The sequence below is a fragment of the Blennius ocellaris genome (assembly GCF_963422515.1).
Source record: "Blennius ocellaris genome assembly, chromosome: 5".
Classification (NCBI taxonomy): Eukaryota; Metazoa; Chordata; class Actinopteri; order Blenniiformes; family Blenniidae; genus Blennius; species Blennius ocellaris.
In genome coordinates this window covers 20,222,764-20,294,852 of record NC_137654.1, presented here as the reverse complement: position 1 = coordinate 20,294,852, position 72,089 = coordinate 20,222,764, and the positions used below count along the sequence as shown (strand labels likewise).

The 72,089-nt window shown below is 41.5% G+C and overlaps 3 protein-coding genes across 3 annotated transcripts in view; 2 read left to right on the top strand and 1 right to left on the bottom strand.

The window, feature by feature from the left end:
* The window catches only part of opn7b (opsin 7, group member b), a 54,109-nt gene extending 50,894 nt beyond the window's left edge, over positions 1-3,215 (top strand). The window contains exons 5-6 of the mRNA XM_080497416.1: positions 1,740-2,074; positions 2,160-3,215. Coding sequence (XP_080353542.1) covers positions 1,740-2,074; positions 2,160-2,660 — 836 coding nt within the window. The 3' untranslated portion in view covers positions 2,661-3,215. The remainder of the gene's footprint in view (positions 1-1,739; positions 2,075-2,159) is intronic.
* A 40,219-nt stretch (positions 3,216-43,434) lies between these two features.
* Positions 43,435-62,854, bottom strand: spata2 (spermatogenesis associated 2). The gene is made up of 6 exons (XM_080496093.1): positions 62,751-62,854; positions 62,503-62,637; positions 61,886-61,999; positions 61,127-61,253; positions 45,874-46,710; positions 43,435-45,202 (listed from the first exon to the last, which is right to left on the bottom strand). Exons 5-6 carry the CDS (start codon positions 46,222-46,224, stop codon positions 43,847-43,849), a joined length of 1,707 nt encoding a protein of 568 aa, XP_080352219.1. The 5' UTR covers positions 46,225-46,710; positions 61,127-61,253; positions 61,886-61,999; positions 62,503-62,637; positions 62,751-62,854; the 3' UTR covers positions 43,435-43,846.
* rnf114 (ring finger protein 114) lies at positions 50,107-55,516 on the top strand. The gene is made up of 6 exons (XM_080497108.1): positions 50,107-50,284; positions 50,870-51,020; positions 52,615-52,721; positions 53,496-53,610; positions 53,716-53,823; positions 53,928-55,516. Exons 1-6 carry the CDS (start codon positions 50,148-50,150, stop codon positions 53,991-53,993), a joined length of 684 nt encoding a protein of 227 aa, XP_080353234.1. The 5' UTR covers positions 50,107-50,147; the 3' UTR covers positions 53,994-55,516.
* Positions 62,855-72,089: the final 9,235 nt, after the last annotated feature.

The window sequence follows — 72,089 nt, the reverse complement described above, 5'->3', positions numbered from 1 at the left end:
ATCCGTGTTGTCTTCCTCAGAAAAATGGATGCTGGGCCATGCTACCGGCAGACATATGATAAGAATGGCATCTTTGTGTCACTAAGAATTTCTGTAGGTCCAAAGACCTTGTTTACAGATCCTGTTGAATAAATGCTTTGTGCATTATACTGAGAGACAACTTTAGAGTTTTTACGAGGCACTACGACATTTACAATTAAAATTATAGAAAGGACTGAAACACCCTCAAAGCAGGACAGCATGCAAATCTAAAGCATTGGAAAAGACCGGACTGCTCTCAGATGAGCGGTCTATGAGCATACAGTCACTCACAGAATACTGTAATCTGCAGTGTAAGGAAAGCACAGGAATATTCTGCATCAGATTAAAGCCATCTGTAATGGCTAACGAGCCAACTCTTCCCAACGCCACACAGTCCAATGAGCCACAGGGCGTAATCACCCCCCCTCACGCCCCTTCAACTGTAAGAGGAGCAGACATTGAGCTAAAGAGGACTGTATAGTGCCTTAGATAAGGCTGGCTGTGCTCCCGTCCCTACTGAATGTAGCTCCTACCTAAAACAATTTAAACAGACGGTGATGAAGCTGTTCCCAAGGACCCTCTCAATTACATCTGGCACAAGTGCAACAAGCCAGTGCTACACCATTCATTACCAGGGGTTGTAATAATCCAATATTCCCTATATTTCAAACTGTTTTCTTTTTTTTTAATCCATCTACTATACAGCTCCTTTCAAATCAGTGTCGGGGTGCTGGAAGCAGTCCCAGTCGACGCAGACACTAAGACACTGACACATACTCTCTCTCCAGCAACCATGGACTTCTCATTGTGCAGGAAGAGCACCAACCACCGCACCGCCGTACAGCTAATTCCTTAAAATGAAAGTAAATGAAGATGGATGTCAGTCTTTTTGATGATACTGATTTGCCGTCTGTCGTCCAGAATAGTGAAAAAGTCAAATTTTTACTGTTACTCAAAACAGTCATAAATATGCATCCCATATGTTAAAAACAAGATAATATGTAACAGATCCTAGAATGATAGGAAAACATAAATTTACTCAATATGCTATCTACAAATCTCTGCAGAACCATTAACAAATGCAAGTAAAACACAAAATGCATGTCTTCTGGTTCACAAAGTCTGACTGAGGGCAACACTGGTACAAACAAAAATGCAAACTCGGAACAAAATCCAGACAACATGAAGGACTTAATATTCTCCAAACTGTGCAGAAAAACTAGTCACGAGCAGTGGTGACTGTGTCTTGTAAATGCGTGTATAGATCTGAGACCCGGAAGCACGCAGGAAAATAGTGGTGCAAGTTTTTTTGTTTGTTTTTCCCACATGCGCGAACCCCGAGCAAACATTCTGTGCAGTTACTTTACACGCAGAATATGTTTATGTTCGGGTTGCTGCCATCATGGACATTACTAACTTCACACGTGCATTTCTGTGTACTGCGTAATCCCATATCAGAAGACGCCTGAGGGTAAATGTACATTTTCTGGAAACCACTGGAAACATTACTGTGACATCAATTTGCATCAATTCAAGTCTTTCAAACCACATATTCACAGAGAGAGATTTTCCATCAAGATATCCATCGCTTATTGGATAGTTTCTTTCCACTTCCTACTACTTTTGTCTTCCTTTGTTTTTCTCAGGTAACTCAGTTCTCCTTTTGCTTCAGTAATTACCCTGGTCTCATCTTCCTCTCCTTCTTCAATTGCATTCAGGTAACAAGTTCTCGTACTGCCATGCCGGTCTGCTGGTTGCTTGCATCTGGTGCTACGCTGGGGTATTTGCTGTTGGTCCTCTGTCAGGATGGGGGGAGTACGGGGCAGAGCCTTACGGTACAGCCTGCTGCATCAACTGGCATGCACCCAGTCAGAATTCGGCAGCTATGAGCTACATCGTATGCCTCTTCTTCTTCTGCTACATTCTGCCATGCACTGTAATCTTCCTGTCGTACACGTTCATCCTGCTGACGGTCCGGGGCTCTCGCCAGGCTGTGCAGCAGCACATGTCTCCCCAGAACAAGATCACCAACGCACATGCACTTATTGTGAAGGTAAACACACAGGTTTGCATCTCACAGTTTAAATAAATTGTTCATCTTTTTCACTGATGCCCATGTGGTCGTGTTGCTTTCACAGCTTTCCGTGGCGGTCTGCATCGGTTTCCTGACTGCATGGAGTCCATATGCTATCGTGTCCATGTGGGCAGCGTTTGGAAATCCAACAACTGTGCCACCCATGGCTTTCGCTCTGGCAGCTATCTTTGCCAAGTCCTCCACACTTTACAACCCCATTGTCTACCTGGTCTTCAAGCCCAATTTCCGGAAGTTTCTATGTCGGGACGTGGCCCTGTGCAGAAGGACACTCTGTGGATTTGTGTGCCATGACAGTCCTACACAGAAGGGAACTTGCAGGCAACCTCACCATAATGACGAGTGTAACTCTACAAGGTTGTCCAACGGGCTGCCGGAGAACCACCGGACCTGCAAACACTGTCCCTGTCCTGAAACAGCCGCTGGCAACAGAGAAAATTTCACAGACTACAGCCCCCAGCAGACAGCCAGGATCCTGAAAGGATCCAAACACAGTGAGGTGGCTGTGAGTCAGCTCTCCAACGAGCTGCAGAGTGACTTCCTCTAGAGAGAAACAGACAGCCAAGTGATAAAAGGGGTGACAAAAAGAAAGAGTAGAAGAAAAAATATGACAAGAAGAAAGATTATAAGAGACAAACTGCATGGTAGGGAAATGTACGTCGGAACAGAAATCGTAAAAAGTATAAAAAAACAATTCTTTAGTTGAAATCTTGTTTCATGCCTCAAATATGTGATACTGCCAAAACACACAGGACTATAGTTAAAAGCCAATACAGGAGGATATGCAAGCCAAACCTTCAAGAGATGTGTACCAACAATATTTCATCAGGTTGAATTAATAAGCGTCGGTAACTATCTCATCACGATACGTGATCAACATCAAGCAAGACTGATGAGCTCCAATGCAAATGCACATTTACACTGTACTAAGGAGGAACAAATACTGAAACTTTTTACTTTCTAAACTACCTTTGATGTGTTTATTATAAGTACTGTATGTGATGACTGGTGGGTGTTTATTTATGTACTCCTCAAACTCAAGGACCACAGGGTTGCTGGCGGTGTCTCCCAGGAAATTAGTGCATTCTCCCCACTGCTGGGAATAAATTAAGCTTTCAAAGCCTCAATTAACATAAATATAGCTTCTCAACCTTTACACATCTATATGGACAAGGCCCCCTGAGAACGAAAGGGCTGACCTGCCGAGTTCTCTATTACCTGTGTGAAAATGGACATTATGCCCAGGGGGTGGCGGGTGGGGGCTTGTATTGATCTCTCTGCAGAAAGGAGATGTCAATTTTGTCAATGTCTATTTTGTCTATTAACCCTTGTCCAGGGCTGAAGAAATAACTGAATTATAGACCACCAGAGGACAGGATTTAATGTAACTCTCATTGAGCTAAATTTCTTTCCTACATCCAACATGTTTGGAAACTTTATGTTCAGATGGTTTTTAGAGTCAATTCAATGGATCACATTGTGAAACAAGTTAAATGTTTTCAGTAGTATAGAAGAGTCATTGTATATTTTCATAATGTAAATGACTCCCAAACCATTCGTTTTGATTTTATGACATGAAATCCAAAAACCGGCAAAGTATGCATGTGAAATAGTCACTCAACAATTCAAATGAAACGTCATTATGTTCAATGTCAAACAGAAAAACATCTCCATGGAAACATCGATGGCGAACAGAACCTCGCTTGTATTGACATGCCACACAAGGAAAAAGTGAAGACGAGAGAGTTGTTTAGACAAACTGTGGTCTTTAGTTAATAACGTGCACTTGGATAGTCATCTCATGCAAAAAGAGACAGCTTATTTAACAATATCAGTCTCGTGATTCTAACTGGTTATTTGTGACAAAACACAACAACATCCCCACAAGTGAAGCCCAGAAAAAGGCAGTCAAATGATCAAGAGTGCACATACTTCACGTAAATTGGAGACATTAGGCCAAAATGTGGCCGCCCCGAGGCTTTCCAAGACACCAAACCTTCATCAGTTTTAATATTCACCGATTTCAAGTTCACCTGCTTAGTCTTTCATTGAGTGCAATATTATGAGGAAAAAAGACTCACAATGAGTCACAGTGACCTTGAGATCAGATTACCTTTAATGAGCCATTGTATATTTGTGCAGTATGTGAGTATATTTTTCTAATGTGCCTCTGTGAGAGTGAAATTTCATGGGCAAAACTACATGTATGCAGTTCCTCTGAGAAGCAAACATTGTATCAGCAAATTCTTTTTCAGCTCCAGTGGGAACAATTAACCATCATCCTAAAGTCAGCGAGTGAAAACAGGAGAAAAATTCACTTTATGTCTATGCATGAATATGGACCTCTTGCCTTTTATGCTCCTCCTGCCAGTTTCTTAGTAAAAGAGAGTAACATGAGAGATGCGAGGCTTTGCATCAGCACCTGCTTACATAATACTGACAAATATGCCCATGGAGCATCGTTGAGCTTAACTGCAGTGTTTGCCCAACAAGCAGTTTTGCACTTTCCGCCCTTGGCAGCACAGGTCATCAAATAGAAATACAAAGAGACCTGTCACAAGCAAAATTAATCAGATCTGCTGGACTGTGTGTTGTGCTTGCCATGACTTAACTTGAGTGGGTAATAAGGAAGATCGCATCTCTGTGCACTCTTGCCGAAAGTGTTTCCCACTTTCGCTTTCAGTTTGTCATGAAAGGATTTTCTTTATGTGGTGCAAAAACAACCAGGTCAGCACATCTGGGGTTTTTTCCGCTGCCTGCTCTGCTCGTTCTTGCCTCGTGAAGCGAGAGCTACTAAAAGAAAAGGGCACTAAATCACCACCTTCGCTAATACCCCACTGGGGCTTTTCATTTGACATTCAGCCCTGCAGTCTGATCCTTGTTAGCTCAGAGCTTACATCCCTGTTAGCTCTGGGTTTAAGGCGTGTTCAGACCCACATTAGCCCTGCATGCGAAAAGCCCTGTTCATTTCACTGAAACCCCCCAGCAAAAAGCTAAAAAAAATTATTTGAAAGCATAACATTGGATCGGTCAATCAAAAACAGGCAAGTGCACATTAGTCGAGACCTGAAAAAGTACTTTTCATCTCCTTCAACAAGCTGACAGCCTCTTTAACCCTGAAATTCTCTTAGATTAAAACCATGGCTTGGTAGGCAATGCCAACACTCTGCAGGTGTGGATATGCAAGTATAATATACTGCCTCTCCAGAATCTCCCTTCTTATTGCTGCATAACTTACTCTCGTACATCAACACTGGACATAAATCTTAGATGTCTTCTGTATGATACCGGTCAGGTTTTTTCTCCATGCAACATAAACCAGCCAGTCTGAACGTTCAGGAGCAGTTGATTGCTGAAATGAATGAGAGATAAACCCGGAAAGTTTTAGTTCAGAAGTGACAGAATGATTATTGTTATCCCTAAAGTATGATTATTAATAGCACCATTAAAGTTTAAAAAGTAGTGAAATACTTAGTAACTTAGTTTAATCATATAAAAGCATGCATACACAGAACATCTTTACAATATCCAGGCAAGTGTGTGTAATTCTGCTGTGAATCTTTGACCTGGAGCAAACTGTGAGATGATTTAGCTGAAGGAAGCCTCGAGCTTTCTGTGGCCAGAGATATTTTCAGCCAGCTGCACTTGTGCATATAAAACGAACCATCATCAACGATGGAGAAAAGCGAGAAAAAGAGTGTCCATCCAAGAAATCCTCTCATCAGGACACTGGAGACAGCACTGCCATCCTCATGTTTTCAACAATTATTTATACGAGTGAAGAGATGTGCTGAGCCTCTGCTCATTACTGTCTCCAGCTCAAAGTAGTCACCTTCCGAGAAAAACTAAATGATTGTACTTTTTACTCACGAGTCAAGAACAAAGTTTTTTTTCAACAGCATTTAGAAAAAGAAAAAAAGAAAAGTAAAACATAAGACGGATTTTGTGTTTTTCATGCTGCAACCAAATGTTAAGTCGCCTTTGCCCTCACTGTCACGGCCAAAAGGCTGTTTTGGACTCATATTTTTCTATCAATATGCAGGTTACAATGTAAAGAAGATACATATCAAAGGCTTGGCTGAAAGCTGAGCCCAAGTTCTTCACATGATGGGACGAGATGGACAAACAAACCAGGAAACATTACTGTGAAAATCTGACTGATGTCTCTTTTTTTCTATTCTGTACCACTTAAACTACAAATATTGTACCTAGAAGTGTATTCTCCATCACTCCCCAATCCCATCCTCAATACTCATCCACACATTGTGTATGCATATGTATATAAGCTGTCAGGGATTTCATATGGAGACGAGTTGCATGTATGTACATAATATATGTTTGTAAGGATGCCAAAGTCAGTTCTGATATTATAACCAATATCCACCAAAATGTGTATACAGAGAATGAAGAGACCCCTTGAAGTGTCTTGAAATGGGGATGATTGGTTTTGTGTTTACGTTCAAGTTTCTGACTGATCGTTTCCATAAATGTCCCCTATTTTGCTTCCAGGTCAGTGGCTTTAATCACTGCAGCTGGTATTCATTTCTCCTTCAGCTGTCAACAGCCATGAGCGAGAGAACGGCTGAACTTTAATACTCCAATAGCCAGGTCAGCGATACGATAGACCGCCGTAGTAAAATGACCATTAAGACTGACCATCCTTAATTTAGCTCCATTTTCCATCACGGGGTTGTTGGTGTCTTTACACATGCAACAATCCAAGTGGGAAATTAAATCTCTTATGTTATTGTATATGCTCACTTCTATGAAGGTGACTCTTTCTACCTCCCAATTATTTATGGAATGTATTTGTTTGCTATATTTGAATATATAAGATTCAAGCATTTAAAATGAAGAAATCCGAGTTTGAAATCCATTTCTTGTGGTTGCAGTCGCTGGGATAAGCAGGTTTTATTGCAAGTCGGCCCAGTTCGGAACAAATCAAAGGGCATCATGGATGCCATTATCACTCGATTTGCATTCGGAAAACTTGTGTAGTCACCCGCGTGGCATATGGCATCGTGTCAATACTTCTAACGAACCAAGTCATTTCACCTCCGCCTGAATCTGTCCTGTCAAGATGCATCCTAAAAACTAAAAACAAGACTTTGCTGATGCTTTTTTTGGGGCATGAATCTCAGACTGAGAAATGTAAAGTGGTGAAATTCACTTTCTCCATTTTACACACAGTGTGAATAATGTGATCAATCGTACAGCATGCTCCCTGCTGTCTTTAAGCATGAGCTAATTCACTGTAAATAAAGGTAGAGGCGAGAAGGAACATGCAACACAAATCTGGATTCCCTGACAACAGCAGCAAAGTCTTTCCTCAGGAGATGTGCACTTTTCAGCTGCACTGCATTATGCTGGTGTTTGTAAATACTAATGCACACACAATCATAGATTTTGCAGCCCTTCTCCCCCAGTTTCTAAGACACAAACAAGGCTGAATGTGATATGCTGTATATATATGTGTTGTAAAAAAAAAAAAAAGTCTATCTATATAGGTTTAAAAATATTATTACAGTATATTATTAAATTATCATTGTTGTCAGTGAAGTTTTGGATGCACTGTGAAACTGTTTACATACTTTTTTTGTTTTGCTGTTTCAAAAAATACTGAGGATTATATACAAACGTGTTGAATACAGTACATCTATCGAAGGGCATATCATTTGTTCTGAAGTAAAATGGAATGACGAATAAATATAATTCAGGATTCAAAGCATGTGTATTTCACTCCTTTTAGATACAGACAGGATGGTAATGGCGAACCAACCAGACATTGTGGTGGTTGATAAAGGGCAGAGGAAAGCCGTCGTGGTGGATGTAGCCAAGTGATGGTAACATCAGAAAGAAGGAACATGAGAAAGTTGAGAAATACCAAGGGCTCAGAGAGGAGCTGGAGAGGGCTTGGAAGGTGAAGGTGACAGTAGTGCCCGTGGTAATCGGAGCACTCGGGGCAGTAACCCCCAAACTGGAGGAGTGGCTACAGCAGATCCCTGGAACAACCTCGGACATTTCAGTCCAGAAAAATGCAGTACTTGGAACGGCAAAGATACTGCGCAGGACCCTCAAGCTCCCAGGCCTCTGGTAGAGGACCCGAGCTTGGAATAGAAAAACAGGTGACCGCCCGCAGAGGGCGAGAGGGGAATTTTATATATATTTATATATAAAATGGCCTTTCTCAGTAAAATGATATAAAGTTTTGTCCCATATTATAGAGCATCTTCCTCCCACTAAATGACGCAACTTCAGCTGAACCAAATGAGAGAGTCAGTCATTAAACTGAGCCATGCCCAGCTGACAGCTCGGTTAATGTGTCACAGCCTTGCCAGAATAATACAGCAATGTGCACATCATTAAAACTGGTCTAACTGAAGGACACAATTAAAATTAACACCAGTTGGTTTCCTTGCAAACAGGCTGCACGTAGAAAAGTGAATTTCATTTAAGACTCCGATATTACAGTTCAGAGTTGAACTAACCTTTGTTGCGTAAAGCAGCGGCTCCATACATGCAGGACAAGATGAGGTTTGTTCACTATGAGTGACAGGCAAACAAAAACTAAATCTGCTGTAAATGCAAAAGCCAAAAAGACTTAACATGCAGGAGCTGCTTTTGAGGAATCAGCTCCATGCTGATGTGTGACGTCTTTCTCACAGATATTCGACAGCGTCGCTGCAACGACAGCGCTCCTCACATTGTTGGCTTCAAGCAATTCCCAAACATCCAAGCTGAGATTGCCTGGTGTGTGATGTTTGACAGCCCACAACACAGACATGACAGAGGAGCGTCTCATTAGGGCGAGTGTGTGGGCGAGTGTGTGTGTGTGTGTGTGTGTGTGTGTGTGTGTGTGTGTGTGTGTGTGTGTGTGTGTGTGTGTGTGTGTGTGTGTGTGTGTGTGTGTGTGTGTGTGTGTGTGTGTGTGTGTGTGTGTGTGTGTGTGTGTGTGTGTGTGTGTGTGTGTGTGTGTGTGTGTAAAACCACACAGTGCCGGCTCACCTCTGATGTGTCTGTGCTACCACCTCCCAAGATGGCAGAGAGGCGCATTAGAGAACAAATCATTCTGCCATTCCCCCCACCTTGTAATAAAGACACAACAGCCCTGGAAAGAAACCCTCGGTGTGAGAGAGGCTCATGACAAAGCCTCATATTGCATTCTTTAACCACAATAGCTACAACACCTCATAACATTCACAGCATCAAAGATCTGCTTCATACACCGAACACATCACATTTAAAGATCTTATCAGATTTTCTTCTGTGAGGCGTTTCCTGGATTATTATACTTATACTCTCATGTTTCAGGCGTGCCGAGGACCCTTAAACAAAAACGTGGCATGCACCGATGGTGTTTACATGTTATGTATGGCTTATTTTCCTGTGATGCAGCTGTCCCAGAACGCATTCATGACGCATGACTTTACACTACAAAGCCTCTGCGGTCAGATGCTTTGCCGACTACCTCAGGATGTGGTTTGAGTGAAAATGCCTTGGTGGTTGTTTACGCTTCAATTTTTTTTTGACTCGCCACATGTGATCTGATCACCAGAAACGCATGTTAATTCCAGGTGTAAACGGTCTCTATGTAAATCAAATTTTCCATTTTAAAGTAGCAATAAAAGGCTAAAATTATCATTTTACATCAAATCAGCCAGTTAAATATTCCAGCTGGGGACAAATAGAATAGAATAGAATAGAATAGAATGGAATGGATTTAATTTGGAAATTATTTCCATGAAGTTCAAATCCCACACAACAAAACAAAAGTGGATCAAAGTCTTTCCAGAGATGCTTTCAAGGACTTGTAGATTTTATTGACTAATTCTGTTCAGCAAAAATTCACCGTATAAGAATGTAGTGAAAAAAACATTTGGACATGTTTCCTTCGAGACATAACTTGTTTAATGAGCCGTAAGCCAGACTGATTTCTACTCAATAAAAAAAGCTCCAACTTTACTCGTGAAATACAAACCATATGCGCACGCACACGCACACACACAAATCAGTATCCTACTGGGATTTCATAGCAGGCAGGCATGGATTTTTACCTCTAATTGGTTTCGTCACAGTTGTCCGTTCCTCCAAAACAAGAATATTGATTGAGATTCATGAGAGTTTCCTGCTGCTTAATGGAGCCAAGTCTTTCCGGGCATCCTTAACGCAACACTAATTTACCTTAAATCCATGCATGTATGACAATATTGTGTTAAATAGTGAACAAATTGGAAATTAAATGAAAAAAAGGTCTTCCTTTACTTTTTTATTGGGGTGAAAAGTCTGCTTCAATTATACATTTGAATCTTTAAACTTTAATCTCCGTTTATCACCATCTCTGAACTTAAAGCTACCAGAATGCCATTCTGTCGAATATAAAAATGGACCTGCTGTCATTTCCATGTGTGCACTTCCATCTCCTTATCCCTGCACACCTGGCCTGGTACAGAAAGTCTACATATTTAGATATAGCCGAGAGCAGTTGGACTGTACGCAAACAGATGGACATGATGGGACTGCCTGGCATTAACAAGATGTCTCTGCTGAATACCATCTGCCAAAATATCTAAACTGTGCCAGGTCTGCATTAGATCAGGATGGGGAAGCATGTGTGACTGTCAACAGATTTCAGATAAGTATAAGACTGCTGTATGTGAATCATACAAAACTTTGTAACGTTTCGTTGCATCAAAAATGATGGTAAGTATGAATCTGGACACAAAACAGAAAACAAGACGAGACTGTGTAAAAAGAATGGCTCCCACAAACTAAAATTAAAGTTTGTATAACCTAAGATTCAAGACTCTGAGAAGTTTGGCTCCAGGTTTTGTCTTTCAAATTTATTCCCAATTGTTTCCTTAATTAAATATTTTTTTATTAAATACTTTTCCAGAAGTATGAGAGTTTTTGGTTCTAAAGAACAACCTGTTTTCTGTTGATATTACTGGTTTCCAGACTCTCGTGGCTGTTTGATTGATTTCACAAGAGTTCGATGCACCAAATAGAATCCATAAAGTTGTGTTTTGAAAAAAAGAATTGTCATTGATGGAACTGTGATGAGATGTCGACATCTTGCTGAAAACTTTACATTCTGAAACAATTTTACTTTTACCGAGCTTGGTGGCAAAACAGGTGAAGAGCTATATCTTAAAAAACTTCAAAGTAAAGGAAAAGCTGTTGCATTGTAATGGCTTTCAATAGACAACCAAAGGCCATGCAGCCTGCGGGCTCTACAAGGCCCTGGTCTTATGTATATATATATATATATATATACACACACACACAACTGAACACAGGGAGCGTGTGATGAACACCAGTTTCTCTGTTTACAATGGCTCACATTGGGTTAAAATATATCATCCTTCTTCATTACGTTTCTATAAATCATGCACTGAAGTGAAGTTAATAAGCTTCCAGCAACATGCCATGTTAATGGTTATGGTGAGCACGTAGCACTGCTTGTCATATTCTGCATAGTTTCTTGGATTATTCTTCATTTTCTTGTTACATTCACACTAAAATGGTGCCCCATTTGTTTATACCCCCCCCCCTTATATTGTGCTTTGCCCCCCCCCTCAGTCCTGCTTCCAACGCAGCATTTGTTGCCTGCGGGCGGCTTCCTGTAACGAAGCATTCATCTCGTGTGACTGTCCTTGTCTTCGCTCCCACGGTCTGCGTGGTATATTGAATCAAATCACACTGCAATGTCACTAAAATTAATTTCATCATTGAACATTAAGATCCACTCTCCCATACATGAATATGGCATCCACTCTTACAGGATATTAATCTAATTTGATTATCTGCGTGGAAGAGTATCACAATAGATTACATAAAGTCCAAGTAGAACAGCCACATCACATCACAGAACAATGGCTATTTACATTCGGCGTCTGCACATAAGATTCGAAGTCTGCTACTATGGGCGCTGTAAATGTAAAGTCTTTTTTCCTTCTTTGCTGGAATCAGCAAAAGCATGAAAATAAATCTTTTGGGTTTGAAACAAGCAGAGTTAATAGCACTGAATACTGTGAAATCCAGTGGAGGATTAACTCTCGAAACCAAAGAGAACCTAATTTAATCTCTTTACGCTCGTCATTCACTCCTCTGAACATCATCCAACACCAGCAGATCTTCTCTTATCAAATCTGTCATAAGGTGACCGAGAATAATTCGCTCCTTCATAAACCTCCCACGCTGCACTGACACTGTAATGAAACCAGAACCAATGGCACAGTTCCCCGTGAACATTTTCAATTATATCAAAATCTAGACGGAAAACACAGCAGGAATTTTTACACTCTGTCAGCACAAAGGCAGAAATAAAACCAAAGGATTTTTCCGAGTTTGGAAATTAAAACAATTTTTGACAAAGGTAGAGGTGAATGGTTGCCTGCTTTGAGAACAGGTGCAGGTAAAAGCTGCCAGTCGGTATGTTTTCCTGGCTTATCGGAGTGAACGATTAATCTGAGACACACTTTGGAGGCAGAAACAGTGAGAGACTGTGTGCTTTGAAGAATAATGGAGAACAATATTCAGCAAAATGTTCAGCTCAATCCTCACTTTCACTTGTTTTATCGGATGTAGAAAAAGATACGACTGACAAAACCAGGATCGACAATGAGGTTTCACAATGCATAATAAGACATCAAAATGGGTTAGAATAAATTAAAGTACCTGCACTGCGACCATTCATCCTGTTTGAATCTCCTTCTCAGTGTTGTGGTCTTTCTTGAAATTAGTGAAATTATTCCACGCTTCTAGTCAAATACAGCAACAATAACCAATGAATTTAGAAATGAATATAGATAAATTGGCCACTCTATAATAAAACGTGATATCTTACTAACCTTCCTCGACTGGTTTTGAGCCTCCCAAAGAAGAACTGCAGGCTCAGTTCAAAGCTTCGAGTGTGATGATCTCGAGGTTTATTTCAAGGAGGGAAGCTGGGTGAGATAGGCATCCCTTCAACTCACAAAGACAAAGGAGGCATGGCTTTGCCAAATATCAGAAAGCACCTTTGCACTGCAAAGCTCCAACTGTTATATGTTGGCTCAGCTGAAATTATTCCGCAAAAATGGAAAAGCAAGACATTTTTTCCAAAAGATAACATCAATAACAATTAGCAATGAAGAAGTTTGGATTAATATGGTGAAAAAATAAGAATGGGAATCACAAGTCAGAAACCTAAGATGGATAGCCTATGGCTCTGAATTCAAACCAATCACATAATGAATCATATGAAAACATATGAAGATTTACTCGATACAAAATGGATCACAGTACAGTTGAACTGACAGTATCAACTCAATTGAAGGGAGGACATTTTTGAAAATTCTTTAAAACTTTTGAAAACTTCTGATTCAGGCTTTGTTCCACATGACCTCTCAGCGACTTAAAGACATGAAGCATGTGGACAATGAAACGGTCACATGTACGATGTAATGTCTTCATCGCAGATGAAAGACACACATTAAAAAAAATACTTTTCTTTTTCAACTATAATGAATAGGTGTAATTCTCACACACTCCTCCCCTCCACCTCCGCTTCCTCAGAACTAAAAAACTAAATCTCAAATGATAAATAAAACCTGCTTAACATGCAGGGAACTTCTTCCAGATGGTGAGAGTTTAGTTTCATCACTGCAGAAATGAAAAATTAAACAGCCTCCACACTGCAAACCTGCTGGAGAACACGTGGACAGGTGGGTAGTATTGGATTCCTCCAAATATCATGTTGTTCTGGGACACGATCCATTACTTTGAAAATATTTTTGGGGTATAAAATGGGAGTGAAAAGCACAGTGTTTTACAGTAATCTGACAAAAACAATGATTAGAAGAAGAGGATATACACTATAAACGTTAATGGCATAAGAAAATCAGTTTATAATATCAGACTAAATGAGAGTGAATGAAAGGAATGGATCTAAAAGTGGCACCACTAATCTGAACGACGCAAAATAATAAATGAAAATCAAGAAGACTAATGCTGCAAAAGAACTGTGAGAGAAGACATCTTTTTTATAAATATGTTTCAGGGACCCACCAGCATCAAGGTCAAAAGCCGTGTGTTTTCGGTGAGCCAGCAACTCAGGAAGAAAACAAAGGTATGATTATGAAGTGAAACCTCAAGAATCCTTTAAAATAAACAAAAAACAAAAAAAACGCGGCCTGTGTATCAGATAAGTGAAGCAATGTGTAATTACAGCTGTGATAACAGTGCTGGAGGCAGTGAAAATGAGCCATAATTAGTGTTAACTTCAGCCATATTTTAGTTCAAAGAGACACGTTTGAAAACTGCAGCTTGTTGTGGTGCAAATATAGAGAAGTTAAAAGTCGGAATTGTGTCTTCTTTCTTCTGTCTCCAATAAAGAGAGCCTGTCAAACATTCAAAGTCTGAAACTTTTCATAACCAACACAAGAAAATAAATGCTTTCAGTTGGATTTAATTGAAAATCCAGGTTGACGTAAGCCTGCTCCGGCTACTGATGAGAAAGTTTTGTCTGAAAGAGAAGCACAAAGGGAAAGTTTGTTTTAATGGATCAGTGAAACAAGCACAGCTACTGTACTTACTGGTTCTCTGAAGTAACAAATGAAATAAAATAATTGCATACTCTATCACGAGGCGGAAAACCATCACATTAAATGAGGACCCACTTTTTGTTACGTTTTTCATTAGACGACCACGTCACAATTCTTAAATACATGTGGAACATTACTTGTGCGCGTTCAGATTAGATTAATACAATTGCACAAAATGAATGGGCTTCAATTCACCATTTAATGTTGGGCTTTCCAATTCTCCTTTTTTTAGTTGCCAGCTGTGACAAACTTGTTTCGTAAACGTGATGCAGAAGTTAACCACATGCATTTTGTGGGAGCGTTCGCTTTGTCGGGTGACCGGGTCCATTTCTCCTCAGACATTGTTTGTCCTGCTTAATGAAATGTCTGATGTTCCCTTTCGGGTTTAATTATCTCTCCTTTTCTCTTTTTGTAACTAAAAACCAGGGCAGCAGAAAGTGTCTGGTTTATTGCTAGTTTTTTCTTTTCGCCATCACCTTTGCCTTCTCGTGGGGGCTCGTTCGCTTTGTCTTTGTTTCATGCTACGGCTCAACTGGAACTGGAGCTATATAAATAAAAACTAATGCATCCCGAAGCCAACATAATATTTTGTAAGATCCCCAATAACACAATAACACCAGAGTCACCTTTACCAGAAAAGTGCTCGTTTCCAGAATGATCAGGATTATTTTCATTCTTTATATAGATTGAGTGAGTGTTGTACTCGTCCTGAGAAAAAAAAATCCCATAAACATTTTGTTGACAAATGAAAGATGACATGTGGAATAATTTCATAACGGTCAGCATTTATTATTACGATACAAGACAATGCATGTAATAGGATAACATGATTTTAGAAGAGTACATCTGTGTCAAATGGGATTATTTGGTGTGGAAGGAGCATGAAGACATTTTAATTGTTGCAGTGGTGTCGCTTCGGGCTCCTCTGGGCTGTCATATCTGAATCCAACACTAACATCAAATTTATTTATTTTTTTTTAACTTGAACTAAAATAAATACTGATGGGACACAAAATTTAGTTGAGGACACATTGTGTGCGTGCGTGCAGTCAGTAGTCATTATACAGGCCTCTTCTAACACTGCAATGCTACAATAAACACTCAAGACTGTTACTGTAATAATGTAGTGTAGTGTAATGTAGTATAATGTAGTGTAATGTAATGTCGCATAGAGGAGTGTAGTGTAGTGTAATGTAGTGGTCAACACTCTTGCCTCATAGCCAGAAGTTGGTGGGTTTGAGTCTGGATCTGTGAGGTTAATAGTTGACTGTGAATTTCCGGTGGGTGTGAATGCGTGTTCCATGTCCGTCTCTCTGCCCGCTGTGTTTTGGACCTGCTCCGGACAAACCTGGATCTGCACACACCGTTTGCTGCCACCCTCAACTGGATGGATGAAACGAGAAGGAGGAAGAGCTGAAGAATTTGTTTGTATTTTTGGGATCTGCAGTAGGCGTATTATAAAAGCAAGTGAAGACATGACTCAGCTTTAGGCAGCAGTGACAAATAAGTCCCACTTGCCAGTTTCTGGTGAAGCGCACTCAATTTTCAGAAATTAAATTTGGTTTTGAAAGAAAGTGTTTTTTTTTGTTTTTTCTGGTGAAAAAGGGTGACCAGGTGAACACTCTTGCATTACATTAGTATGAGACACATTTGCTGTGATGAGAACGTCAGACATCCACTGAAAGAAGGTTTAATGAAGTGTGTGAGGAAAAACTGGCCGCCAGTCAACTGTAGAGAAATGATGCCTTAATTGTCAATATATACTCTCCAAGATGTATAATTCAATATAAAAACATCAAACATCATTTTTGAGAAGTGCGTCACTGCCATGCTCAGCTATTTGGTAAACAGTTATGTGAAATTATTACGACTACAGGTTTAATTAAAAAAATATTACATATTTTATATTCAATTTCATTTATCAGTAAAGCTCAACATAAGAGACTTCAGGATAAATTGTTTAAATGAATATCCTTGAATTCATGAATAGAAAATATATTTTCTGTCGGTGTTGCAATGCGTATGGTGTCGAGTGCCGAGAAAGGCGCCTTGAAAGGAAATTATGATTATTATGACGATTATGATTATGACTATTCCTATTCTTATTATTATTATGATAACCTGACTGTGACACATTGTATTAGGAACTATCATACAAGAGCTTTAAAATAAAGAAATGTAAAAAAAATACTTGAACCGTCACCTGAAACGGCATAGTATAAATAAATAAATTCCATACTGCCTCAGGATTAACACACAGCTGCTTCGCATTCAAAGTTTCTTCTCATAGGTTTTACTGGTTGGTGAGAGATTTTCGCAGTGTCGAAGCTGCATGTGTGAGTGAAGGCAGGGCAGTCGTATTTTTTGAGGGTTCGGTGAAAAGATGGGGCAATAAAAGAAGACAGCGCACAACATCATTCCTTTTCTCAGACGAGCAGATTAGGCAGCAGTATGACAGAAAGCATGCTACTCTGTCAATGAATCCAACATTCCGCTGACCTTGAACTCGACTGACATTCCTCACGGTGGATCTAACAAACCTAAAAAGTACAAATTTAACTGGATTAAACACTTAAGTTTGAGGAAGAGCTCAAAGAGGAGCCTCTAACACTCGAACATTAACAGATGTGTGTGCTTCTTCCTGTATCCCTCGTTTTGTAGGGACATGAATCTGTGCAGTTTCACTCTGAAAAGCTCCAAATAAATCCTTAGATCTGAGTGGAGGAGGAGGAGGAGGAGGAGATGGTGGAGTATGATGAAGACGAGGAGGAAGAGGAGGACGAGGAAGCGGAGGAGGAGGAGGGCAAGCATGAGGAGGCAGAGGAGGAGGTTTGTTTGAAAGGGAAGTCGTGTCCACAGTTTGGTCCCGTTCTTGAAAGTTAACACTACATGTGTGTGTTATTTCATCAGGGAATATCAAAAATATTAAACTTTCTGTGACTCTGACGTTTCTCTAACTTTTACTGACACATGAGTAGTTGTCCTGCCTTTAGTTCCTCCTCACTAAGCTGCATGCTTCAAAAAGTCAAAGCAAATCCTACATTTGCTTCAACCCTCAGTTAATTCCGTGAGCTGACTCAACACACTGCGGCTCTCCACTTCTCCACTTCTTCACTCCAAGCGACAATTCCAACACTTGATGTGAAGATGGTTAACAGCTGCTCCGAAAATTCATCCAAATCTGCTGGACGTGTACCTGTAATCACATCAGTGTCAGATCCAATTACTTAATCTGGTTACAAGTCCCTGGGCTGTGGCCCAAATCAACCTCCCATTAACCACACACTTTATTTCATTTGCTTTCATTGCATTCAGGTGTAGGAGACATACCAGAAACATTACTTTTCTCATTGTGAGCACATAATAATATCCTACAGTGTTTGGGACTCGGGTCAAGATCAGATCTTTGTGGAATTTGCATGTTGTACTTTAATCCAATCACTTGTGTTAGGGTTAAGTATGTGCTTTAAGGTTCTCTCTAATTTACATCAAATATCTATAGAAGACAGTGTGGATGGAGTTTGAAGGCTTAAAAACGGAGAGTCAGTAAATGTAGGTCACTATATATTCAATCTCAGTATACTTGCAGCATAGGACATTATTGTAATGCATAATATTACAAACTCTAATGAATAATTCATGAAATCTTCAGCTGTGCCAGTGCAGCCTTATCCTGATACTCAGAAGTATTTCCTTTTACAAGTAATTTTTCTACCAGTTTGTTTGATTTTTTTTTATGCGTGTTTTTTTAATGGGCTCACATCTGAAAAGTACCACCATAATCTTTCCTTTTACTTTTGGTTCTTGCAATGCTGTCTGGCAATTGGACATATGTCAATCACATGAGTTTAAAAAGCATTAAACTATCATCATCAATTGTAACTAACATTTCTAACTATATTCATTGGCCCTCTCAGTCCATGGATATGATGTATTATGTGCCAACTTTGTAGCCAGTATCTTCTGTTTCGAGTGAATCAAACATTTAAATAGTTTATCACAAGTTGATTACAATTACAATGTCTTGTCTGCTTGTAAGCTAAAAATAAGGCCACACAGTAATTTCGAAGAAAGTGTATTTGAAGGATTATTATTATTACTTTAACCTCAGTGATACTAAAAAAGGCCTAATCATTTTCTCAAATTGTCTCCACATCGCTCTTTTTAATCGTCTCATCTTGCACGTGTGTTATATTGTGCTGGTACGTGATTAAAAAAAAAAAAAAAATTTTATCACAGGATTCTAAAGTGCAATTAACGTTGTTCCATTATTTGTTGCTATTTCAATTAAACGAGATCATTTGTTGAAGTTTTTGTTGGCTGCTTTATTGGCCGACCATTTCCTAGTATTCTGGTATGCACGCTTAAAGCCATGTGACTATTCTGATCCTGCCTGGTGTGGCTCTCTGGGGTAGCTCACTATTATCTAGTCTCTTGTCTACTTTGGCAGGAATAATTTGCCGTTTCCTAAATGCGGTCTTATTTGCCCTTGGGAGCAAGCCTGGATTTTTCTGCATCCTGCGCCGGCAAAAGGCGAAACTAAGAGAAGCAATAAAAACACTCATAACAGTGACAGTGAGAGAGCCTGTTTTTCTGGTCAAAGAGACTAACGACAACAGCGAAAACATAAGTCACTCTGAGCAGGGACTCCATTTTAGCTTTTCTCTGCTGCAAGCAAGTTTTCTCCAAGGGACTGGAGAAAGCCAAATAGTTCACTCCCTTTTTTTTTTTTTACTGTCAGTAAGTGGATGCATAAAGTGAACGCCCTCCACTTCAAATGCACTTGACAATACTGACAAGTGACACACTGAAGGAGGAGCTCATGTTCCTCTGTAATGAGTTTGCCTCTTACAAGCTTCTGGGCATTGATTCAAAAAAGATCTCAAGGACTCGACGAGATGAACCAAACCTTTTTTTTCAAACCTGCGGAGATCTCATACAATTTACTGCATATGCTTCACTTCATCTTCCTCACGCCCCCGCCCATTGTTAGCTGGGAACCCTGCACAGGATGAAGTGGTATCAGAGATGATAGATAAAACAACGAATGACCCTTTCTGTCCTGTGGATGAGGACAGAGATACGCAGTCTGAATGAGATCAGGCATTTTAATCGCAGAATGACATGAGCACCCAGAGCATCGCCGTATTGATTCACAGTGACTTCCCACAGACGGTGTGAGTGGATCTCACTCCATCCGTGGGAACCAGGGAAATGATATAACTCCAAATATTAAAAAAACAAGAACAGCACATTCTAGAAAAAAGATGACTATTTTTGATATGCTTCCCCCCCCTCTCTTTACAATCCCTGGTGCAAATTACTGTAAATTACCAAAACCCAAATCCTCTACGGTGGAGCGGGGGGGGGGGGGGGGCAATATTTCTGAGTCAATCTATTTTAACTCAAATACAATGTTTTCAACTCTGTAAAGTGGAGAACAACTCCAACAACAGTGTTTAAAATCAATGAATGAGAATGATCTTATAATTACAAGTGTTAGCTGATGACTGATTCTTCAAACTCATGGTCTTTCAATCATTGTAACATTTTCTTGAGTTTGTTTTCCGGTCCTCTTATGTCAGCGTGCTCAAAATTGTACATACCAGACGAAACAAACAGCTCAATATGAAGGACCAGTCCGACTCTGAAGTCAATGCAGAGGTTTATGAAGAAATAATAGAGGAGTTCTCTGGAACCTTTCAAGTCATCTTAAGCAATGTATCAATGATACTGTAAGTGAGGTGATCCAATCTTTTGCTGAAGTTCACTAAATACTGCTTTCAAAAGTGTTGTTCTTGATCGGGACTAAGTATACATCATCATCTAGAAAACAAAAGCAGCATTTTACGCTTTCTTCATTGCAACTGACTAGCATGCACTCCTTTGTAAGGAGACGGTTTCAGTGGGAGTGGATATGATCAAGCAGTTGTTCAACATTAATTCATTTATGTTCCAATTTTATATTTTATTGGAGTCAATGTTCAAAGGTCAACAAACTACAGACATGTGAAAAAACCCAGGAACTGAGGATACAAAACTTAATTCAAGGCTGTTTCAACTGAAAGGCACATGATGCAAATCCAAATGTTCTCGAGGGAGTTTCAAAGAGGTGATCTCGTCAATCTCAGGAGGCTCTGGCAAAAAAAATGAGTTTGACTGAGCCTCTCTCATTCAAGCCTGAAACCTCACACGTGCAAGCATCTCTGATGAGGTTTATGTGTTAAAACCTGCTGTTGTCTCATTGTTTCCTTTTCAGACAGGCTGATCATGTTGTGGATTGATTTCGCTGCCATAGACTAATGCGAAGGCAGCATATTCATGAAATTAGTGCAATAATCGCAGTTTCTCCCCCTTTTTTTTTTTTACATCGTTTTAAATGCAGATGTCACTTAAAACACTTGCTCGGTGAGCAGTTTGCTACTAACTCAGGTTTCTGCCATCTGTACAGCACCAATGAATCCCCCGACTCTGGTCAACATTTGTATACAGTGTATGCAGCATCCTATGAAAAGATGTTTAATTGTGAAACGGAGTGCATCTGTTTCTGCATTTACTCATTCAGCATTTTTTTTTTCTTTAATTTTTCACCCATCTGCCATGTGACATAATCTGCATTTAGATAGTAAGATGCTGCATATAATGAAGAAAGTGATTCATGCCAGAGTCTCAGATCCATTCTGAGAGGGGCAATTTCGGGGGGGAATGTATTCAGTGATTTATGGGCCTGTGGTCACTGCAGAGAGACGCAATGATCTTTGTCGCTCCAGTAACTTTACACATGCAGTCTCTTTTTCTTGGATTTGTACACATGACTGAAGCATGCTGGCTTATGAATCATGCATGTAATATTTATTGTATTATTACGTGAAAAAAAGGGAATTGTCTTTGCACAGAGGCTCAATTTCCTTTTCTTTAAAAAAAAATAATTACTATGACAGAAGCAGCATATCTGCAGAGACTTATAGAAGATAAACTCTGCATTCTTTTCACTCCAAGCATAAAAAGTGATTTACAGGCCCAAACCTTTTTTGAAAGGCCTGGATTATGTTTAAATTGATTACAAGGGAGAACAAATCGTGGACACTGAAGATATAAATTAAATGTTCCAATGCATTTTATTATGTTGGTGTGTGCAGTTTTTGATCCTTTAGGACAACCGATTTACACATTTAATCATTTATGATAAAACGAAGCTCAGAACCTGAATAATTACATACAAAATATGGAAGAACATCTTTTTTTTTTTATCTTAATTGTGTTTAGGCATAACCACACATTTTCTCAAAGAAACAATTCCCATAAACCTAAAAACAACAGCAGCCATTGTTTCACAATGTAATTAGCATGAAACCCAACAAGTACAAGTATGACCAGAAATCATCCCCAGCCGGGTTACCTTCATGTGGTCAGACTCCTTGAACTGGAAATCAAGATAAGAGTAGATAAGAGCTCAAATATTGTATCAAACAAGAAACTTTTCTTCAGCATTTTGCTTCCAGGATTTTACAAAATCACACCATTGTTTTTTGTTCCCAGCAGAATTTCTGATGAAGTATAAGGTTTAATAGATTAGTTGGTTTTTAACTGTTGCTAATTCCTTAAGAAATTAAGAAACAACCTGTTTTTTTTTGAGTGATAAAAATAAACCAAAGAAGCATCGTCACAATCAGAGAAAAACTACAAATTTCAAATTGTATTGGATTATATTGTTCTTCTATTATTTCCAAACTGATAACCTGGTGAGTACTGAAAGAAATGTAAAAAAATGAATAAAAACTATTTCGTTCCAAATTCTTGTAGCTTCAGTGGCCTAATGTGTTATTTTGTGAAGATGTTAAGATTTCCAATTGAATTAAACATTTCACTATAACTGAATAAGCACATACTAATCTAACACATTCATGAGGTTGCACGGTAAATAGTATTACAGCAGGAATTTTTGCAATCTTTGCAATCTTATTCAAGCAATTTTTGTATGCCTACTCCATATTAGTAATATTAAGCTAAAATAAAAGCACTTGTACTTGTGTACTACCAGTTCTTGACCCACATCTGCCATAAACTGAAGTTTGACTTTACACTGTTTTTCTCTCATTTTTACGCCGTTATATTATGTGTGCGTGCGGTATTAACTACATACTGTGTTATTGTGATGTAATCAAGGCCAGTTATTGATATGGTAACTATAAGTGTTCAAGTAGCATTTTCTTACAAACTGAGCTAAAAGAATAAACAAAAGTAGCTCAGCAACATTTGAGAATGGGGGCGTTATGCCCATCGTGTGTGTGTGTGTGTGTGTGTGTGTGTGTGTGTGTGTGTGTGTGTGTGTGTGTGTGTGTGTGTGTGTGTGTGTGTGTGTGTGTGTGTGTGTGTGTGTGTGTGTGTGTGTGTGTGTGTGTGTGTGTGTGTGTGTGTGTGTGTGTGTGTGTGTGTGTGTGTGTGAGGTCTTCAAGGAAAACCCCACACTTCTCTCACTGGTGGGATGAGGCTTCGGTGCTTCTGGGTTTTATAGAAAGACAAATATCGGGAGCTTAAGTGAAGGTCTGACTTGTGCCCCAAAGGAATAAAGTTTTGAAGCAGATTAACTAAAGTCCAGACCTGAATCACTCCGATATGCCGGATTTTGACATGAAAAGAGCACCTTAGACTCTAAAACACAGTGAAATAGCAGCAGGTACAATTAAAAACAGGTTTAAACTCCAAATAACTTTGTCCAAGATTGTTGTCGACTTTTCAGAAGCGTTTGAAGCCTCTAAAGAAGATAAAACTAAACCCAGTTGTTATGTTTGAAGTAAGTGATAAAGTTTTTGATGTCACAAATATCAGAAAACTTGTACTTCATGTTCACATAATTAGATCTGCTTTACTTTAATAAGCTTTCACCAGTTGAAAAGCTTCAAAATACTGTGGATTAAGTGAAGGTTAAACACTTAATAATTGATGACGTGCTTTACAAACACTTTTAGTAAGAACTGATGCGCCAAACAATGTATTCTTCATGCTTAAGTGTTGAAATGCAGCTGAGTGAATCTCTTACATTAACTGCACATTTACCTTCAAATAGTTCAAATAGCAGCTCATTCAGCGCTCTGGAAACAGTTTGAACTAAACAGCCACTTAAAGCTTAATATATTATTACTGAGTGAACATGCAAGTCGGCAAACCATCTCTGCTTGATTTTTCTGGATGCGTTATTTCTTGCTTAAAAAGTCTGGTGGAGACTGTTTGTCATCTGAATGTATGAATACCTGCGCTGTAATGCCACTCAGCCGTCAGTCACTGTACTCTGGCTTTGTGCTCTGGGGTAAATGAATCCAGCTGAACAAAACAAACCCTTTTGAATGCCAGACCACTAGCTCAGGCACACACTCCACACTCATGAAGTGCAACTTTCCCTAGGCATAGGGGTGTTTATTCATCTACACTTTTTTTTTTTATGAACAGTGTGTGTACATACAATTATCACTACGGAATGGGTGCTCTCCTCGCACTGTTTTTCTGCCCAGGGGCGTCTTCCAGAGGCTCATGCCAGTTTCTCCAAAGAGGATTTCATCGCCAGCAGTGGTTTTTCAGTCGTCGGCAGGCCGTTTGCCAGCTCACCCAGGAAATTACACACCAGGTGCCTTCTTCCAACGCTCTGTGGCTACAGAAAGGCATTCATTTCAGACCATCGCCAGAATGTTTTCTTAAAGCGGCACTCACATTGAAAGTTACTGGAATTACTGACAGTCATTCTGATTACTGTGAAGAAATGTCTTTCTGCATCCTGGTAATTACCTTCAGACAGTCTCACCAAGTGTGAAAAGGGAAACAAATGTGTTACTGAATGACCAATGTGTCTGGAAGGTGTTACTGTAGGCACACTGAGGTGGGATTGTTTTCCAGACTTCCATCAACTGTGTCAGGAAAGTGATTATTCTCTGTCTCGACTCTGAATACCTCGAATGTCTTTTATTCATCCCAACACACTTAAATGCTAATCCAGATTTGAGCACTTTAATTTAGTCTTATCATGCATTTTAATTAAGACGGTAGGATAAGACGGTGACATACCCTCACTGTTTTCTAACTCAACATATTTGGTTAAATTCCCGAAGCCTCAAACTTCAACCAGGTCAAGATAATGTCAGGATGAGTCAGGTTATCACCTCCCAGTGAGCAGGACGAGTTTGACACTGTAGCACTGACTAGTGGCGGAGGATGCATGACAGTAAAGCGCTACCTTGTAAAAATTCCAGTGAGGAGGTGGATGTTTAACCACTTGAAGACTGTGACCTGTAATTAAATCAGCTCATTTAAAGCGATAGTCCTTATGTGTAATAAAATCTGATTTCACAATGGTGAGTTAAATAAAGCTCCAGATTCTGTGGTCACAATAGAGTTCAGCGTTTCGTGACGAACAAAATATGAGAAACTGGACTGGAGACTGTGTTATCATTATTTACCCCAAACAGCTGAATGTCCCTCAACTCATCTCCGTCTTCTCTGTCACACACGTCACCTTTAATGTGACCCTGACATGTTTTTGGATGAGTTGACGGATCATGATGCAGTGCCGTGTCATCTTGAGCCTCTCAAAAGTCAAGACTGGGGATTTTTAAGGTTTGACAATATTCCTCCTCCCTCGCACAAAATCCATCCCACAGCTCCTCTGTCACCTCTCAGCAGGACACCATTTAAAATCTCTCCAGATATGGGGACGCCTGCAAAGCTGGGAAACATTAAAGAGTTTCAAATACTTCCGATTTCTAAGTGTTTCATATAGAAGTGTTTCAGATGACTTTTTTTTTTTTTTTTTTTACCTTATCAGCAGTCATCTCCATGCAGGCCAGTTTAATCCAACATGGTGTTTGTTCTGCTGAGCGGGCGTATCAACAAGGCAACGAGCATTCTGCCTCATAATGCTCACATACAAGTTGGCTCATCCCCTTCAGTGGAGGAAGTATTGTACTGTTTGAATGCTGCAGCTTTACATAACTATGTAATGCCGGGTGTGTGTGTGTGTGTGTGTGTGTGAGAATGGGTTGTCATGTGGACCAAATGAGCTAAAAAAAAAAAAAGATTTGGATTCAGGGTTACGGAATTGATTGTAATACTTGGTTACTGGTTAAAACAAGGTTGATACTGCAGTTCCAAGCTGTTATGGCCCAGTAAAGGTAGGTGTGTGTGTGTGTGTGTGTGTGTGTGTGTGTGTGTGTATGTGTGTGTGTGTGTGCGCTCACCATTGCTGAGTGTGCATCTTTGTTCACATCCGCATGTTGCAGCGCGTCCGCATCCCTTCTGTCACTGTGACAGTACCATATGTCTCTTATTCGTTGCCCTCTCTTTTCTCCTCGTATAATTTTCCTCTTCATTCCATGCAGCGTTATCAGTGCTTCATCCTGTTTGGACCTATAGACAGAAATAAAAAACAACAACTTGTGAGCCTGTTGTTAAGGACAGCGAGGAAATGCAAGGATGAGTCACAGCAGGCGGTGCAGACCTGCTTTTACCAGAGTGACGATGCAACCACAGTCCATAGAGATGAGTTTTTTGTGGGGACACAGACCAAGACTTCAAGTGAGTGAGGCCCAAAAACTCTGGTTGGGTCTACATAAAAAAATTAAAGCAGTTTTGAAGGGGGAAAATGTCCAAACTGGTATAACCCAAGTGTACCTCATAAATAAAGTCTGGAAGATTCTTGAAATCTCAATTCAGATTTGAAAGAGTGACAAACCCAATCAATACATTCATTCACATGAACAATCACAGCAATGTTTCCAGAGCGCGACAATCTTCCCTTTCAAAAGCAGCATTATTATATGGGGAGAATATATAAATATGGCAGGCCACAAGTCCAAAGCAAGCCCGTACAAGCTACAGGGATCATTTTGAATGTGTTTCTGACTTTCTGCACCATGTTGAGACAGATAAGGATCAATTCAAGAGCTGCTGCCACCTCCTCAGACCAACATTGGCTGAACACAGGAAAAAAAGACGCAGCTTTTCCATCAGCAGACAGTGTGACTCATATCACAGCACCTTTAGGACCCAGACAAGCCTGAGTTATTCAGTTAAAGCATAAATAAAGAAGATGGGAGGGGGGGGTTCCATTAAAGATATTCATTCTCAGATAAAACATCGAAGAAGTCCATTACATGAGAGACTGTGATTTAGATACTAAACTAATCCTCCTGCAATGCATTCCAGCAAATGAAGTCTAATCCATAAAGCTGAAATTTGGGCACATCTTATTCCTTGATTAGCATCACGTCAGGTGAAGCGGTCCAATGCAAAGACACGTGACAAAAGAATACCAAAGTTGTTTTCAGAAGATGCAATCTTCCCATCGTCGGTGTCCTGGAAACTATCCCTTTATTACTATGCAACAGTGACGCGATGAAGCTTCACGCTGTCTCCTGGACGACAGCTTATCTACCCCTATATGGATCTACTTCCCACCCCAGGCTGCACATCCAGCTTCATCGTGGAGCGACTCATGGTCCTAATCTCTCTGCTCACTCATCAGGCTCCAGATAATCTTGACGTCTCCCTACTTTCCACTAAACACGTCCATCCTGGCGTTCCCCTGAGCTGCTCACGCTCACTGGAGACATGAAAAACATGTGAAGGAGAAGAAAGGGCATGGATGAGAGAAACCTGTGCAGCAGAAAGCAATTTACTGGAATCAGCACAGCAGGACTTTAGAGACATAATTAACATTCTTCTGAATTTTAATGGCGGTGATCAATCCATCTTGTTCATCATACGAACATTTGAATGTTAATGCAACAGTAAAGCCGAACTGTTCTTGATCTGCTCTCAGCTACATCTTTCTAGTTGGGAGTGTTCAGTTGCTTCATTTATCACAGCAGAGAATCAATGAGCATTTCTCAGAGACTCAATCCAAAGTAATGTGACAACGTCTCACATTTGTCACCTGTATACGCAACAAAAATGTCTCATTACACCACACCCGGCGGACGCTCCATGGGACTGAGCACTGGCGACTGCGAAGATCGTTAAAGTCATGAAATTCAAGCCTTGAGATGTAGATCCATCTGATTGTGTGTAAAAAGGTAAAAAAGGATGTCGATGTTCAATAAGAGTAGGAAGAGGTGTTTGCACGAGGGCCGCAAAATATGTCACGTTAAACATGTAGAATACACATATTGCAAAACACTGAGATCAGATGGATTGGATTCCACTTTATTCCCTCAACATTATTTCTACAGCTGTCAGTGGTAAAGCATTGACAAAGCCACATTACAATGCCCGCATAATGCATTCATCTGTCGCTAGATTATGGATCCACAACTTTTATGACAGAGCAAGCTGTTCTTGCCATTTTCAACCAAATATATTTTATCTGGAGCCGTAAAACATGTTGAAACTTTTAGATGAGATAAGGTAGTTCAAAAAGTGGATATACACTTTTGTTATTTCTTCGGTTTGCATTTGTCAAGTTCCAATTTAGAACTGGAAAGATTTGATAACAATTCTAGCTGCTTTGACTCGTTGCCAAATTCAGCAGCGTTGCCTTTTTTTTTAAATCTTATTTGTGTTGCGTATTTTACTTCAAGCCCTTTTAGCTGTAATCATTTCAGTTGTTTAAGCCATTTTAACTAATTGACATTCCAGTTGTTTTCCTGCCATTTTAATTTCCAATTATAGCCATTTTAGCTCCTTCATATGTTATAGTTGTTCCATCTCTTTACCATTTATAACATTTGTAGTAAATGTCTTAACATTTTTGTGTATGTTTTAGGAGATAAGAATCCTTTTGAGCTTGCCATGCACATCAGGCCCCATTTCAACAATATTGTTTTCAAATGAATGGCAAATATTTCATTGCATTTTGTGGGTGTGTTTACAGTGACAATGGTGCTTGGAGCCACTGAAATTGCAACTTTTGCAAATTGCCCCCGTGGAAATATGGAGTATGTAGCTAGGTTTGGTTGGTCCGACTAATTTATTCACGTGTGTTCAGATATCCTCAAGTTCTTCCCGGTGACTGTATTCCCTGATTTTCCTTAAATAAACTTTGCTTCAGTCTGAACGTGGTCATGTGTTTCAGTCTTCCGTCGAGTCAGAAAAAGTCTACTGTCAAAAAGAAGCTTTTGCTTTGGTAAGAAATCCCTCCCGTCTCCTCCTATCGCCGAGAAGCCGTTTCCTGCTCGGCGATAGGCCCGCACCTCATTAAACCAGAGTCTCCTGCAGAGCTCCGACTGGAGTCACGCCATGCTGCTCCTGTGCTGAGGGGCTAATAATGATGCCGAGCCGAGCCTCTCCAACTTTCTTTCGGAGTACTGCAGGTCTGTTCCACCTCGACTGCTCATTGACAGTCACAGAGCGTCACTAATGAACGAGCCAGGCGCCAAAAACCTAAACTTTATCCTTTCATTCCACAAAATCCTGTGCAGAGAAACGAGACTATGGAAACAGCTGGGAGAAGATTAGCACAGGCATGTATGAAAGAAAAGGACAAGGACAATATAAACATGTCGCTCAAACAAGATTTCATTTAGTTCCGTTCGTCATGTAGTTCAGGTAACAGGTCGCTCCCAAGACTTTCGAATATTTTTAAATGGGCCCCGCAACTTTAGAAAGCGATAACAATGAAATCTATATCAAAGAGTGATGAATTACTTATTGATCAGGACTCATAGTTTCCAGTTTCCCTGTTAAAGCTGACGTGGCTCTGATGTTTCCCCTGAATGATTGTGTGTTTGAGTCTGAGCTGTTTATTTTGGGTTTTCCTGACTGGGCCAAAACTAGAACAGACTGATTTATTAATGACGGCCTCCTCCTGGAAGTATTTCAAAAGCAGCAGTATACGCTGTGAGCATTTGAATGAGTGCTTCTAAATTCAGTTTCAAGAGTTTACAAAGCCAACATAAAGTAACATGGAGCAAGATATGAGCGATACAGAGCAAAGACCATCAGTCTCGTTATATTCGGGAAAGGTTCATCAACTTGTACAAATAACTTCAGAGATGTTTTCTCAAGAGCATTTGTTCTCAGGAGATCTTTTTATATAGAAAGATTATCATGGTTTTCTTTTATATATGAAGATCTAATCTCTCAGCACCCCCAACCCCTCCACCACCACCAGCGCCCCCCCCCACCCCACTGCGCCAGAATGTAAAAGTCTGTGTAAAGTCTGTGTAAGGGGTGACTGAGTTGATGGTCTTTTCCAGTTTTCAATTAGTTATTAGATACTTCATTTGCTGATAAAGCACAAATGATGGTAAAATAAGCAGGAAATTAGTTTCAATCAAACAATATTAAATGTGTTGGAATAAAGTCAGACACAATCAAAGGCCTGACTTTTCCACATCTGCACTTCATGTCCTGATTCATCTCCCTTCAATGCAGCTGTGGGCATTTAAAATAATGTGAATTGTTTCAGCTGGGATAAATTACACACTATGGACTGTGACGAAAGACGCGTGACAGAAACATGATATTCCCAGCGCCATGAGATGAAGTTGATGGAGGTGTGGGAGACCCCATCGCTGATCTCGCTCTGTGACTCGGCTACTGGTCTGACTGGAATCACAACCGCGAGGTCTCCTCTCGGCTCCGTTCATGCAACCACTTTATTTCCTGCCTGGCCTCAATCTGCTCTGCTGCCGGTCTCCGTGCCCCGCGCCGTCACTCCTCATCTCACTCTCTGTTGACACATTTGTCCTCCGTTCAAGCCATTCCTACAGATAAGTCGGCCCTTTTAGCTCCACCGCCGACTGCCTCCACTCATCTTCATCTTCGCCCCGTTTCAGATTCAGCCTCATCCTCTGGCACATTCCTCAAATTCCATTTCCCCTCAGTTGCATCACTGCACTTGAACCATCTTATTATTTCTCATCACTTCAGCTTATTAGGAAGAGTCTTTCCCAGTAGCTCATCACCCTTTGAGGAACCAAAAATCTCGCTCTCTCTTGGGTTAAAATCACCAACACACACAGCCACACATAAACACCCAGCTTCTGTTGTCTTCACACACACACACTGATCCTTAAACACTTGAGGGCTTTCTCCTCTGATGTGTCCTCGGGGCCCGGCGCTAACATATAGCATGAATCCACTCCCTCAGCACTTACATAATGCACATCTTACATAAGAAATCACAAAAGGTTCCTCTTCTTCAATCTTTGCATATAGTCTTATATTCAGTGTGGTGTTTAATCATTCAAAGCTGTTTTCTGGGATTTTTCCACTGTGTGAGCTGAGTGTTTCTGACTGAATGCCACAGAGATGGGACCAGCTCCGTCATTTCCAGCTGAAACTTAGTGGCAGCCTGCGTGGCATGCCATGAGATGTATGCTTCATGACTTCTTTATCATGATGCATGGCTGTGTTTCCGTCACCAAGCTCAAGGCAAGGGTAAAGAGAGCATGATTTATAGAGATATAAATCCTCCTGTCCTCCATTCATGGGCACTTTACCGAAACCAGAACAAGGTCTCATTAAACAAGCAAGTGGCGTCTTGTTCTTCATCTCAGACGACAATCAACCCAGCCACAAGTCCATGAGTCAAACTGCACGTTCATACAAAATGTGAAAATACCCTGCAAGTTTTCCCGCAGTAAATCAGTGCTCAGTAGGAGAGCGGAGACAAATCAAGGGAAATGAGCTGATCACACAGCTTATCGAGACAGACAGAAAGATCAATGTGTCAGCAAGAAACACAAAGAAAAGAGCCTGCAGGCCTCCAGTGCTGGTTTCTTCTGTTTGCAGCAGAAAATGTTGGTTTATCAGATTTTCTTGGGGGGGTCATTGTTTTCACTGTAACATTTTTTTTTTTCCAGCATATTTTTTTCTTTCTTTGATTTTACGGTGTCTGTGGCTGAATTGCTTGAAGCAAGAAGATGTTGATGGACTGGACATCAGTAATTCTTCCGAAGGGAAATGAAAAACAAACACAAAAAAAAACTACACTGAAAATGCAGAGCTGTGGGAGGTATATCTTTTTAACCATCCTTCAATAATTGATGTATTTTAGATCATTTTACAAGATTCTTTCAAAATTGTTTCAATGTTGCCAAACCAAAACAAACTTGATTTTTTTTTCATTTCAATTGAGAGACGGAACAGACGGGAACTTTTATCTGCTTGTTAACATTTAAAGAGACAGAAATTTAAAAACTTGGTATCCATCAATTATACAAATTGTAGATGTAAGAAAAAAAAAACCTGATATGTCTAAAATTTTGATGTCGGAAGAAAACTTCTCGTTTACCACAACTTCACGTGGAAGTGTTTTTTAGTCAGCGTTCAGTTTAGTCTGAAACGGAGCCACCTGAAGGCTTCCACAGACTTTCTCTGATGAAAAAAACTAAGTTGGTTCTGATGGATATTTGACATTTAAGACTGATCTTGATATCTTGTTCTGCCCGGAAAATGGAGATGGAAGTATTTTTGGCTCTACAGCCCTGCTGTATTCGGTTTTACATCCCTGTTATTGAACCCTGGGTGATGGCAGGCTGACATGGTGCCAACAAACAACATCACACAAGTTTAGATTTAGAGCTCCTACCAATGTCAAATCACCAACTGAATTATTCTCAGCTTTGGACCGTGGGAGGAAACCAGGAAGAGCCACGAGAAGACGAACGCGCTCCACACAAGAAATCAAGTCGAAGAGCTTCTCACTATGAGGCCAGAGCGTTCACCACACTAACAAATACACACAGGCACACGCACATAGTCCTTTTTAAAAAAATCATTTTGTTATTTTGAAGTTTACTTCATAATTGAAGATAATTTATATGTAAACTTTATTGATTTGTGAACTGATTTTTCTGCATTCATTCCGTCTCTTCCACAGATACAGCAAAATCTCCGAGCAGCAGGCAGCCGCAGTGCCACCCTCAGCAGCCCCCTGGTCCTTCTCAGGGACCCACAGTGATAACTGAGACCTCGCTTCTCTCTTTTCTTTGTGTTTTTACTGTCGTCAATACTGTCAATACTTTTTTAATGTCCATATAAAGGTATATTACTGTAACTTGTGTAATCTCAATGTTGTGATGTGATTGCTCTTGAACAGGTTTTTTTTTTCTGTAATGAATCTTAATTTTATCATTGTCGTGAATGGAGGTTGTATTATTGAATGTTAAAGTAAATATTATATTAGTAAACATGAATACAACACATTTTTAACAAACACGTGATATAAATTTTCTGAATATAATTAGCAAATTATTTTAAATTCAAATTATTAGCTTTATTTTATTTTTAATTATGATTTACAGTATATAAGCTCAATTTGCCCATTGACTCATTGTGTTATACTTCACTAACACAGTAACGTGAATAATGGGAGAAGGGTATGAATTGGATTCATGGCAAATCCAGAGATAAACCCGGTTTCCTCTGCTTGTGGTTTTAATGAAGAATAAAGACATTTTTGTTTCCTGAGTAGCTTTTTTTAAACATTAAAAGGCATGTTTGAAATATATCCTGCTCCCAGACATCCTTTCCTCCACTTTTATTCCTCTGCAGAAAGCAGAGTCTGGCCAAATCAGAAATTAGGCCAACCGGGTTTGAAGGCCCCGGGGGATTATTTTCTCTTCCTGCAGTTCAGGGGTTAGTGTGCATTTGAAAAGTAGTCAAAGTGGTAGGCTGACAGAGTATTAAATTAAACCAAAGTATGAATCAAAATGCCAAATAGTGACACTGATGTGTTGTATTTATTTCAGGGATATTTTTTTATCGGCACATACGGCTTCATCTTCGGCACAAGCGTGCGGTTTGGTGACTTTCCGCGAACTGAGAGGAGGAAGAGGAGGAAAATTCAAAGGTTTCATCAGTGTCAAACGTTTGCGGCCTAATTCTGCCAAGGAGAATTAGAGGAGAGCACGAGGCAGTGTTTTCTTTGTCCTGCTCTCACATGATGACTTACAGCTTCCACACAACACGTGTAAAACATACAATCAGTACCATTCATTGCCTGCGTAGTGTTGATTCTCCCTCAGGAGTATTTCACCAACAAGCATCCAGCCGACCGTCTTTTACAACACACCCTGTGTGTGAAGGCAGGGTACACCTGGACAGGTGGGCAGTCCATCACAGAGCACCATAGAGAGATATTCACATCATTCACACACATTTGCGTGGCAAACTGAGAGTGGTTTTTAACCTGACATGCAGGTTTTTTTGCATTGTGGGGGGAAAAGCCAAAAGAGAGCATGAAATCTCCACAAAGACTTCCTGTTGTACTTGTATAAAAGTATTATGTTCGAAAGCATTCTATCTGGAGTCAAAACTATATGAAACTAAATCAGTGAGACGCTGTGAACTCTTGAGCTGCCTTTAAGTTTGATTTCCTAAAAACGGGGTAAACTTACTTTATTGAGATAGTTTTGCTTGTGAGAATACAAAAACTGAGACACCTTAGGGCTCTCATCTCCACAAGTTTTCAAACTTATTTTTGACATCTATTGAATTCCACTTGTCTCCTGTACACACGTACAGTGGCCAGCGGAAAGTTTGCATTCTGCTTCTGAATTGAATTGATTTCGACTGAAACCAGTACCAGCGAATCAGTGGCAGTTTATTTATTGTGGGAAGCAGATTTAGATGAAAATAAGATGGGGTAGATTGTTTTCTTAATTTATAACGGAAATAGATGGGCCATAATGGGAAAAATATGGAAAGAAGTGAAGAGAAAATGCACACAACTTCAGTGTAATGGAGACCATCGTTTTTTGTCGCTTTTGTTGCTGCGTATTCAAATTCAATTTCCGGGTGGTAGTATTTTTAAAATGGGATGTTCTGCGGTTCCTATGCAATTGTTTATTGTATATTTCTGGGGATTGAAACTAAAATAAAAACATGCTTGAGAAGGACAACAATAATAAAGTGCAATTATCTGATGTTGATTTGGCTTATGACCAACAATTTGATTTGACATTATATTATACACTCAGCATGTCTCTTTTGGAAGTCACTGACTGTTTTGTTGTATTTTAAGTCATATATATATATGTGTGTGTGTATTGTATTTTATTCAGCATTTTTAACAGAGTCCTGGTAGTTTGTTTCTTTTCTGAGAAAAACTGGCTTCAATCTAATGGAAATTCAGTTTTGACCTTGTTTGGTTTGTAGCACCCAAAACACTTTCACATTACTGTCCTCTGACCACGTACATCTAACTGTTACATGCAGTTTCCTCACATTTTAGTCCCTTGATACAACCAATGTATTTGACTTAAAACACGCTGATTGATTGAGAACCACGGGAACAGAGATGAGGAGCAGAAAGAAACATCTTCAAGACATAACAAAGGTAAAACATGCATCTGCAGCAGAAAAAAGTCTGACCTTTGGCTGAGCTTCTTCTTTCTTCGCGTCGCTTGTAAATTAAGTCCTCCAAGTGGATTCATTGTTGCGGTTTGTCCGGCAGGGAAGCTGCAAAGTTGTTGCTTCTTCTCAAACCTGAAGCATATTCCAAGAACATTATTAATGCGACTTTACCCAAATGCATTATCATGTTTGTTTGTTATGTTAAAAAAAAAAATAAACAGCGTCGTTGAGCCTTCTGAGCCTGGATATAACAGACAGCCAGGTGCGCTTCACTCAGACCGGAAAGAGACGCAACACGTGGTCATTAAAAAAAAAAAAAATCAAGTGATCAATAAAGTATTAAAGTTGGGGGGGAAATAGAATAAAACTGTAAGTTAGTGAGAGCTGACCTAGTCAGTCAATCCTCTACTTTCTTTCTTTTGTTAAAAAAAAAACCAAAAAACGTTTTAAGTCTGGGAGGTTTTCTATCTAAAGTGTGTTTGCGTGCATGGTTTTCTCCCACAGTCCATGAATCCAATGCTTGGTGACTTTAAATTAACCATAAACGTGAATTTCTGTGTAGCACCTGAGGTTTCCCAATCCTACAGCACAATCACCAACTGACTGGCCTTAAATTATTTTTTATTCAGCTTCATACACAATTCGAGAACAAAATGACTGATGTGTGGACAAAGCGATCACATTGCAGAAGTCACACTCACACATAGGGCCTCGTTTGCAAGTTTACCAATATAATCTATATTTGAGACATTTGATTGTACCAACATTCAATTTTATGCTGTAAATCGCAATAAGACTTTAAAAAGTCCTAACTATCTTCAGTGGCCTAAAATGATAACATGTTCAGAAAACGAAACCACTCTTCTGAGTTGGGAGTAAAAAACACTTCTCTCTGATAGTTTTTATTGATTTATTTGAGTGCTGAGAGAAAGAGAGAAGACTTGAGATTCGCTCCCAGTGATGATCCAAAGTGGGTAAATGTGACCACTCACCATAAAACCACGGTAGAGTTTTGAATTGGGAGCGAGGAGCAGCGGGCAGGTGCTCTGTAAAGTCCACATGGTGATGGGAGAGGGGGAACGTGGGGAAAAGTGAAAAGATTGGACAACCTCATTAAATCCATTGTAGTCACAATGTGTGAATGGAGAACAGAAAACCTGTGAGGGAGTGGTGCATTCGGGGCCATATCACACAAAGAAAACACGTGCACATCTGGGATTTATATAATTCTGCTGTGCACATGAGGTAAACAAATACATTCATCAGAGATGATCAAACCATTTGTGTGGAATATGAGAATGGTAAAGCGATTTCTCTTCAGAGCTCTTTAAACATGTTTAGTTGTGTTGATAAAGTGTTTGATCTCCACTGGGAGCAGTTTGGACTTCAGCGTCTTGTCCAAGGTCAGAGCAACATGTGGAATTGAACCTGCAACCTTGGGATGAGAAGACAGCCACTGAGCCAAAGAAAGTGTCTTGTTCTGATATCAGAAGTTAGACGTCCAACCTTGGTTCTTTTTCACACACAGAAAAAAAACCCCCGCTGTTTCATAAACCAGTTTTAATAATTCAGAGATGTACGTGAAACTTTTGTTTTATTTTCATGAAAGTCACAAGAAGTCTGTTCTTGTTCTCTGGTGAACGATTTTTACTTTTTTTTTTATTTTTCAGGGTTGCACAGGAGCACTCTTCAGCTTGTCAGCACACAACGCAGAGGCCCGGTGTTTGCATGCATCTTTCTCTTCATCCATCATCAGAACGCCACCTTTTCTTTAGGTCCCTACTTGTAAGATGCGGATTTGCAGCACAATCATATTCATGCGTCTCTGGACTGTTAAACTTTGTTGTGATTGTTGGAAGGACATGTACAAACACTATTATACGTGGAAATGTGTCTCTGATGTGTCTCTCCTCGAAACAAAACAAGTGAACCTCTACAATAGATTTGATTCTGTGTTGAAGAAGACGTGAAACACCTTTTGTGTTCACAGTGCCCCAAGGCTGTTTTATAATTGTACGAGTGTGACAATAACGAGCAAGTGATGAGGTAGAAGATGTCACAAACCTAAACATGAGAGCTGCGTTTGTGACGCAGATTCACTTCGGTGCAGTTTCTTCAGAACGAGAATAAAAGGAGAGAGGAGAAAAAGACTCTTAAGTTGTAACAAAAAGCTTCAGTCACTGGAAATAAACGTCTAAAAGGAAATCTTACTTTAAATCCTCTAAAAGATTCAAAGTGATTTGAGCTCATTAATGGAGTTGCTGTATATTCTTTCACTGATTCCCTTCTGAGAGCTTTCCAACACGAAGCTCTGGCAGAGCAAATCAAAAACTAGCGTCACCACCTTGGCCGCAATGAAAGAGAAGCAAACACACTTCAAATGTGCTTCTTTGTTCAGTGTCTGCCGGAAAAATAGCATAAAAAAGCCAAAAGACCTCACAGGTAAACAAAATGCAGATGAATGATGAGGAGAAATGATTTGAAGCAAACCGTCGTTGTACAATAAAATCTTGTCATGCCATTTAATTTGAAATCTTTCAGATTAAACCTTGGAAAGGGAAACATATTTTTAATCCTTTAACTCCCATCTTGCCACTGCTGACAGTAATACTGAGGAACGGTGCGATACTGACAGTTATCCTGAGAAAATTGGGCCCAGAAAATCATTGATTACATTTTTTTTTTTTTTTAATCCTTCAAACAAATCAAATTGAAGAAATAGAAAAAAACTGTTAAGACCCTGAGGTCAAAGAAAAGGTTCCTCTTCGTGATTCTTGTATGTCGCCTCTGGGCTATCACTGGTGGTATTTCTCGATTTCAATTATGAACACAAACTAAGAAACACATTGCTTCTCCACATCTTTAAATACTTTCAGGTTTACATTTCAGATTTCATTGTTGATGAAGGACTGAATGTTCTCACTCTTTATCTTGTCTCGAGGGGTATTAAAAGCCGAGAGGCTCAGGACTTTAAAGCTCCGGCTGACTGCTTTTAGGTTTTGTGTGGGTCCAGATTCTTAATGACCCTCCGGAGACGCTGAGATGAATCCTCCACGCGTCTTTTAACCGAGCGTTAATGTTTAACTGTAAAGCTGCCACTTTACTGGTTCTGCAGGTTTCTTCCTGTTAACAGGGAGTTTTTCCTTTCCATTGTGGAATTGTTGGAACTGTTTGGCTTTTCTCTGTAAAAGTGCCTTAAAATGACTGTGATGCATTTGGCACTTTATAAATAAAATGTAATTGTATTGTTAATAAATGTCCACTATATTAAAGTTTTAAAGGTATCTATGCTTGTTTGAAGTGTTCCCTTCACTCTAAGGACTCTATACATACTACGGTATACATTATGTTGCATCAGGGTACATTTATTTCCTAATCCCGATTCAGACACAAAAGCAAATAGAATTTCAAATTACAATATCGAAAAAGTAGTAGAGTGAGATAACGTGAAATAAGATATCTTAGTATCATGAATACTATAGTCTATAAAGGTGCCTTTAATTGTATATTTCTAAAAAAAAGTGATTGATTTTGTGGAAAATAATGAACGAATGAATCAATCAGCCACTTCCTCTGCCCACTTTGTACCTGCATTAAATTAGCTCGGATATTTCTCCAGCTACCGTGACATCGATGCATTGAACATAAGTAAACTTTTAACACAATTTGTCCAGTAAAAACCTACATTTAAATAGTCTCAAGTCCAGTATTGCATTTGTTCCAGCAGCAGCCTCTCCTTAATTAGAGATGCTCTTAAGAGAGACGGCAGCTTAGTGCTGATGGTGAATATATTCAAAGGCTAAGCAGTGTGCCATCAGTCATGATCTTTCTATCTAGCTGAAAAGTAGTGTCCCCGACTCCCTCAGGGCAGGTAGAGGCTGTTAGTCAGCACAGTGCTGACACGTCCCAGGGGCCTGGATGACTGGCTCTCACTCTGCATTTCAGTCACTGCACGGGTCTCGCCGTGCCCATCTCTGCAGAGCAGCTGCAGCATTAGGCCGTCGGAGGCCAGTCCACAAACTGAGCCAATTATTACTCCCAACATGGAAATATATTTAAGACTAAGAGCGGTGCCAGACTCCAGCTCTCGCTCGCTAAAGCGCCGTGATCCAAAACAAACATCTGTAAGGTTATCCTGAGCAGGTGTCCATTCCAGAGAAGTCCTCTGGTGGTCCAGGAGACATGCCACGTGGAGCTGTGCTGCGCGAGGTCTCCGTGTGTGGCTGCAAAAAGGTAAAGGACATTTATCCGAGTTTATCTGGATATAAATGTGAAATGTATTGTATTTCAGCCACACTGAGAAATCACTGACAGCAGAAACACACATGAATAAAACCATGCCTTTCATCAGTAAAAAATGATTTCTCGTTCATATGATTACCATATTTTAATTGTTTAGATAGCCAAAAGGGAAGACTGACAAACATGTTTTTGCTGTATAGGACGGTATTTAAATGTCTGCGAAATAATCCTGTCGTCTCTCATCTTAAAACAGACATAACATCTGACTCGGCCAATAACAACTTCCTACATCTCCTGGCTGACACAGTACAATAATTTGCACTTGTTTAGGATTTAGATGATTTATTTGGGTCACTTGATGCCGTACGACAGCTGCTACCAGATACAACAGAGCGAATAAAGTTGATCTGTTCAGGTTGCAGTTACCCATCAGCCGGATTCATCTGAAAAATACCAAAAACATTAGTTGATCGTTTTTCAATGACTGCAGTGTACACTGCACATCCACTGATTTATACAGAGTAAAGTCACACCTTTGATCGACCATGAATCCAAAAGCATGTTATATTTGTAGAAGTGGCAGGTTTTGTGTTGCTTATGTCACCAAGTTAAATGAGCATTTGCTGCCATCTACTGGCCAAAGAGGAAAATGTTCAATAAGAGGTAGTGAGAGATGAATAAGGTTTTCAGCAACATTAATAGTGATAGAACTACAAATGATTTATAGATTAAAGAAAAAACAAGTGAACACTATGTGTTGAACTTGACAATTCAGTCACACAAGAAATACACATTTGGTTTTTTTTTTTCTGAATTTTATTCTTGAAATTATTTTATAAAATCTCATTTATGTCTGCGTCATTTCTTATATATTCATCATCCAGTTAACAAGTTTGGCTATTGTCCCTTTCCATCCCCACATATTGATCATAAGGTCCATACCCCTTCACATACACATTGTGCGATGATCATCAGTGCCAAGGCGGGGAGGGGGGGGGGGGGGGGGGTACATGGGTATGGGCCTTTTACAGAGCATGCCAGGATAAAGGGAGAGGGGGGGGGGGGGGGGGGGGGGGGGGTTGGGGTGGAGAAAAGCCTGCCTGACTACACCACCACTGTTGATATCGCTCACATATCCACACAGAGGTAAAGAGAAAGTGGAAGTCCATGGTGACTTGAGAGAGAGACATTAACTGATGGTGTTCAAATGGCTCAATGCATGCCACCACTTTTCTTTTGCGTCCCACAAACGCTGAAATAAGCTCCACTCCACAAGTCGTCGAACATGTTACAACAGCAGCAGCCTGGAGACTGCTTAGCCCTTAGAGACAAATTATCAGCCCGCTGCTTCCAGTCACATCCACTTCCCCTGGTGTGTGTGTGTGTGTGTGTGTGTGTGTGTGTGTGTGTGTGTGTGTGTGTGTGTGTGTGTGTGTGTGTGTGTGTGTGTGTGTGTGTGTGTGTGTGTGTGTGTGTGTGTGTGTGTGTGTGTGTCTGTCTGTCTATGTTGATCCGTTTTCTCTCCAGGCTTCCTAAAAAGGCCAACATCTACAGACACGAGGCGAAACTTTAGCAAAATTCACAGATTTATGATACATTAACTGTACATCCAGAAAAGCCACAGGATTTTAGTTTTCCGCTCCAGTAAGGGATTTGTTCTTCATTTGGCAATATGTTCACTCTCACATGGCTCAATACTTCGGACAGTCGTCTTCCATGCTGGTATGATTTGCAAACAGAGTTGAGGAACGAAAATATATTCAATATGATAAATATTCAAACTATTAAATTAAAAAAAAAAAAAAAAAAAAAAAGGCTTCGTTGGATGGAAACTAATAAAATTGCACAGCCCCTAAGGTCACTCAAGACATTTCTGAAACCCAACTCAGCTAATGTTGACCCGACAACATCCAACAGGTATCAGACGTCCCTTCTTCACCTTTTCAACATGATAAAGACACGACATTTCAGGCTTCAAGAGGAGGAATGAGAATAAGTATGAGATCAAACTCCACAAAAACAAAACAAAAAAAAAATATATATATCAAAGAAATCTGACAACCAAACAAAACATGACAGGCAACAACAAGTGTGAACTGCTGCATAAATTCTATTATTTCACATCATCTGCCCTCCTGTCTGCTTCAACTGCTGATTTTCATTCTGCAGGCAGGTGAAACACAAAACAGGGAAAAGACGACATGAAAAACATAAATACTGAAGGATAAGACAATTGAATGAGCTTAAGGCATTTGGAGGTTATTCCTGACAGAACATTAAGGCTGGAGCAGCTTTAGTAGTCTGTCTCAATAACCCGGACTTTTTTTTTTTTTTTTTGTGTTTAATGAAATGTGATTTGAAATTAGCCCTTGGAGATGACCAACTGCAATATACAATTACTCCCCTTTTACAAGGACAATTAAAGCCTAACGACTAAAGGACCTTCATTTTTAAATGTTCACACGGAGTAAAAGTCATTTAACGTAAACTAACGGAGGAGGCAAACACCTCAGTCGAGCCATTCCACTCCTCTCTCTCTCTCTCACACACACACACACACATACATCATTACCAGCACAGCTGTTCCAGTGCTTGAAGTGTCTCACACACTCACGGGGTGAAGAACTGTGCTGTATAGTCTTCACCAAAATAGTTGTGATCAATAATAGTCATATTGAAGCTGAGAGTTGTACAAACGACACAGAACTTCATTTACAGTTATTAAAGTGCATCTCAAATCTTGATTCCATTGACAATGTGTTTGTTTTTTTGTTCAGATCTTCACATCCAGAAGTGATTTGATAAGTTCAATCCAGTTGATGTTATCATGGTTTGTATGATCTTTTTCTAAAATAAATTCTAATTTGGAGACATTTTCCACCCGGTTTAAGTGTATTTAAACTTGCCATCATCCTACAATAATCTGAAAACCAGTAGTTCATTTTTGGAGATCGGTTTGTGGCCTGCGCAGTATGGGGGTGAACTCTATCTGGCCTGTAGGTGGGCCTCCTGTACAGCCACACAGGTTCATTTACATCACAACCTGCCAAGTACACATTCGGCAAAGCAGCATTACACCGCATTCATTTTGGTTTTTTTGATCAGGATCTCAGATTTAAGTGTACTTGATTCCTTTCTAAAGTTAATTTGGCTCCGTCGAAACTTTGCAGCGCGGTACACCATCAGCTTCAAATGACCATAAAGTGAAGCCTCTCCGTTGTAATGGAGTGCAAGAGATTTCCCAGGCGTGTCACTACCTGTACACACAGCAAGAAAAAGAGTAAAAAAAAAAAAAAAAAGACAAAAAACAACAACCTGTCAAAGTGACTGATTTGCATCGTCAGCGGAAACATGACAAGCAAATTGTACAAGATAAATGTAATAAATACACAGTAGTTGTTTCTTCAGGGCTAGTTTGAAACCACAATGTTAAACTGGGTGTACAAGTCATCTGAGGTAGACGGAAACCATGTTAGAGTATACACGTTCATACTGCCTAAAATCAGTCAATGGTCTCACACCACGTGAACGAAGCGTAATCTGTTGATCTGTGGCTCGGTGTGAGACTTCCTGTGATCTGGCCCCCAAGGCCAGCGGCGACCACAGACGTGGAGAAGGGAAACTACAACATCATGAGCCGTGTAGGCTGGAGGAGCGTAATGGAAGGGGGGGGGGGGGGGACTCGATACGGACACGACTACCAGAAAGAAATCAACGCCACTTATATTCAAAGTCTCCAGTCAACAGCAGCGTCTGAAGCTCGGTCAGAGAACCAGAAACCATCAAGGGTTAATTTACAAGGCAGAATCTTTTCAATATATGGCGTCTGAACCATTGCCTCAGTGTGTCCCTTTAAGAGATCTCCCACACCACACCCAGAAGATCCCAATGCCAGACCTCATGCCCGTTTAACAGTCTCACATTGTTCTAGAGAATAGAGATTAAAAAATATATACTATTGACTTATTGATTTCCAGTGTATGTTTTTTTCTTTATCCCTACTTTTTTTTTTTCCCAAGTTAAAAAAGATCTCCTTTATCACAATGCAAGCTCAGAGGTCTTTTCTACACACACATACATTCATTCATACACACACACACACACACACACGCATATATATATATACTGTATCTGTGTGTATATATATATATATATATATATATATATATTTATATATATTTATATTAGAAGAATTCTTAGCTGGAATTTAGGAAAAGAATATATATTCATTTGGATGTAATTCATTCAAAATGAGAAGGAATTTGACTGTTTTCTCCGCTTGTCCTTCTGCAGGTAAAATTTGAGGAATTTGGGAAGCGCTACAACATCACGACTACTCAAGAGCAGGTAGCAGGGTGAAACTGAAGAAACAGAGAAGAGGCCTGAATGTGGAGCAGGCAGAGAGACGGGCGGATATGGCTCCCTGTGTCATGTGCATTCCAATTCCCTACTGATGGCAAGAGAAAATGTACAAAGTTCAAGGGCGGGTCGGCGTGAAGACCATCAGATAAAGGGGAACATAGTGAAGTGAGAGGAAAGCAAAAGCAATAGTGCAAGACTACGCTGCGGGTCAAAGGGAGGGGGGGGGGGGGGAACTAAAACACTCCGTCTGCTTGATTCACCGATACACCAGATGAGATATGGTGCCAGATTTGAAGTTGAGTTGATGGTTGGGCACAAAGCTGTGCTGAGGATTCTTCCGCGTGCACATATCCTTCGCATACAAGCCCATGCACGAGTCACACGACACCTTCGAGCAGTTCACACAAGTGTGTGATGCACCTGGCTTGTTGCAGAACCCGCATCGCGATCCCCCCATGCTTAGCCGCTCGCTGCTGCCGCCCTTTGGCGTCGTCAAGGCAACAGACTTGCTTGAAAACAGCTTAGTGGACATGAGGGGCTTCTCCACCATCTGAGGGTGAGGGTGGGGATGAGAATGTGAGTGGGTCAGAGTGAGAGGGTGCGGGTGGAGAAGGGAGTGGGAATGAGTATTGGAGTAGACGGAGAGCTTTTCCTTGACGGGGATGTATCCATCGAGGGGCCGTGGGGATTTGGGATGGTAGTCCTGGAGGCCACAGCAAGGCGAGGGGTCAACGTCGTGGCAGGCGGGACAGAGGATCATGTCACACCTCTGGCAGGATGCCATCGTGGAGCAGCCCAGCCCACAACCCTGACACTTCACGCTGCCGTGAGCCTTCAGCAGCCACCCGTCCCGAGCATCCCGGGGCTCTCTGGATGGAGGTCGAGACGGCGTTTGCCTCCCGCCAGTCCCAGCACCCCCTCTCTCGGTGTATAAGTCAATCTCATCCAGAGATGAGAGATGATAAGAAGTGTAGGGATCGGCAGGCGGAGGGGACTGGATTGGGAAGAAATCGGCGATGGGACTATAAGAAGGTGGAGCTGCCACAGAGAAAAGAGATGCTGAGGTGTTGGGTCTCAGGATCTCGTCCTTCATGTCCTCCTCTGCATCCACAAACAGCGGCTCCTTCCTCAGACTCAGCGAGGCCTTCAGAACAGGCTTGCTGACTGCCGGGTGCCAGTGTCCCGCCCCGTCTGTAACATCCACGGACTTGGATGGCCGGCTGCCTCGCCTCAGGTGGTGGGCGTGAGGCCGCTCAATATCCAAAGGGCGCACGGACAGCCGCGCCATATCTGCCCCGAGGCTGTCGCGGCGGCGGAGCGCCTCAGCACAGCCGGCCGCGTCATCTCTGCACCCTCTGCGCAGCTCCAGGGCCTCCAGCTCCGAGGCCGACCCGCGTGCCAGAGCCACCACCTCGCTGAGAAGACGGCATTCCGCCTGCGCCAGGAAGAGTTCAAATGCTAACTGACGGAGATGATTGGAGCCTCCGGGGTGTTCCTGCAAATAGAACTGCGAATCGTGGTCACAGGCATAGCCAATGGTGCGCAATAGAGCGCGGAGCTCAGCGTCGGAGATGGCGGACTGCAGATGGTAGACATATGGGCCAGTGAAGGTCTGAAAGAGAAAAAGGTTCATCAACAGGAGTTCTTTACGTCGAACATACAGCCGACGGGGAAAACTTAACATCAAAAAGACCACAGTCAGATCAACGGCAAAGTGTCCAAAATAACCCTCAAGTTAAATGATCACCATTGTTAACATTTTCAGTGTATTTTTATTGCATAAATATTACACATGTCCTTATCTGTGTGATTATAATCTAATTCCTTTGCTTGGATTCTGTTTAAAAGATAAAAGAAAGATAAACTGCCACACGATGAATCCAGGACTGGAGGCATAAAACTCTCAGGTGTTATAAGCACAATGTGTACACTCATCATAACAACTACAACTATATGAGCATTTTAAGAAGCTCTATTTGTAGATAAATACTACAAGATGGTGTAAATATTGGGCAGTCATTTGTTAATATATTGCTGTAAATGTGTATGTGCTGAACCATGGAAACGAAGAGAGTCAATCAGTATCTCACGCCTCACAAACGATGTCTTAAACTGTAGAAACTCTCTAGATGTTAGAATTTCTGGTGATCGATGACACCGCTTCGGGAATAAAGACTTTTTCAAAATTACCGTCCACAAATAAAGTCCTGAGCAATGTCAGACCTGTGTGGAAACAATATAAACATGAAGGATTAGTGAAGCTTATTAAAGTTTTGAGCTCACCTTTATACATCTGAACTCCTTCTTCCAGGGAAAGAGCAGCAGGTTGGTGCAGATGGTTTCCAGGGTGTGGAACGCTCTCTCCAGGCTGCGGAGGTTCCCCCCTCTCTGGCAGCGGAGCGAGTTCTCCATCATCTCATAGAAACGCACCATGCGAAATCGTTGCCCCGGGTCTGGTTGGTAGGCTCCCAGCAGAGCGGTGGCAGTGGAAAGCAGGGCTTCACTGTCCTTGTGTTTGCTCCGGTCCCCCTCAGGTGTATTTCTGCTCACCGTGCGTTCCCCCCCCTCCTCCAGGCGCCTCTCCAGTGCCGTCACGTACCTCCGGAACAGGTCCTCTTTTAACTTGGCATCCATTGTTTGCAGCAGACTATCAGTCAGCTGTGACACGTTTATGGGAGAGCCTCACCCCTTTTAGCATAACTTGCACCAGGATGCCACATTCACGCACCATTTTCGGTCACCATAACTCATTGTACACACTGGCACACAGTCAGCGTTAGTCCTTTGGAGGAGTGAGATTTTGCATCCACTCAGCAGCAGCACATCATCTGAACAAGAGATGCAGTTGTCTGGTGTTACTGCTTTCAGTTGGCGAAGCTGGGCTGCAGCCGATAGGGACGCCTTCGTACGGCCATCGCTGCTGTTGGCTCAAGGCCGAAGTTGTTTCCAGACAAACAGGCCTATGTCATGCAAAATGAAGTCAGGAGGAGCTTTTCTTTACACTCTGGAAATGTAGTGTTGCATCTATTCCATTCCTTGGTTTCAGCCGGCGTAGAGTTCAAGGTCACTCATCTGGAAGACTCAGCCATGGCCGGGCGATTGTTCTGAGCCACATCCAAGCTGCAATGACACAGCAGAGAATTATTAGGAATCATAATGTTAACACTGATAAAAGATGACCATGATACTGATACATTTGAAATATATTCTGGACTTACCAACTCTCCACAAAAACAATGTTAGAAGTTAAAAACAAGTGCTACAGAGATGGAGACATTAATGGGTCAGAATGTGATGAACTGTTGACTTGTCCTGGAAGTACTCATACCTTCACCCACAGTAATAGAAAAGAAACAACCAAAAAACAAACAAACATGCATGCAAGATGGGAACAAATGGCACAATGCAGGTGTGAAGAGTGATGGTAGATGTTTCACGAGGCATAAGCGTCAAATAAGAATGTGGATCAGGAAAGATGCGATTGTAAAGCCAGTTACTCCAGTGGGCTTTCACACAAACAGACTCACTCGTTCCTATTTGTGTATTAATCTATATTTCAGAATGTGAAGGTGTCCTCTAAACAAAGTTCATTCATATGGTATGTGCTTAATGATGCATAAAATGATCAGATTTAATCTCAGCTTTAACATTGTTGGAAAATTTCGTGATGTTGCATCATAGTAGAGACATGCATTGTGCTTGTGCATTTCGTGGCTCAGATGAGAGGGAAGATGTGCAGGCATCGCTATTCAAACAGTGTGGGACGATGCATTGTGTGGGTTATGTCAGTCACACTGAAATGGCTGTTCTCGTAGATTTTAATCGAGGTGTACAATTCGAATGATAAAACACGCAGTTTTAAGAAGGTAAATCATATCAATTTGTGCACTGTTGAGAGATATCCCTTCCTAACGTTTATTACAACAGTAAATATGTGAGCTATCCGCGCCACATGCGCGTGGACGCTCCCCGCCTCCAGTTACCTTTAGCTAATAACAACTGACACGTACACAACCAAACGTCAACAATCTTCTATATGGCTGCTTGAACGTAAGCACGTTGCTCCTTATTCCAGTTTATTCTCTCATGTAATATAGCAGTTCAACCTAAGCCAACATCAATTTAGCGAGCTAGCAGCCTTAGTCTCCGAAACCACCATGCCTTCCTATTGCGCATCAGATAGGCCAGAACCAGCGACCTCCAGCCAGTGAAAACCAAAGGAAGCACTCGCACTGGGTGTACAATAATGTAATAAATGCTCAGAATTGTGTCTAAGCCGCGGTTATCTTCGGCGTGGCCCCCGAATAAACGGAGTGAACGCCCATTTCAGCGCAGCTGGCTAGCGAACATTTCCTCCAGCTAGCAGGGCGTTCTATCGCTTCATGCAGATCTGCCCAAAGCAACAGCAAATAATCCGACAAGAAACACAAACACATGGTCGACTCCGGTCATCCCGGGGGTTATTAACGGGGCGCTGCGAGATCACGTCGTTTCTAAACTGAAACGCCGCCAAACGGCACATCTTACCTTTAACAAGTGCTAGCCATGGCTAGCGACGCCTCCTCAGCTGTTGGAAATTCCCATCATCACAACTCGCATGCGCATCGGCCTGGCCATAGCGTCACAAAACCACGTGACGCAGAGAGAAGCGACCCAAACTCCAACCCCATCCCCACAATCACCCATCATAACAGCCAAAACACTAATGTCACCCATCATAGCAGCCCCAATACGACTGTCACCCATCATAACAGCTCAAACACTACTGTCACCCATCATAACAGCCCCAACACTATCACCCATCATAACAGCCAAAACACTACTGTCACCCATCATAGCAGCCCAAACACTACTGTCACCCATCATAGCAGCCCCAACACCGTCACCCATTGTAACAGCTCCAACCCAACTGTCACCCATGATAACAGCCCCTACAACCCTACCGTCACCCATCATAACAGCCCCAGCACTACAGTGCCTGTCCCAAATCCCTTTCACCCCAGCATAATAGTCCCAACAATACCAATATTGTCATAACCTCCGCGGTCAAATTGTGTTATTCAAGCTTGATACATTATAACCACCTCTTGTACCAAATCAAACATCACTTATTTAACCCCATGAAGAAGCAGCCAGAAGACAAAAAACACTACCAAAAAAAAAAAAAAAAAAAAAAAACCACTACAAAAAAGACAGCAGAGTGCAGTTTTAAAACAGTCTGGTATCTGCATAACATTTCTCTTTGTTTATGTCATAATCCAAAGAAGGTCAATTATTCCACTGGCAGACTGACTAGATAAGCTCCAACACATTTAACTGCATCCCCGCCCATTTCAATACCATCCCTATCGTCTCCAGGTACATAATGACCAGCGACATAACTTTAGCCCCAGCTTCATCACCACTAACAACAAAACAACAACAAAACTTGCAACAACACTCAAGTCAGTTGAAGCTTGGAGCCTCACAATCAGCTCCAAATAAATTGCACTGAATTCATTATTTTATAGCAGTGCCATTACAACAGGGGTGTCTAACCTTGGTCCTCAAGGGCACCTGTCCTGCATGTTTTCGCTCTCTCCTAGGGGCTCGTTATTGGGTTTTTTCACAACCTTGGTGATGACATCATCATTAGATTCAGGTATGCTGAAGCAGGGAAAGAACTAAAACATGCAGGAGAGGGGCCCCCGAGGACTAGGGTTGGAGACCCCTGCATTACAACATTGTGATGGCATTTCATAGAAATAGAAATAGAAGAAACAAAACAACATTTTCAACTGTCTAACAAGGGAAAGAAAAACAAAAAATACTGTTTATAAAAAAGACCTAAGTGGCTGCCATCTACTTTGGCCATTTGGGATTATGGAATGGTAAAGGGAAAAATAACAGTAAAGAGCAACCAAACACAATCAGACACCAGATAACAAGCCCAGCAGCATATTTTTTACTGATCAAAACCTGCAGATCACAATCAGACTTGACATTTCACTGTATTTTGTAATGCAAGAATTGGCTTCATGTTGAGATTGAAGTAATTTTCAGTTCTAATTGTTTGGTTTTAAAATGTAGACGTTTTCATAATGTGCCACAACAAAGAAAAACCGTAACGTTTACATTTGAACGTGCTAGTATTTTTACAGATCCGAATATATTGATTAGATTAAAAAAAAGAAAGAAAGAAAGAAAAGGAAAAGTTTTTCTTGGGGATTCATTTTCTGTTTTGGTTTTCATAATGACTTTCAGAAAATATTTCCATTGTTTTTGCAGTTTTCCGAAGGAAATGTTTTAGTAAAAAAAAATAAAAAGAGAGAAAATGTAAATAAAAAAAAATTGTAGTTGCATCTCTGAATGAGCTCTACATTTTCTCTGGATATCAGTTTATGTGGACTTTTAATGGTTTAATAGCTGACAACGGATGGTTGCCGGTTGCGCAAGCTCCTCCCAGAGCCCAGAAGAGCCTCGCGGCCGGTGACGTCGCCTCCGTGACGTGGTGACGTCGTCCCGGGGACGGAGGAGCTCTGCTTGCCGGAGCACCGACTTCAGTGTGAAGAAAAGAAATGGCGATGCTCGGAGGCTACAGCGCAGCACAGCACAAGAAGAACGTCTCCGACGGGAGCAGCGACGTGTCGGAGTTCATGTGCCCGGTGTGTCTGGAGATCTTCGAGAGTCCCGTTACGACACAATGCGGCCATACGTGAGTGTTTTCGCCTTGTTTTGGGCCGCCCTCCCTTTAACACACCGCCAGCCATGTAACCGTGATGCGAGCTGAAACAATGGAGGGAAAAAAACACACTTTGCAGTGTCCGTGCAGCTGAGGGAGAAGACCCCGAGCGCACATGCGTTTGCGTTCGTCGTGACAGTGTAGTTTGATGTTTATTAACGCGGGGATCTGGCAAAACAAGGTCCAGCTTGCTGAATCAGTTTCAGTTTTGTTTACATCAAAGAGGAGGCCTCACTTGGGAGTTGTAGTTCCGACGCGTGTCGCTTCAGTTCGTGAAAGTTCCTGAAAGGACTACAAGTCCCAGCCCCCCCCCCCCCCCCTGGAGGGGGGGAAGGGGGGGTGACTTTCCGTCTTCTTTAGAGGAAGAAACAAAAAGAGGGTTTTCCTCAGCATCAGTGTGCCAACTTCATCCTATAAATAGAACAAGTGGCTGTCAAAGCTTTTCCTTCAAAGCGGCAGCTCGATTTGCAACCAGTGTTATGAGATGTTTTCTTTTTTTTTTTTTCCTTCTTTCCTTTCTTGTCTCCTCTTCACATCCCCTCACGTGTGCCCTTACAGGTTCTGCCAGAGTTGTCTGCAGGAGTGTCTTCGTCCTCAGAAGCCCGTCTGTGCAGTATGTCGGGCCACGCTGGGCCACTGGACTAAAGCCGCTGAGCTGGAGGCCCTCATCCAGTCATCTGTGGCAGCTTGCAAGGGGTGTGGAGTTCAGGTGTGTGTGTGTGTGTGTGTTTAAAAAGTTCAATGGCGTTGAGCTGGGTTGCAAGTGAAACTGAAACTGTGGTTGACGGCTGTCCTGAATGCACGATGACAGCCTGAGACTATTTTCTGACATATGAAGTTCCGCTGCACTGCAAAGTGTGACTTGTGCTGCAAAGCTGCAGCCGCCGACAACCAGCACACATACAGCAGAAGGTCAGAACCATAGCAGGTTGTCGATGCTGGGGAATGTCCTGGCTCTCCGTTTGTTTCCATACCAAGCCCCTCAACTGGAATGCTACAAGGACAATTGTGTTTGCTTTGTTCATTTACCTGCTGGAGGTACCGCTGGAGTACATTACAGGAATGTTGTAGCAGCCTTTGCTTTGAATTCTTTGGAATTAAGTTTAAAAGCACGTCACACCGTATCGCAGGTGGTAAACTTATCCGACTGCAAGAGTTTCAGGCAACTTAATCATATTAAATCTTAATGGGGCGATGGATGGTGATTGGACGCTTGCAAGTGTGTCACGTCTGGAGCCTTCAGTCACATGAATCCTCACAGGATGGCCCACACACCACAGGAAACATTCTGAGGATACTTTTAACACATGGAAAGGGTTAGATGAGGGGATTGAACTGCAAGCTTGGGATGGGAAGTCGACCCAATTTATCTAAAAACCTAAATCCTTTAGGATTCACCCTGAAGCTTGTACGCGTTTCCTATCGGGAGTCTTCGCTCATGTCAATAACATGACAACAAGGTCAATAACGGCCAGGGGCCTGCAGAGAGCATGGTCAGTATAAATCGAGATAAAGTTAAATTTACCTCTCTTTTATTTATCTTTCTGTAAAGCTGATGGCTCACCAGCAGCATTTGGGGTTAGGGTTCATGACAGGGCAAACTCGCATTGACACTCATTGAGGGAGAACACGCAAATTCATCATTTCCATCAGTCAGACTGGCGCTGGGGATATTCTGGCGATATATTAAACCCCACAATAAAAAGTAATGCTCTCTGCTGGTAATCCACACGCAGGCTTCCTTGTTTTTGTGCCGTGACGTTTTGACTTGTGTTGCGGTTGTGCATTGTGGCGAAATGGTGAAGTTGCTCCTTTTTTTTCCTGTTTTTTTTAATTTATCGACGAATCAATGATTGCTTTGTGATAATAATGACACACATGATCACGGGCAGAGTTCACTAAATTATATTTCGTCGGGAATCGAAAACTGTTAATTGTTTGGTCTCGGAGTTCGGTCTCACTCTTTACGAAACAGTTCAGTGACTGAGATGATTCCGACTCGCCACAGAAAAGGAAACGAGTCCATTTCTAATCATGTCAGAATCAATCCACCACAACGTGCGGCTTTTACTGGACAGAAACAAGTGAAGCGTTTGTTTGTGAAATTATTGGATGTTTAAAAGTTTCGCAAAGGAGGCCAACCTCGGTGACCTTCACTGGATTGTTTTGTGAGCCGAGTTTGGAAACTTTGAAGGATTCAGATGGATAACTTTCTTCCCTCTCTGACTAAAGAAAAGGAGAGTAAAACTAAAGTACAACGTCCAGTTGCAGTTGTTATTTACTGACGTGTGTTCTCTCACAAGGTGGGTCTGTCTCAGATGAGAAGTCACACTGCAGCTTGTTCAAAATACCAGGAGTACATCGAGGAGGGAGTGAGGACCACAGCCCAGAGTCAGCCTGCCATCATCAGGTGAGAGACGGGAGGAGGAGCCGCTGTGGGTCAGCTATATTGAAACTCTAATAAGCGAAAGGATTTATTAAGTAGTTATTCGGTTTACTGGGATGGCCTCTGGTTAAAACAGGAAACAGATGGATTGTATGAACTATTTTGAGATGATGTGCTTTTGATTGAAGCTAAAATGATTAAGAGTGAAACAAAACAAAAAAAAAAGGCTGACTTGATATCAGTTCATTTAAAATATTCTAAATGATTTGAAATGTCTGGTTTTGAGATAAAGGTGGACTGTTAACACAACTTACTGGGTTGCATCTTTGATTTCTTGCTCAAACAAACACAATCGTCGAGGAACTGAGATCATGACATCCTGGATTCATGTCTGACAGATGAGTTGTTGATCTGGCTGTATTATGCTCAATCTGTGCAAAGGCTGTGCAAAACAACACTGGCAAGGTTTTGATTTCGGTCTCCACTCTCTGTTTACATGGTTCTACTAGTTTGACAACATTATGGGCAAAAGGGGAAATGACAAGTACCTGGAGGGGAAAGTTCGGGTATTTTTTTCTACTGCTGTTGTGTCGAAAAACATCTGGCACAAGTGAAAGCTTTGTTTTTGTTTTTTTTTTACTTTCAATTCTCAATGTTTTTATTTTTGTGGAATGAATTCAGAAAACTAAACAGAAACTTTTAGTTCAGCTTCAGCGCGCGCCATGTTTGCTTTATTCTCGCAGCCTGAAAATATATGAATACCGTCAGTGTGACAATGTTTGTGTTTGTGTCTCACAGTTCAGTGCCAAACCGTTATACCTTCACCTGCCCCTACTGTAACTGCCAGAACCTGGACCAGGACGGCCTGGTGGAACATTGCACGACCCAACACGCTCGAGATTCACGTCAAGTGGTGAGAAATGGACTCCCAGCCGGTCTCTGATGTCACACTCTCCACGGATTTCTTTGTAGACTGGCAGTATGTTGACCTTTGTGTTTTTTTTGCCACTGTTATCAGGTGTGTCCGATCTGTGCCTCGATGCCTTGGGGAGACCCGAATTACATTAGTGCAGACTTTTTCCAGCACCTGAAGATCAGACACACTTTCTCCTACGACACTTTTGTTGTGAGTGCAGCACTATGTAACCACGGTGTCGCTCGAGTCCTGATTTGCAAGGTGATTCAAATATCACAATGAGTCTTGTGTTTTGTTCTTCCTGGTCTTTGCAGGATTACTCTACAGATGAGAACACAATGATGCAGGAGGCTCTACAGCGCTCCCTACTGGACAACTGAAGTGTGACACCCAGTCCACCAGGAGGACACATGTATCATCTTCAGTCAGGCATGGGGACAGTGGGTAATTATTTTCATAGGAAACTGCTGTTGTAAACTATGAAAATGTAGGTTTATTATTGATCAAATAAATCTTGCAATATGGTTATAAAGGCATATTGCATCGTTTGTTTTGGGGTGATACTGTGTTTCTGGTGTGATAATCTCTTTTCTTCCCCCCCACCCCCCAATTGAATCTGTAGACTGGATAGTTTTGTTGATTATCTACTAACTGGTTTTGTCACGCTGTTCACTCATTGATGACATGGTGTCATTTAGCCAAAAACTTCCAGAGTCGTGATTAAAACTCCCTGTTGTCAATACTTGATGTTATAAAAGGGTTTGACCACTAGGTGGCTAGCTATTGCCAGTAATTGAGAAACTTCGCTCCCCGAAGTCGTCCGGTAATGTTAACAATAATATATAATATTCTATTCAAGAGTGACTCTGCATGTTTTACTCTTAAGAGAGAGAGAGAGAAAGGGGAAATTTTTGTAAAAAAAAAAAAAAAAATGTCATTGTTTTCGATTTCATGTGTGTGTCTGATGAAAGTTTGTGTGTGTTCTTCCTATTTTCAGAGATCTACTGGAAAGAATAAATAATATGAGGGTCAAACACAAGCCAGACATGGCAGTATGCGTTTTTGTAAGGTTTCTCCCTTATGTCTTTGTGCCTGCTGGTAGATCTTGTTTCTGACTTCCAAATCTCATAGGGCTAATAGTTCATCCTGTGACTCAGAAGATGCAAGTAGGACAACGTCATCCAGTATTATCAATTGGCCAATTTGATGAGTTTTCTTTGGGGGTTTTTTTTTTTTGTCCTTTTTCCTGGGATTTTTTTCTTTTCTTGCATTTTTAATGCCACAGGAGGGCAGCAGAGTCCTTTCTTTGACCGCCGGGTGACTTCCACTGCCCTCAGCAGCCTCTCTGCTCCCACACATGACACAGTAAACACGCACTTCATTCCAACTGTTACTGTGTGCTTTGTACTCCAAATTGATTTTTGTCTTTTGGTTTTGTCCAAATGCAACATGCAAAACTGTCTTTGGTGTGTAGAAAGTGTGGGTTCATAAGTTATTTGTCATAGTTGAAACACATTTTTTCATATTAAGCCTGAATTTGGAGTCATAAGACATTAAATGTGATTTACTGTAGCGTATTTCTCATGTCTCCTGTCTTGGATGGTCTTTAAAAATCTATTCTCCATTCTCTACAGGCTTTATATTTCAACGGCTATCGAAAAAAATCATAATAGTTTGCATGTAAAGTTATAAGACCGCTTTAACTTTGCTTGGGTTTTTTTGTTTGTTTTTTGTAGTTTTTTGCTGGATGTTTTTTTTTTATTGATCGATTTGAATTGTGTGTTTTATTTTCTACATGGATATTTTTTTTTTCTCCAATAAGTTGTAATTGTGTCACTATACATATCTTCAAATGTGTTGCATTTGTCTTCTACCAACAGGTGAATAAAACGTCTTACACGCAGATTACGTAGCTCTAGAACAAAACCTTAATGCCTTTTTCACTCGGTCTTTGGTTTCACTTCCAGGTGTAGATGTGTTTTCTTTCCCTCTCTAGTAAAGTGTGTATTCATTTTGTATGTGTTTATAATGTATAATGACTTTTTTTTTTTTCTTTCTCAATATATCTCTCATTTTCTTTTGTCAGCCCTACTGTCAGGGGGTTCTAAATCCTGATAAATTAAAGCTCTTTAATTATTTAAACCCTGGCCTAAGAAATCAGGCGCAGTGATTTATACTTGTGTGTATGAGACGTGTGGGGGAAGAAACAACACTCGCTGCTGATGGATGACCTGTGTGTGTGTGTGTGTGTGTGTGTGTAAGCTGAGTTTGCTCAGTTGTCATAATTCCGCAAAAGGGGAAAAAAGGTGCCAGTGAAGAAGAATTAATTGTGGGATATGTTAAATAAGAGAAGCTTTCCTCATGAATTAGACATCAGTGTGATGCATTTCCATAACAACAACGAACTTGCCATGCGTTTTTGCGTGTGTGTGTGTGTGAACTTTCTGATGAAACTTAGGCCCTTTGGTGTACATTGTCCACAGGGAAAGAAAAGCCTCTCATCTCTCCTCTTCCCCTTTTTGTTTCTGTAATTACTGGAGCTCAGTGGTTTTACTGTTTCACACCTAGCACTGTGGAGAATCTCACCCACCAAACTTCTTGATGTCACCCCCTCATTTCATATCTTTTCTTATTATTATCCTCCTCCCCCCCCCGATCAGGTTTTTTGCTCCTGGCAGAGAGAGGAGTGATGTTAACTGCGAGAGAACTAACGAGATACTCCAGTGCTTCTGGGCAGGAAGGAAGTGGAGCCGAAAAACATGGCAGAGAGAAGTCTTTCTTGTCTGTTTGGTGGCGCAGCTTTAAAGAGAAAAAAAAAAAGGGGGGGGGGGGGCAAGGTGGGGAATAGAAATAGGAAGAAAGAAACGGGGGGAAAGGGAAGAGAAGTGAACACATTGAATAAAAATTTCATAAAGTTCAGTGCACGGTGTCTTTGATGCGAGCAGCAGATAGTGTGTGTGTGTGCAGTCTGCAGGCTCTGTGGAGGCAGCAATTAATGCTACATGTGCCCAAAGGCTCCCTACGAGATGCGTGGGGACGCTGGCTTGTTTTTAAGTGTGTCGTGCCGTCACTCTCTGTTTCTTTAACTGTATTGTAAAGCTCATCTTCCATCTACGGCACGTCTGATCACAGCAGTTCAAATCCACCTGCCTCATGGCCTTTGGCAGCGGTCAAAGGTCACCGCGGAGGGTCCCAAAGATATTTGAACAGATGAGTCACTTCGAGACAAAGCCAATTTGGAAATGCACTTTTTCCATTTCTTTTTAATAAAGTACAACTCCTAGAAATCTATCTGGATCTGTAACAGCATTTTGAGTTACATAAAAAAAGGTATTCTGAATGATTTCGGTGACTTCATGCAAAAAACACTAAGAGGTTGTATGTAATTCGTGCAGGATTCACGAAGTGATATCCATCATTTGGTGGCTTTCAAGGGAAGATCTAATGTCAAACATTTGAGTGTGTCTGAGCTCTAAAGTAGTTGTGTAACACATTTGTGTGTGACAAGAGACAGGAACTCCTAAAAAGCCTGGAAAGCCTGGAAAGTTGTCTCTTGGTCGGTTTCTCTTTAGTTTTGCTGAGGTGCGGGGCGTGTGAGGAGAGCACTGGGAGTTTGTTCACCGAAAAATTCCTCAAAGTCAGTAGAAACAGGAAGAGTGGGAATCCTGCCACCCGGGCACTGCAGCTCGGCAGGCCGGTCCTCTCAAATGTTTGAACAAAAAGTGCCAGTGGGCTTCCCCAACATCTTACACCAAGTCTTCTTCCGCTTTTAAACTCTTAACAACCGACCCCCTACCCAAGAAACACACACACACACACACACACACACACACACACACACACACACACACACACACACACACACACACACACACACACACACACACACACACACACACACACACACACACACACAGAGTTCTTGTGTTGCTAGCCTCAGAGCATGAAGTCTTAACTTTGATTTAACAACGCCTGCAACCAACTTGGTCCTGTATCAGCTGAAGTGAAACTTGCACATCTCCTGTGTGTGTCTGTGTGTGTGTTTGCATTTTTGCATGTGTGTTTGCCCAATAAAAACCTGACTCCTGCCAATATTACGCCAGAGGTGTTCAGTACTGTAAGGAAACCAGGAACCACGGTTTAGCTTCAGAAGCCCCTCTCTGTACTTTTCACACTAAAATACAACATGACGGAGGACTGCAACCACTATTTAGTCTGTATTTTCTAAGTTTGTGATGAACCCGGGATGTGTCCCTCTCTGACTGTGGCAAGAGCGACACGAGGGAAACTCCTCGCACCCGTTTTAGTAGCAATGCTAAAAGCTTCAAAAGTTCTGAAAATCACTGTTTCTGCAGAAATATTCTCCTGGAAGTGAAAATGAATATGAAAGATATTGATAGAACTATCAGGAGAATTGCTAATCATTGCCTCCTCATTTATTTATTTATTTGAAATCCGCTCAGCCACTGTACTAATATTTGAAAGTTAGCCCTCTGAGGTGTAAAAGGAGGCACGGCGGGGAAAGTCTCTAGTGTGTGTGCGTGTGTGTGTGTGTGTGTGTGTGTGAGAGCGAGAGCGCGTGTGTCACAATGGAATATCAGGCCAAGTGAGGCGAATTGATCTAAATCTTGCTCCCCCTCTCTGTACCCCTGTAGACCAACTAACAACTGTATGTGGAAGAGAGCGAAGCCCAAGGCTATTATTCTCCCATTAATTTTTCCATTTGAAATCAAACCTCAGCGGGGGTGCATGGGAGAAAGGGAGGAGGAGGAGGGAACTGGAGTGGGGATAACCTTATCAGGGAGTGTGCGTGTGTGTGTGTGTGTGTGTGTGTGGGGGGGGGGGGGGGGTGTTGATTGTAGCAACGTTAATGTCCAACAGGGGAGGCAATTTCACTTCCAAAGCAGCCCTCAGTGGGTACCAGCCTCCCTGCTTCTTATTCTTCTTCACTCAGAATATTTCAAGGTTTTTCTTGTTTCGTTTGTCTTTTTTTCTAAATAAGGCAGTACATGCCATTGCAGTTCCCACAAACACACAAGTTACTCAAAGTACTTGGTTACTCAAAAGAGTAGTGGAGTTACCCCACTCAATGTTGATGCACAGGAGGAAGATGCTCTATAATCTGGACGTTAATGATTATTGATAGGAACTGGTGTATTAACTAATTTCCATGATACAATTAAGATAAACTCCCAACATGCAGGCTGCAGCAGATGCATCTTATCAAAATAAACTATTGTGTGTGGAATCCTCACTGGATACAAGCTATTCCTACTCAGACACCAGAAATCTTCCATTTTGCCATCAACAGATTTATGATAAAGGCGACGCTCATTCAACAGAAAGCAGGAGTTTAGAGATATAATGACCATGGAGGGAGGGAAGGAGAGAGAGGGAGCGAGAGAGAGCGAGAGAGAGAGAGAGAGAGAGAGAGAGAGCGAGAGAAAGATTTTTGGACAAAAAATACTAAGCTAGCTGGACCACCAGTAGGACCAACTGTTACAGTGTACTAATTCATAGATATTTGCTTGTGTTAATAATTAGAAAAAAAAATTCTCACAGGTGATATCATGCAATGGCTTCTATAATGCTCGCAGTACAGCTTTCACTTGCACTGATCAGTTTTAAGACTCATTGTTGTGTTAGGACCTCCACTCTTTTGGAAACAGTGCAATCCCAAGTGGACAAAGTCAAAACAGAAGTTCAATGTTTTCTATTACTCAACCACCCTGGTTGAGTAAATGTTCCCATATTGCCTGCCAATCCCAGTTTTACTAAAAATATGCAGGCATTTCACTTCTTGAAGCAGTTTATATATCTTTATATCCCTTGGCACACCTACAATAAAGAGGGCCTTCATTCCTCCATCTTGCCTACCCACACAAGCACACACCTCCTCGACCTCACACTTCCTCCTCCAGTCTCCTTCAATCCCAATCACTGCTCTCCACCCCGTTTTCCCCCTGTCTTTCTTTGAAAAAGAGCCAGTGCTTGCTAATCTGTCAATCAGATGTTATCCTGTTGTGGCGATGACGGGGGGCCTGTGACGGTGGGCCATACACCTCGGCTCGATGATTAACCAGGCAGGTATAGTGAGTCAAACTGCTGACAGCAAAAACTACACTGACAGCTGATTTGAAAGACAATGGTCCCACTCCCTCTACTTAACTTGTCACAGCAGTCAAAGCACTTTCTCAATTAACTTGTGATGTATCTGGAAAGATGGTGGGAAACATTGGTTTAAAGCAACATTCTCACAAACACCAAAATACCTATAAATGTTTCTATTTTTAGGGGAGAGTGTTGTGCAAATATATTATATTTCTATTAGTCGTTAGCTCTAAAGCGATGGCTGGAAAAAATAATGCAAAAGCAGACCTGGTAAGTTACTAAAATGGTTTTTACATTTCACAAGCCATCCTTCAAAGCTTTTTAATAGATAAAAGTGCACAAGGTCAATCATATAATTCTTTTTTTTGTCATAAAATTAAGTATTGCACATTCGCTGTGTTGTTTTAATTGAAAAGCCTTATTGTTGCCTGTTAGAGCAGCAAAATTAAACCCCAAATAGTCTGATTTCTGTGAACGGTCCAACACTTCCCAATTATTAACCACCTCTGCGGCGTGCCATTCGTATTCAGAGCGGTGGACCTCCCTACACTTCCTGTGCTTTGTATGTGGTGTCTTTACAGGAGGGAATGGACGATGCAGGCAGATCTGTCAATCAAACAGCAGCCCTCAAACACCGCCGGCTGCCCACAAACAGCCGTCCATATACCTCCGCTGGCTCCGGTCCCTCCTCGGCTCAATGAGTAACTAACCTGCAGGTACTGAATCAAACTGCTGACAAGCACATGGAAGAGGGTGGAGAGGTGGGGAGATGTGGGTGGATGACTAGAAAGGACGAAGGAGAGAAGAGTGTATAGAGATGACAATGGCATCATTTTACAGCCCACCTTGGTGACGTAACCTTTAACTACTTTACAAAGAGGAATGGCTCCGGCTCCCCTTCCTTTTTGTCCTGCCTCAGCCCCCCCCCTCCCCCCCCCCATCCCTTCCTTATTCCTCCGTCTCACTCTCTGAGTGGCATCCTTTGATGGGCTGTCCCTCTCTCTCATCTCGTCTCTTTAGACAGATGAGCGCTGTCAGTTCTGTCATCACTGCCCTGCTAAACATTAATGACTCTCTCGCCTGACAAGTGTTGGTGTGGCAGAGGAGAGGTGAAGGGGGACGCCTTTGGACAAAACCAGGGATGAAAAGGAGAAGTGATGGCTTTATCTGCTTGACAGATTCTCTTTTGTCTCTCTGAACTTGTGTATATGTATGTGTGCCATCAGCAGATTCTTGGCTTGACATGACGGTTTTATTGCCCTGTTTTTCTTCCCCTCTGAGGAGATGAACCTCTTTGTATTCCCATTGCCCCTCATCCTTCCTACTGGCATTGCTGACATTCCTTCAAGTATCTGTGCATGTGTGCGTATCTGCAGGCCCGTTTGTCTGTGCTGCTACTTACTTGTGGGATGGTGTGCGTTTCCTTTAAATTCTCACGTGCTTTCTTGGAGAGCATCCTGGACTTTGATGTTGGCAGCAGTGATGGTGGTGATGGCAGGTCGCGGGGAAGAATCCCAGAGGGACGAGCACTGAGAGGAGAAAAGGATGGACACAGTAGATGAGGGGGGGAGGTTAGTGTAAGGTAAGATAATCTGCTGGAGGAGAGGTCAGTGGAGTCTGTGTTTGGACACCGGGAATAATACGCAGGCTCATGCAATGTCATGTCTCCAGAGTGACACAGTTACTCCCTGGCACGTGTATTTCTTTTATTATCCTGTTGCTCTTCTGCACTGTGCTTCCTCCCTGCTGTGGTCACTCTTTCCACACTTTCACTCGTCTCTGACTCCCTCTCTCCGTGGATGTTGTCACTCGGGCCTGTAGCCTCTTTTCCCTGCTTTCTTTTGAATTATTAACTCCCCCAGCTCAGTGGAGTGAATGGGTACTGCTGAGTAGACACAGCACAGATCCGGCTTCTCATTGCCCACATTTCGGACGTTAAGGGGATTACATTGCTGGTGCCATCGGCCTCTGCACACACACACACACAAACACGCACACACACACACATATGCGTGCATGCAGACCCTATACAAAACCTTTTATCATTACGAGCAGCTAATAGTTGAAGAGAGAAATAATCAGACAAGTGGTTATGTTTTTTTCTGTCAAGATTCCTTTACTGTAAAGCTGCAGACCTCCTGCGGAGCTGCCGCCCACTCACTCTGCTTACTTCTCCCCAGGCGGCCTCTATCTCTTCTGGGTTCCCGGAGCAATGATTAACCCCAGTTCTGATCAATGCTTCTGCTGACTCTGATACATCACTGGAGTCTTGCAGCTGCCATGTAAAGGAAGCGTCAACTCTGTCCTGCTCCTGACACACTATATCCACTCCATCACTTGCATCAGGGCATGCACACACACCCACACATGCACACACGTGCACATACACACACACGCACACCTACCCACACATGCACATGCATACACAGAGAATCAAAATAACAACAATGGCTGATTACAATATGAAATCTAATAATTTAAGTGTGAAATAAATACACTCGCGTAATATTTTTTGTTGAATCTCTCATGTGAGATTGTTCTGAAAAACGTTTTAGAAATGGTCTGGCCTGGTGCTGCATCGAAGTGGAACATTTTTGACTATGTGTTTACCTTACATGTTCAAATTGTAATGAGCTGCTGGGGTTTTATATGTATGAGAAGTTCATGAGAACTACTGTAAAGAAGGCAAGGAGAGTGAGATAAACATGGGAACAGAAGAACAAACTAAAAGGAGGAACGAAGAGCGGGATTGTCGCTCATCACCCGGCGGCCCTTTACCTCGACAGCAGGGGGAAGCCCTGATTTCCTGAAGATGACAGGAAGCACAATAGCAGAGTGTTCTGTCAGCACATCCTACTCACAGAGCCGGGTTAATGATTCTGTATCCTCAGCTGAGCTGGCGAGAGGGATGAGCTGAGGGAGGAACGAGGAAGAAAAAGAGGTGGAGGGAGCTGACATCCAACTACATTTAGGCCATCATTACAGCCGCATTAGGAGCGATGGTGTGTTTTTGTCATTTTAATTACCTTTAATCTGATCCCTTCATACTGGCGCTGTTCGTTAATGAGGCAGAACAAAAACTACATGTCGCACACGCTTAGCGCGCATCCCCTCCATCAGTCATACAGATAACATGGCAAAGCTGTTCCCCGAACGAACTTCACTGAGGAGTTTCTGGAGGGCTAAAATAATCACACACACAATGAAACCATCATCATGAAGAGCCATCTGTGTAATTAAAATCTACAAACAGTATAAGCGTCACACAATTCTATATTATGCAAACATTTTTGTGAATAGAAAAATTTAAAACGACTTTTGTACTTAAGTATTGTACAGCTGTAGGAAATAAAATTATAATTTTTGGAAGAAAATTCTTGGAATAAATGCTGATAGAAACTGCAGGAAAATACTGGATTCATCAAAGTAATTGAAATTAATAGGCATAGGAGTCTGAGCAAACCTTTCTATTCAACAGTATTTCCAGGTTCTAATGGCAAAATTAATGATAGCAAACTATAACTTAAACCTAAACCCTAATAAACTGTGATCCTTTAAAGGAGACATTGAAAATGATACATAGCTAGTTTAAACTTTGTACTGTAATGATGAGATGAGCGCATGCACACACACAATCCAGATTGAGGTCTTACCACTACACAACTCTCGACCCTCGAACTACACCTGATCATGTTAAGACAACAGAAATGAGCCCAGTGAAATAAAATCTTCTTCAAGGTGCTGATTTAATTGGCTAAGAGGGGGAGGGCGGGAGGGGGGAGCTGGCTGTGCTTCCACCATTCGTCTCACTTCAAGTATTAACCAACTGCTGCTTAACAATATTGCTGACTGGTGTTAGAAACAGGAGGGATCAAAGTTTTCATGTAGAGGAGAATGGAACCTTTCAGTGGGGCCATACAGCCTGTCCACTCCGTCTTACCAGCTCATTCAAAACAGACACTCCCACCCTCCCACTCCTCACACCCACGCTCTCCCCCTCTTATATTTTCTTTTTTCGTATCCCAACAACTTTTCTGATCAAACATTCACTTCTTACATCTCCGCACTTATATCTCCCTCTCAAACATAACATAAATAATTACTACTACCTGAAAAGCATCTGTACCCCCATCCCCTCTGGAACATCGTCCTCCCCCTCTTTCACTTCTGTCCATCCATCTCTCCATCTGTCACCTGGTGAAGTAATCACATCCACATTTGATAAGGCTGGTTAGGTGGGTCATAAAAAGTTTATGCTTGTGATGCTGGAGTCTCATTTATTATCCCTGCTAATGTAGCAGTTGGGAGTGGGAGGAAGGGGGGAGGACAGAAAGAGTGCGAGTGGTTGAGAGAGCCACCACATTAAGGGATCATTACTCCTCTATATGCTGTGTCCCCTGCTTTCAATGTGGGATAAGTCCTCTTTATGCTTTATGGCCTTGATGAAGCCGGAGCTCTCTGCATTTAAGTGTTCCACAGCCACTAAGAGTGGAAGACGCTCAGGACACAGGAGGTAGTTACCATTCACTAACCACACAACTCCCCCACGCCCAACCATTGAGTTCAACAGTAAACCTGGATGTGGTTTGAATTCACATAGTCTGAGGTGGTACAGCATCCGTGACTTTATTTGACCTTGTGATAAACTGCAAAACCTGCTGATTTGTCAAGAAGAGTAGATATTGGTGGTAATGGCTGTATAAAGTAGTTAGCACCCGTCTCAATGTGAGTTTATCCCTGGTGGTATTCCAGGTTGTGGTCAGAAGGCCTTTCTGTGTCATTTTCTTCTCCAGCCTCAAATTATGCATTTTAGCCTAAAAGATGGCTCCAAAATGTCACTTAGGTTTGAATGAAAGTGTGGTTTTCTGTGTGTTTGCCCTGTGATGTGTTATCTGTCAGCTGGACACAAGCTGAGTCTGGAAGCAGCACACAGAATGGATGGAGGTTATCAAGAAGCATCATGATGTGTAATCGTGGCACATGCATGATACAAGGCAACATCAAGAGAAAGTTGGATTTAATATAGGTTATGTCTGGTATAAATGTGTTTTTTTAACTAATGATAATAATACAGAGAGTGCAATAAAGTAATTTAAAAATATTTATCTGAGACATCTGTTCAGAGGTTGTTGGAAAGAATCTGACAATGCATACTTTAAGATTTCCTCAGTATTTAAAAGCAAAATGAAAGTTGCTTTAATATAATTACTTCTGCACTTTTAGACACTTTTAACAAGATTTTATAATTTTTACAGTTTAGAGTTTGACGTAAACATATTATTGAACTTATTGTACTCATTAAATAAAATAAAATGTGTTTATATATATATATATATTTACATTTTGATTATAAATGTGTTTTATCAGGCAGGCTGATTCAGAGACAGATTAACCCATTTCATTAGCTGACATCAACAATACTACTAAATATCAATACCTCGTTCTTTAAAGACAAATTAATTCTCCAAAATGTTTGGCTACGGTTTGAGCTCTTCATAAACCGCTTCTCCTCGAAAATATTCAGGAAATGATAATGAAAATGTATTGTTTGTCCAGAAACTGGACCATGATGTGAGCGTGCAGATGGGATGGTGAGGGAGTGTGGGTATGTATGAGTGTGTTAGTGTTGGGGGAGGAAACCCAGAGGCATAGATAGTGATAGATTGGCCTGGGAGAACTGTGATGCAGATCCACTCATCAAGATTGATGTTCTGCCATTCTGCTTTAAGTGCAATTAAATTGGCCCCTGTGTTAAAAAGCCCAGCCGATAACGTGGCTGAGGCTGAGATTACGCTACATTTCCCTTGCGCTTTCCTCCACCTGCATTCCTGCCACAGCCACTCACAGATTTACTTTACATTCTCGGCCTCGGTTGGAGAGAAACTTTCATCGGGAAACATCCTGACCGGTTCATCAGCACTGATTTACAACTTTATGTCCAGCTTGTGGCTTTTTTTTTTTTTTCCACATGGCCCGCAAAGTAGTTTTTCAATCAATGATCCCTGAAAGTTTTTAATCACTTTCTGTTGTCATACCACAGAATTGATCATTTGTACATTAGTGCATGTTTAATGTGTAATAATGCACAGTGATTACTGAGAGGAAGGAAGTTTAATGCCTTCATGAACAATTCTAACATAAGTCATCCCAGGCCGCCAGGTTGACAAGCTGGTCTTTTCAGTCTTAAAGTGACGCTGCGAGCCGAGGACGGGGGTCACGAGGAGCCGCTTGTTTTCACTTCTGCTGCACTGAATAGTCACTGGAAATACAAACAGCTTTGATCAAAATGTTCCGGCACCCACTGGAAATAATATCACTCGCACTTGTTCAGCGCACACGCACGCTCCATAATGTGCTCATTTTTTCTGCTAAATGGAAATATTCGCAATGATTCAAATTGAATGTCGATCACAGCCCAATCCATCTCTCTGTCTGTCCCAGCCTCCGTTCTGCCACAGGCCTCATTCGCCTCCGTCAGTGTCAAGTTGTTAACCCCGTGTCAACAGAGGCGCAGGGCGTATTTGGACCCGCTTGATGGATGGGTCTTGGTGGACTTGTCCCACGCAAACATATTCTCAGAGTCAGCTGAGCGAGGTGCAGCGCGTGTGTGTGTCAACCTCTCCACCCACGCACACATGTCGGCCCCGGGATGGAGCCCCTGGTCTGGGTGCCCCTCTCCCTCGCATACTGACACCCAGTTCAGACTCACATGGGTGGAGCTGTGACCTCACTGTCACCAACAAGGCAGAAGATTTTCTTTCTCCATACATTTGCTAAACTTGACCCATGTCCTCGGCATCATTACACTTTCCTTGCGAGGTCTTGACACCCTGTTCCCTTAACAAACCTGTGAAATTAACGTTGCCAGCTCACCCCAAGGGAAAAGTGGAATCATCCAGGGGACGGACTTCACAAATAAGCATGATGTTGTTCATTTGTTTTCACAATGAGCCATCTCTGAATCACTGTTTGGATATTAAAACCTTTATCTCTATTTTGTCCTCATTTATTTGCAACACTAATATTTTTTACAGGATAAATGACATCATGTTTTTGTCACTTATTTCTCAGGCAATGTGATTGACTTTTTTTTTTTTTTTAAGTTTAATTCTACCAAAAAAATGAAAAATGTTAAATTAACATTTATCATGCATAATTGACGATATACATAGAATTGTATTTTACCTGCCAAATAATTTCTTTATTTGCCGCCTTATTCAAATCCTGCTAATATTAGTGTTTTCATATAAAATGGGTGAGCCTTTTATCGATCCAATTTGTGAAGGTTTTTCCAGACAAAATGAAACGGAATAAAGCAGCTGCGATGATACAACGGCCTGCATTACTGAACACATGGTTCAGGGCAGAGATGGCATCAGTACATGACTGATCACTCGTCAATATCACCAGTTCATGCAGCACCATTACTCATCTGCGCCGCATCCTGTCACTCCACACAGCTGCCCGCCGTCTCTCTCCTCCACCTCTCATTTTTCTCTTTCTGTCCAACTTTCTCTGTTCTTTTTATACTCCTCACCAAAAGCATCCAGCTTCTGAGGCATTCCGGGCGAACTAAGGGAGGGGGGGTTGAAAACAGGCTATATAAAAAGAGTGCGGCAGCTCATATGTAGGCGGGTGAGTTTAGCTACATGCCATGTGTTCTCTTTTTGAAGGGGGGGGGGGTTGTCATAATGTGTTTGCGTTGTCCACTTTGGCTCAGAGGGTCAGATTAACCGGGAGTTCCTCTTTGCAGCGGTCCCCTCACAGGGTACAATGACAGGGGCGATCCATCACTTCTGTCCCGAACAGAGTGGGGGTCAGTGGGGGTGGAGGCCACGGGGCTGGGCTTGGCTCTGGCTGGCTGATGGAGGGTTGTGGAGAACAGGATGGGGCTGGTTAAACTTTAACTAGCTCTCTTCCTACACACTGAAGACCACATTCAGAAGCCATTCTCTGCGGTGGGAGATTTTGATGTTTCGTCAACCCGAGATCCGTGACCCGCCGCCCACTGGGACCCCCTCTCGCCCACTCGGGGCCCCGCGCCCACCTGCTCCCATATGGATCACTGCAGCAAACCGCCAAACTTTTGGCTGTAGCGTGGGAAGAAAAGTGACTTCGAGGTCTCCTCTCCATCTGCACGCAGAGTAAGTGGCTATATTAACCCGGCCCTCTGCACGCGCCACGCGGCCCTCTGATATACTAAACATGACTTAATATTCAAACTGGCCGGGCCTGTTTGGCAGTGGGACTCTCACATCTACTGTGGACACATTTTCACAGTGGATCAATACCAACAGTCAGGGGTTGGTCTGGGGACACCATGGTTACGCTGTGAAAAATGATGGCTGGCCTTTTGATAGTCATTTAATACACAGTTGCACACTTTGATAGAATTTGGCAAAAGCCTCTCCCCGGTGAGTTAACAATGCGTACTGAAAATCATATTTCCATGGCGGCCCATTCAATCTTATCCTTCTGTTCCGGGAAAATTGCAGTGACAAATGGGATGTGAGCACACGCTGTGTGGCTGTGGGTCACATCAGGTGCAGAGCAGGTTGGAGGTGTTATAACCCAATGTGTTCCTGTTCACTGGTCCAATCATCTTCATTGATTGAGCCAATGATTGAAAGGGTCCTACCTTTCTCTATGACGTCAATGGGAGGAGCGGAAGGTTGAAGTGAGTAAAGTATAAAATAAAATAGATGACAAGTACGGGAAATGTGCCCAACAATAATATATTTAATTATAAATAATAATAAAAAAAATATGTTGGAAGATATATAATTACATTAAACAGCCGGGTAAAAATAAGGGAGGTCAGCCTCATTGTCACTCATTCAAGGCTTCATATTTATGCATCATGTCCAGGAGAGGGGGAATCATGTGACAGTCTGATTTAATTAGATCTGATGAGGCGGCTCGGCCCTCCACACACACTTAATAATGCAGTAATTTCTGCCCATTTGACATAGGGAGAGCCAAGGAGTGACACTCTGAGGGGAAAGGGTGAGGGCACGACATTTGGAGAGTGGCTGAGCGAGAGATGGGTGGCGTGTCTGTGTGGAGGGGGTAGATGTTGGAGGGAAAATATCAGGTGCTTCTAGGTGGAAGAGAGAAGAGGTGAGAGGTTTGAAGTGAGAGGGAGGGGTGCAGAGGGAGCTGTCCATTTGTACAAACCTAAGAATCTGTCAAGTGTCGGTCTGTGTTTTCCTCACAGTGGCGTTCAGGTGGTTGTGACAGCCAGGACTTTCTCTCCTTCATCCATGCAGCAAATGACATTACGGAAATTGTGTTTGTGGCATCGCCGAGGCCGTGGACTCCTGGGAAACTGGCAGGGTCACTGGGGTCAGGTAACCGAGAAGAGAAGCAGGAAAATGGTGAAAAACCAAGATGCAACAAAAATTGTATCAATAAAAAGAAAACTTGGAGAATTACATTAAAAACAAAACATTCAGATAAAAAAAACAGATGCATGTTCTTCATGTCGGTTCTTGTTTGCTCCAACATGAACAAACACCACCTCACCTGGATTCGGATGTGTGGGGCTTTCACCTCCCAGCATATATACAGAACAGTTTTCAAGATTTGCTACTTCTGGTCTCTTAGGGTATACTCAGACTCTTTAATATTTCAGCAGTAGAAATGAACTGCTCTCTCAGGGGAGCAATCTTGTGCCTGATTGCCCTGGCCTGGTGTTTACAGCTTGGGTGGGTCCAGGTCGAACTGGGCCACGCAAAGGATCTGCACCATGCAGGTCTATACAGTCCTAACAAGGACCAGGGGAGCAGCAGGACCGGATCTCCCTCACGAAATGACAATTATAAGCTAAAGGCAGGGTTTTGTGCAGGCATATGTGTGGGATTTTTCCACTTTATAGCTCCCAATCAATCTTTAATGAGCCACTGAATATTAACTGGATTTGTTGGAGCCGAGTGTCAACTCCCATGAGTGTAAGTTTGAGCCCCAAGGTTTATCAAATAGTGACTATGGAGGAGAGACGAGGAATGGGCAGCGTTTGGAGGGTGGGGGTGAAGTAATTTACCGTGGGTATATATGCAAGAATTGAATATAGTCAATTACAATTACAATCATTCACCACGGGAAGGACAACTAGGGTAATTGTCATCTTTGTACCCCCTCCTTGAAGCCACTACAGTAATTGCATTAGAATGGGCCAAACACTCTTGCGAGGAGGCCCAGACAAAATGTATTGGGACTACAAATCTTAAGGATTGTAGAAGTGTAATGATTCTGTAAAACACACAAGTTTCTGATGAATAACATCGACTACAAGAGAGGCTTTTCTTCCAGTCCCTCATATGCAGTCCGTCACGGACCTGGAGCTAAGCCTGGGCCCTGCAGCAGGACCAAGGCAACTCCCAGGATCCTAACCCCTGCCGGGCAATCTCTTTGTCACTGTGCTGTCTGCTACTGATTAATGGACGTCATCTTGTGATCAGAAGGCTTGGACGTGGATGAGGTCCTGATCCCTTCGAGGCTTAGAGCTACTGATATAGGCCTGGCGGACTGAGACAGATTAGGCCTTGATGCTGACCCCTGTGGGGAAACCTTCAGGGTGGAGGAGCAGGCCAGGGGGCCGGCGGATAATGGGACCCTTCTCTCACCTTTTAAAAGAGAACATGTTTATGGCTACTTAGAGGAAATTGATTTGATTGTGCCAGAAACGCATGTGTGAACACCTCTGGCACTTTTATTGGCTATTTGTCTTTTAAGTCACAGCTGGAGAAATTTATGCCCACGGTGGGGTTTGGGAGAGTGGGTGCCTGGCTGTGTGTGTTTGTGTGTTTAAGAGAGTAAATATTAATATGTGTGTGCGCATGCAAGCATGTGTGTGCACGCGTGTGCACACACGGGACTGGGTCGTGATAAGCGATGCACTGGGGGTGCACTTTCACTCTGTGTCCATCATTAAGTATCAACCCTAATGACTAAAAGCACATAATGGAGGCAACGGTGGGAATAAAACAACAAGATTTGCTGGGACACATTAATTCTCTGAATTGATGTCAACAGGCAGCTACTTTCCTCTGCTTGTGTTTTCATGCTCATGCATCTTAACTCCGCTGAAAGACAAATGTTGAAACATGAATTTCCGTTTGTGATGTCATTGGGCATCTGAAAGAAAAACGTTGCTATAATAGTAAGATATATAAAAAAGTAAAAAATAATAAAATAAAAGGATAAAAAAATAAAAATAAAAAATTATAAAATAATAAAAAAATAAAAAAATAAAAATAAAAATAAAAAAAAATAAAAATAAAGAAATTATATAAAAAAATAAATATAAATAAAAATAAATAAAAGTAAATAATAAAATAGATATAAAATAAAAAATAAATAAATAAAAATAAAAAAAAAAAAATAAAAAGTAATAAAAAAAAAAAATATAAAAAAATAAATAAAAATTTAAACTGCTGCATTGACACAAGAAATAACACATTAAAAAAAAAAACCTAAACAAGAAAAAACATATTTCTGCAATGAGCAATACTTTTCCCATCCTTCTTCTTAATGAATACTCATCCTCTCAGATGGATCGTATAACCGTTTGAGGGGTCACAGTCTCCAGGTTTTTCTGCATTGCGTGTTGAGAGTTTCATGGTCGTCCAGCAGCTCCTTCTGTCGCCTCAGCTTCTTCACTTTCTGTGTAGAAATCCTCTCATAGGAGAAAGACATACAAGTTAACATCATTTGGTCCAAAATATTCACAACTACCGTAATAACTATGAGTAACAATTGAAAAAAAAAAACGTCTCTGTTTTTTGATTTTCTACAATATCCAGGGTTATTCAAGTTTTGTTGTGGATATAGATAGCTGTAAGACACAGAGGGGTCATTTATGTGATGTGTCAGTAGAATAGGTGTACTCTATGGTTTAGAAAGCAATGTCACTTCAAAGTCAAGGAGATGGAGGGATGGAGGGATGATGGACTTAATGAGTGAAGGTGAAGAGAATTGTCACTGTCTGAAACAGAGGAAACAAGACAGAGAAAGAGTGTGTAATTTATGGAAATTAAAGAATTTGTTTAAAATTGATTTATTTTGATACGTGCATTCACAGCTGACGGAGGGCCCCTCCGCCTCGACTGTGTGGAGACAAATCAAATTCATCCGTCTATCTTTTCTTTCTCTTCAGCCATCCATCAACCTCATTGCATCACTGTTGACAAATCCAACCTGTGCGTGTGTGTGTTTCTGTGCAGATTAAGTGTAACGCGATCACATACAACTTCAAACATTTTCTGTTTTCTGACAACACGCAACAGAAATGTCTCCAACTACTCACTAGTTTTTGAGATCTGATGTTTTCTGTCAAAATCATTATGGATGTATTTAGTTGCCGT

Coding starts and splice junctions, on each gene's coding strand:
- spata2 (XM_080496093.1), bottom strand. CDS start 46,224: ATGGATGCCAAGTTAAAAGAGGACCTGTTCCGGAGGTACGTGACGGCA. Junction 45,203..45,873: donor AGGAGTTCAGATGTATAAAG/GTGAGCTCAAAA, acceptor TTTCTCTTTCAG/ACCTTCACTGGCCCATATGT.
- rnf114 (XM_080497108.1), top strand. CDS start 50,148: ATGGCGATGCTCGGAGGCTACAGCGCAGCACAGCACAAGAAGAACGTC. Junction 53,611..53,715: donor CTCGAGATTCACGTCAAGTG/GTGAGAAATGGA, acceptor CACTGTTATCAG/GTGTGTCCGATCTGTGCCTC. Junction 53,824..53,927: donor TCTCCTACGACACTTTTGTT/GTGAGTGCAGCA, acceptor TGGTCTTTGCAG/GATTACTCTACAGATGAGAA.